At 43.7% G+C, this 64,504-nt stretch overlaps 1 protein-coding gene and 3 long non-coding RNA genes across 6 annotated transcripts; 1 reads left to right on the top strand and 3 right to left on the bottom strand.

Moving 5' to 3' along the window:
* Nucleotides 1-10,319: 10,319 nt before the first annotated feature.
* LOC139082449 (uncharacterized) lies at nucleotides 10,320-13,801 on the bottom strand. The gene is made up of 2 exons (XR_011538456.1): nucleotides 13,691-13,801; nucleotides 10,320-12,642 (listed from the first exon to the last, which is right to left on the bottom strand). It is a non-coding gene; the product is annotated as an uncharacterized lncRNA (long non-coding RNA).
* A 3,415-nt stretch (nucleotides 13,802-17,216) lies between these two features.
* Nucleotides 17,217-23,350, bottom strand: LOC139082442 (uncharacterized). Of its 2 annotated transcripts, XR_011538443.1 has the most exons (4): nucleotides 22,784-23,350; nucleotides 22,396-22,479; nucleotides 18,684-18,831; nucleotides 17,217-17,845 (listed from the first exon to the last, which is right to left on the bottom strand). It is a non-coding gene; the product is annotated as an uncharacterized lncRNA (long non-coding RNA). The 2 variants fall into 2 exon arrangements; XR_011538442.1 differs by lacking the exons at nucleotides 22,396-22,479; nucleotides 22,784-23,350 and adding an exon at nucleotides 22,532-22,771.
* Nucleotides 23,351-29,821: 6,471 nt separating this feature from the next.
* Nucleotides 29,822-61,179, top strand: LOC103567207 (liver carboxylesterase-like). 2 transcript variants are annotated; one of them, XM_070613670.1, is made up of 14 exons: nucleotides 29,822-30,258; nucleotides 33,741-33,945; nucleotides 37,316-37,460; nucleotides 39,541-39,674; nucleotides 42,430-42,583; nucleotides 44,348-44,452; nucleotides 46,319-46,423; nucleotides 48,811-48,849; nucleotides 52,966-53,106; nucleotides 54,984-55,064; nucleotides 55,335-55,482; nucleotides 59,318-59,449; nucleotides 60,451-60,523; nucleotides 60,803-61,179. In XM_070613670.1, the coding sequence occupies exons 1-14, from the start codon at nucleotides 30,207-30,209 to the stop codon at nucleotides 60,984-60,986; spliced, it is 1,698 nt and encodes a 565-aa protein (XP_070469771.1). In that variant the 5' UTR covers nucleotides 29,822-30,206; the 3' UTR covers nucleotides 60,987-61,179. The 2 variants fall into 2 exon arrangements, with proteins under 2 accessions (XP_070469771.1, XP_070469772.1); XM_070613671.1 differs by lacking the exon at nucleotides 33,741-33,945 and having other exon boundaries at nucleotides 30,016-30,258.
* On the bottom strand, nucleotides 30,599-34,042 carry LOC139082443 (uncharacterized). Its single transcript, XR_011538444.1, has 3 exons — nucleotides 33,303-34,042; nucleotides 30,818-32,589; nucleotides 30,599-30,691 (listed from the first exon to the last, which is right to left on the bottom strand). It is a non-coding gene; the product is annotated as an uncharacterized lncRNA (long non-coding RNA).
* Nucleotides 61,180-64,504: the final 3,325 nt, after the last annotated feature.

Here is a 64,504-nt window from a genome sequence, read left to right as displayed (position 1 = left end):
GTAGAGACCGAAGTGGCATAGACTGATAATGTGCCTTGAGTGAGGGAGAGGAGGAGGTGCTGTGGTGACCCTGTGGCACCTTGTGTGGCCATTAATGACCTTTACACAGGTCTACACTTCTTTCGTCGACATACACAGTATCCTCGCAGGCCACTCGCTGAGGCTGTCTCTTCCAACAACTTGTCTGAGCCCCTTCTGTAGCCTGGACCACTCAAGGTCCAAGTAGTGACCGCCTTAGCGTGAGTCCCTGAAGTGTTACCCTAAAACTGCCTCTTTCAGAATCCCTCGGGTGACTTCTGGCTTCTGCTGCCTGTAGAAAGCTCTAGGGAGTGACGCTCCCACCCTAACAGCAAGGAAACACTGGAATATCCACAAAATCGTGACTTTTCCTGAACCATTCAAAGAGCTGAGGTTGCAGGTGAACAATTACCCTGAGGTCTCAGGAAGACAGTCACTTTGGAGCACAGATGGGGTGTGGAGGCTGACTCACCGTCTGCTACAGGTGGAAGATGGGGTCACCATTGGTGTGAGTAGAATTACCCTAAAATTCTTAATCAAGTGCTAAAGGGCAAGTGTGGGCTTGTATGAGAGTATAAAGTCCTCGGAGTCACAGACGCACAGGGGCAGTTTACATAGACTCTTCTCCATGGACGTCCATCAGGGGCTCCTGAGAAAGATGGGGATCACGTAGTAAGACCAGAGAAAGCCTGCTTCAGGGGTGCAGGCAGGAAGCCCTGCTCAAATGCTTCTCCCTTAAGGAACGAAATCCCTAAACCTTTAGGAAAAGGGCAGCAAATCTGCCTCCCTTGGAGCCATGGGGATGACCTCTTGAGGGTATGGAAAGAGGAACATTTAGAAACACTCTGTCCCTGGGAGAAGAACAGGAGACCATCCTGGGTCCTGGTCCTTAGAGATCTTTTACTGCTGGGGAGGGGCAGAACCACTGAGAAAGCCCCCTCTCCATGACCCAGTGACACAGGGTCTGCCTAAGGCTGAGGCTCAGCCAGCACAAGAGAAACCACTCCTGGATGCCTGCGCCCAGGTTTACAAAATGGTTTTACTAGTTTAACTCCTCCCAGCAATGAACACTCTGCCTCTTTGCCAATAAGTGATGTACTTAGTTGCTTTATTTTTTATTTTTAGCCCTTTTGGTGGGTGTGTAATGGTATTCACTGTGGTTTTAGTCACGTTTCCCTGATGGCTGACTATACTGAGCATCCCTTCATGTGCTTATTGGATATTTGGACAGCTTCATTTGTAAAGTGCTTGATCAAGTCTTTTGTCCATTTTTAATGAGGTTTTTGTCTTTTTATCATTGAGGTGTGTGAATTCTTATGTATTCCTGACACAATTCCTTTGTCAGGAATACATATTGCGAATGTTTTCTCCCAGTCTGTGGCTTGTCTTCTGGCCTTTGTAATGGTGTCTCTTGAGGAACAGAAGTTTTTAATTTGGATGAAGTCCAGTTTATCAGTCTTTTTCCTTTTCTGATTGGTGCCTTTCGTATCCTCGCTCAGAAACCTCTGCCTATCCTCATATCATGAAAATAGTCTCCTACGTTTTCTTCTGGAAACTGTATAGTTTAGTTTTCACATTTAGGTTTATGATAGTCCTAAATTAATTTTTGTGAATAATAAGGTAAGAGTCAAGATACTGTTATGGGAAGTGACAATATCTGGTAGTGTAATTCTTCCAATAGTTTTCAATGTCCTTTGGATTTCCACATAAGTTTTAGACTCAGCTTTTAAATTTATACAGAAAAACCCTGCTGAAATTTTCACGTAGATTGAATTGGCTCAGATAAGTCAGTTTGGGGAGAATTGGCATCTTAATAATATTGAATCCTTGAATTCATAAACATGGTTTATCTTTCCACTTATTTAGATCTTCTTTAATTTTTCCTAGCAACGTTTCATAGTTTTTAAGTCAGAGGTCCTCAAATCTTCCATTAAATGTGTCCCTTAGTATTTGATGTTTTTTGATGCTATTGTAATTAGCATTTAAAAGTCTTATTTTCTGATTCTTTGGTTAATCGATAGAAATTGAGTTTTTCATATTGAATATAAATATGTTCCCACAAACTTAGCAGCAGGCTTATTCTTCTGTACCCATGGTAACAGGTAGCCACCAGAACTGGTTCTAAACTTGCTCAATTGATCAATGACACTTGCTTCAGTGAACAAACTTTTGCAAATCACCAAATCATTCCTAGCTCCTTGCTTCTGAAAATCAGCTCATCAGGCCCCAAATTACTTGAATAAACCCACTTCTGAGTGCCAGCCCAACAACAAGCATCTCCCCTGATGTCACGCTTCTGCAGGTGACATCAATCCTCTTATGTTATCTACAGTCCACCCATCCCTGAACTCACTGTCTAATTGCCCTTGTGAGTTTCTCCTTTGCCTCATGGGTACTTTGGAAGTTTGTTGTTTAGTTTCAAAGTGTTTTGAAATTTCTAATGATCTATTTGTCACTCATTTCTACATTGCGATCAGGGAATATTCTCTATATTATTTTAATACTTGGCAATTTATTAAAACTTGTTTTAGGGCCCAGTGTATGGTCTATGCTGGTAAATGTTCCATGTCTTCTTGTAAAGATTGTATAATCTGCAGCTGTTAGTGTGGTGTCCTATATATGTCAGCTAGGTCAAATTGATTAGTTCTGCTGTTCAAATATATATCTTTACTGATTTTTCAGCTTATTCTATTAATTATCAACAGAGCTATGCTAGAACTTCCAACTACCATTGTAACATTTTCTTTTTCTTTTTTGTTTTTTTGGGAGGAAGATTAGCCCTGAGCTAAATGCTGCCAATCCTGCTCTTTTTGCTGAGGAAGGCTGGCCCTGAGCTAACATCCGTGCCCATCTTCCTCTAGTTTGTATGTGGGACGCCTACCATAGCATGGCTTGCCAAGCGGTGCCATGTCCGCACCCGGATCCAAACGGGGTAACCCAGGGCCGCCCGAGGCGGAACATGCGCACTTAACCACTGCGCCACGGGCCGGCCCCCCATCGTAACCTTTTCCACGTCTTTTGTTCAATTTTTACTGCATGTCCTGTGAGGCCCTGTTGTTAGGTGCACACACAATTAGTATTGTTATATCTTCCTGATCATGGTATTTTCTTTACATCGCTCAAAAATGATCCTCTTTATCTCTGGTAATATTTCTTACCTTGAAGTCTCTTGTACTGAATGTGCATCCCTCTCTTAAATGGCAGTGCTCAGTCCATTTTCACAAATGTGAAAATACCTATGTGGGTCAGCTTAAGTCTACCCTCTAGCTATTGGTTTTGTACCTTTTCCCATCAGTTCTTTTGTCGACTCCCTTTTCCTATTTTTTTTAGATATTAAGTATTTTACGTGATTCTCTTTTGCTTTTTGTCTCTGCTGTTGAGGTTTTTAGCCACGTAATACAAGAAACTTAACACAGCATCAATCCCTTTACCCTGCTTATTGCTATTTTGCATATCTTTTACCTGTGCGTCGGAACCCCATAATACATTTGCATTATACTTGATTTGTTATTTTCTTTCAGCCTGAGGAATATCTTGCAATTTCGGTAGTAACGTTCCCACTTTCATTACTGATTTTAATATTTTGAGTGGTTTTTTTTTTTCTTTGCCTTAGTCAATCTAGAAAAAGACTTTTTCAATTTTGTTAATCTTTTGAAACAACCAGCTTTTGTTTTCATTGAATCTCTTCATTGTTTTTCTGTTCTTTATTTTGTGTATCTCCACTCTTATAGTTGTTGCTTCCATTCTTCTGCTTGTTTTGGATTTAGTGTTTTCTTCTTTTTACAGTTCCTTAAAGTGGAAGATCTGGTTATTTATTTGAGATCCTTCTTCTTTTCTATGTGTGCATTTACAAGCATAAATCTCCCTCTGAGCCCGGCTTTCAGTGCATCCAATAAGTTGTGGCATGTTGTGTTTGGTTTCATCATCTCAAAGTATTTCTCAATTCTCTTGTGATTTCTTCTTTGACCTACTGGTTGTTTAAGAGCTTCATGTTTAGACTTCACCTATTTCTCAACTTTCTGAATTTCCTTTTGTTACTGATTTCCACCTTCACTTCATCATAGTAGGAGAAGATAGTTTGTATGCTTTCAGACTTTTTAGATTTTTTAAGACTTGTTCTGTAACCCAACATATGGTATGTCTTGGAGAATGTCCCATGTACACTTGAGAAGAATGTGTCTTTTGTTTTTTTGTTGTATAGCGTGTGCTATATATGTCTGCTAGGTCTAGTTGGCTTATAGTGTTTTTCAAGTCTTTAATGTCCTCGGCAATTTTCTGTCTAGGTGTTCCATGCTGTATTGAAAGTGGTATATTGAAGTCTCCCACTATTGTTTTGGAACTGTCTATTTCTCCCCTTAGTCCTGTTGAGTTTCTGCTTCATTTACTGTGTGGCTCTGTTGATAGGTGTATGAATGTTTATAATTGTTACGTCTTCCTGGTGAGTTGACCCTTTTATCACTAGATAATATCCTTCTGAATCTATTGTAACATTTTTTGTCTTAAGCTCTATTTTGTCTGATATTTGTATAACAACTCCAGCTCCCTTTTGGTTGCTGTTTGCACAGAATATCTTGTTCTACGCTTCCAGTTTCAACCTATTTGCATCTCTGGTTATAAGGAGAGTCTCTTATAGATAGTGTGCAGTTACATCATGTATTTTTCTCTACTCCACTGATTGTGTCTTTTAATTGCAGAGTTAAATATTTTATATAGTGTAAAATATATCTATATATATTTAACGTAATGTATTTTATATTTATATTTAATATAATATAAGAAAGGATAGACTCTGCCATTTTGTCACTTGTCTTCTATATGTCTTGAATCTTTTTGATGCTCAATTATTCCATTACACATCCTTCCGTGTGAGATATTTTTCGGGTGCCATTTTGTTCCCCTTATTATTTCTTTTACCATACAGGCATACCTCCGAGATATTGTGGGTTTCAGTCTAGACAACTGTAAGAAAACAAATATCACAGTAAAGCCAGTCACACAAATTATTTCTTTTCCTAGTGCATATAAAGGTTATGTTTACATTATACTCTTATCTAGTAAGTGTGCGATAGCATTGTCTAAAGAACAACATGCATACCTTAATTAAAAAATACTTTATTGCTAAAATATGCTTCCAATCATCTGAGCCTTCAGGGAGTCATAATATTTGGCTGCTGGTGGGTCTTTCTTCGGTGTTGATTAGGGTGGAGGTTGCTGAAGGTTGGGGTGGCAATGGCCTTTTCCCAAAATAAAGCAACAATGAAGTTTGCCTCATCAATTGACTCTTCCTTTCACGCACTATTTGTGTGTAGCACGCAATGCTGTTTGCTTGCATTTTACTCACAACAGAACTTCTTTCAAAATTGGAGTGAATCCTGTCAAACTGTGTGCTAATATGTTGGCTAAATTTATGACATATTCTAAATCTCTGGCTGTCATTTCAACAATCTTCATAGCATCTTTACCAGGAGTGGATTCCATCTCAAGAAACTACTTTCTTTTCTTGTTCATAAGAAGCATCTCCACATCCATCAAAGTTTTATTATGAGATTGCGGCAACTGAGCCACTTCTTCAGGCTCCCCTTCTAATACTTCTATTTCCCTTGCTATTTCCACCACACCTGCAGTTACTTCTTCTAATAAGACTTGAACCCCTCAAAGTAATCCGTGAGGCTTGGAATCCAATTCTTCCAAACTCTTTCCATGACATTTTGATCTCTTCCCATGAATCATGAATGTTCTTAATGGCATCTAGAATGGTGAACCATTTCCAGAAGGTTTTCAATTTACTTTGCCCAGACCCATCAGAGGAATCACTATCTACGGCAGCCATAGCCTAACAAAATGTATTTCTTAAATCATAAGACTTGAAAGTCAAAATTACTCCTTGATTCATGGGCTGCAGAATGGGTGTTGTGTTAGCAGGTAAGAAAATAAACCTCAATCTCGTTGTACGTGTCCATCACAGCTCTTGGGTGACCAGGTGCATTGTCCACAGAAAGTAATATTTTGAAAGCAATCTTTTTTCCTAAGCAGTAGGTCTCAACAATGGGCTTAAAATATTCAGTAAACCACTGATAACAGATGTGCTTTCCTCCATGCTTTGTTATTCCATTTATCGAGCACAGGCAGAGTAGATTTAGCATAATTCTTAAGGGCCTTGGGATCTTTGGAACAGTAAATGAGCATTGGCTTGAATGTAAAGTCACCAGCTGCATTATCCCCTTACAAGAGAGTCATCCTGTCTTTTGAATTTTTTAAGCCAAACACTGACTTCTCCTTTCTAGATGTGAAAGTCCTAGATGGCATCATCTTCCAATATAAGGCTGTTTCATGTACATTGAAAATCTGTTGTTTAGTGTACCCACTTTCATTAATTATTATAGCTACATCTTCTGGTCGACTTGCTGCAGCTTCTACATCAGCATTTTTTGCTTCCCCTTGCACTTTTCTGTTATAGCGATGGCTTCTTTCCTTACACCTGATGAACTAACATCTGCTAGCTTCAAGTTTTTCTTCTGCAGCTTCTTCACCTCTCTCAGCCTTTATAGAAGTGAAGAGAGTTAGGGTCTTGCTCTGGATTAGGCTTTGGCTTAAGTGACTGTTGTGGCTGGTTTGATCTTCAATCCAGAGCACTAAAACTTTCTTTGTATCAGCAATAAGGCTGTTTTACTTTCTTGTCATTCATGTGTTCACTTGAGTAGCATTTTCATCTCCTTCAAGAACTTTTCCTTTGCATTCTCTACTTGTCTAACTATTTGGTGCAGGAAGCTTAGTTTCATCGTATCTCGGCTTTTGACATGCCTTCCTCACTAAACTTAATCATTTGCAGCTTTTGATTTAAAGTGAGAGATGTGAGACTCTTGTTTTACACTTGGACACTTAGAGGTCATTGCAAGGTTATTAATTGGCCTTATTTCCATATTGCTGTGTCTCAGGAAAGAGGGACGCCAAGGAGGAGAGAGACATGGAAATATCCGGTCGGTGGAGCAGTCAGAACACTCTTTTATTGATTAAATTCACCATCTTATCTGGGAGCTATTCAAGGCACCCCCAAACAATTATAGTAGTAACATCAAATATCACTAATCACAGATCACAATAACAAATATAATAGTAAGGAAAACGGTGAAATATTGCAAGAATTACCAAAATGTGACAAAGAGGCATGAAGTAAACAAATGCTGTTGGAAAAATGGTGCCAATAGACTTGCTTGATGCAAGGTTGCAGAAACTTTCAATTTGCAAAAAAGGCAATATCTGCAAAGTGCAGTAAAATGAAACACAATAAAGTGAGTTATGCCTGAATATTTTCCAATTACTCTTTACTGATTCCTTTGGGGATTACACTTAATATCTGAATTTACAACAATCTACTTTGGATTCATACCAAGTCAGTTGCAATAGTGTCTGAAACCTTTTCTCCTCTATAGCTCTACATCCCTTCATTTCGTTTTTGTGAACAATTGTATCGTTTTACATTTTGTGTCCATTAATATCAGTTATAATTATTGTTTTATTTTGTCATATAAAAAGAGGCGTCACAAACCACAAGTACATTAGTACTGACTCTTAAACTTACCTATGTTGTTACCTGTACTACTGATGTTTTTTACTCTTTTGAAGATTATGGTAGTTTACAACTTTGTGAAATTTCAGTTGTACATTATTGTTTGTCAGTCACGTTGTAGGTGCACCACTTCACCCTTTGGTGCCCATCCCCCACCCCCCTTTCCGCTGGTATAGTGATTTTTATTTCTTCATTTGGGTTTAGGTTACTGTCTATTTCTGCCAGAAGAACTCCTTCTAGCATTTCTTGTAGCACTGATACACTAGTGAAAACCGGTCTTAGTTTTTGTTTTTCTGGGAATGTCTTAATTTATCTCTCATTTTTGAAGCACAATTTTGTTGGATGTAGAATTCTTAACTCACAGGGTTTTTTTCTTTCAGTACTTTGAACATGTCATTCTAATGCCTCTGTGGTGTCTGATGAGAAAGCAGCTATGAATCTTATCAGTGATAACTTGTCTGTGTAGAGTTGCTGCTCTCAGGTGGCTTTCAGGATTCTCTCTTTGTCTTTGACTTGAGTTAATAGTTCTTGGGGCTTGTTGAATTTCTTAGATGTGTAAATTCATGTCTTTCATCAAATTTGTGAATTTTTTGCTTTTATTATTCAATTACTCTTTGTCCCTTTGTCTCTCTCTGCTCTCCTTCTGAGATTCCTATTACATATTCTATACTGGGATTCTTGATGAAATGCCACAGTGTAGGCTTTATTTTTCTTCATTCTCTTTGCTTTCTGCTCCTTGAATTAGGTAATCTCAGTTGACCTATCTTCTAGTTCACTTATTCTGCCTACAGAGATCTGCTGTTGAACCCCTCTGGTAAAGTTTTCATTGCAGTTATTGTACTTTTCAATGCCAGCATTTCTGTTAGATTCCTTTTAAAACTTTCTAAGTCTTCATTGCTCTTCTCTGTTTGATGAGATGTCATTCTCGTGGTTCACTGTAGTTCTTTGTTCATACTTTCCTTTAGTTCTTGGGCATATTTAAAATAGTCATTTAAAGTCTTTTTCTGGTAAATCCAATGTCCATTCTTCCTCAGGGACAAGTTTTATTAATTCTTATCTCCTTGTGTATATGGCCAGTGCTTTCTTATTTCTTTGCTGGCCTCATAATTTTTTGTTGAAAACTGGTGATCTTGAATAGTATAAGGTGGCAACTCTGGAAGTCACATGCATAGGGCTTGTTTTTACTGCTTGTGGTTGGTGCTGTTAGTTGTAGTGACTTTTATGAACTAATTTGGTGAAGCCTGTATTGTTTGTTCTGTGTGGCCACTGAAATCTTTGACTACCTTAGTGGCCAGCTAGTGAATTGACAAGAGATTCCTTTAAATTCCTAGAACAGCAATGGCACCAATCTCCCCTCCACCACAATTCCTAGTTTTTGCAGATGTGCTCTCTTTGTTGGGGTATGTCTTCAATACTCAGCTGGGCAATTTACGACTCTGTCGTAGCCTTCATAGTTATTTGGAGAGAGCCTGAAGGTCAGACATATGTGAGACCTTAGGATCTTTACAGGTCTCTTCTGAGTGTGCTCCTCCGCCTTGACATATACATGGCCTTTTTAGATTCTCAAGGTGGGAGCTCTCAAAGCCTTTTTCTCCAAAGTAGCTCACTCCCAAGTTTTCCCTCTCAAGCTTTTCTGTTTGTCTGTTGTTTGCTCCATCTAATATGCTTTGTCCCATGTGGCAGCAGCTAATACATTTGTCTTTAAGTGTTTTTGACAAAAGCCCTCTGATTAGTCACCTCTTCATGTTGGGAAACTTGTGATTTAGCCTCAATAAAAGCAAGTCTTTTGAACTAGTCCTTCAGGAGACACTGGACTGCTATGGAGATGGGGATGGGGGGATGGGGGAGTGGCAAAGTAGGTTACCATGCCACAAAGCTGTCCTACAAGATTCAGCCACCTTTTTCTAGATTCAGTGTTCGCCTGGTTATGTACAGCGTTGACTCATTTCCAGAGTTCATAGAAAGTTGACTCTGACAGTTTTTTTTTTTTTTACCAGTGTCCTCACTGGTTTTGTGGAATGATGGGCCCTTGAGATTCCTCATGGCACCATTTTCTCTAATGGCACCCCACATCTCCTGAAGAACATCCTTTAGCCTTTCTTGCAGTAAGGGCCTAGCCATAACATATTCTCTCTGCATTTCTTTTCTGTATGTCTTTATTTCTTCTTCCATCTTGAACGATATTTTCCATGGATAAAAAGTTTTGGATGGAGAGTGCTTTTACTTTCATCATTCTGCTATCTTCTGCCTTCCATTGTTCTAAGAAAACTAGCTATCATTCTCATTGCTTTCCTCTAAAATCAAGGGGTATTTTATTCTGTGGCTGCTGGTTAGATTTTTTTAACTTGAGTTTTCAATGATTGATTATGATGTGCTAAGGTGTAACATCTTTCCTTGTGTTTATCCATTTGGGATTTGTGGAGATTCTTAGATATGTAGGTTGATGTCTTTCATCAGTTTTTTAACCAACATCTCTCAAATAGTTCTGCTACTTCCTTCTCCTTCTACTCTCCTCTGGCCTTCATTATGCGCATGTCAGACCATTTCATATTGTACTTCATGTTATTGATGCTCTTTTTATTCCTTTTTGTTCCGCTTTGTGCTTCAGTTTGGAACTTACCATTACCATGTCCTTAAGATCACTAATTTTCTTTTTCTTCAGCTTTCTTCAGTTTTCTGTGGAGCCTACTCAATTGATTCTTTATTCAATATACTGTAGTTTTCAGCTGTAGGATTTTTCTTTGGTTTCTTGTAGAGTTTTCATTTCTCTACTTTAATTCTAAAACTTTTCACTCATTTTTTCCAATTTTCCCTCTAAACTCTGTAATGTCTTTTTTTTTTAATTTTTATTCTTTTTTTGAGGAAGATTAGCCCTGAGCTGACATCTGTACCCATGTTCCTCTCTTTTATGAGTCTGATGCCTACTACAGCATGGCTTGACAAGTGGTGCCATGTCTACACTGGGGATCTGAACTGACGAACCCCGGGCCACTGAAGCAGAATGTGCAAATGTAACTGCTGCACCACCTGGCTGGCCCCTGTAATGTCTTTATGATAGTCATTTACCTTTCATAGATTTAATTCCTTCTCAGCTTGATGGAATATATAGAGGAGGCCCAGCATACCCAGGTGCTTACAGGACCCTCCACAGACTCAGCTTATGCACTACCAGAGGCACCCAAATAAATTTCCTTTTAGTGAGTGTGCATCTGATCCATTCTTGCCTGGAAGGTCACTATCACGTGGTTCTGAGATCCAGTTGAATAGTTTTGTCTGTAAGGTGTTTCCATTTTAAGACTAGCCCACCAAAATCCAGTTGAGGCTCTTTATAGTCATAATAGCTGTCAGATTTGAGTATTTTCCTGGGTTTGGGTAATTCAAGTACACATTTTATTAAAATTCCTCTTTATCAAATTGCATGAGAATCACATTTACAATTTTATATTTAACATTTATTATAATCCTGTTCAGTCAGGCTCAACACTGGTCTTTGATGGTGAAGATGATTCCAAAATGTCCCTCCCCTCATGTAGTCCATACCCTGGTGAGAGAAGGAGACCTGAGCCAGTATTAAGATGTGGAAAGCATTGAATGGGTGGGGGACTGTGTCCCTTGGAAGAGAGGCTGGGCAACATTATGGCAACCATATATTGTCACAATTTTCCTAGTTCTTCTTCAAAAGGACCTGCGGCTATTTACTTGAGTGACTATGTGCTGAGCAAGCATTTCCAAGACTACTGGAGACAGAGTTTGAATTGACATTAATATCTGGAGACTTAAGTGTTATTATGATCCCCCTTGTTAGAGTAGGGTCCTGAAGGGACTAGGTAATAAATGGAGTCTTGGCTAAAGTCCAGCTCATGGTGTATCCACTGGCTCAATGGACCCCACCCAGTGGTCATTTCTCCAGTGTTCAAGTTCATAATTTGGGCTTGATCTACTTGGAAATTAGATCAATCTCCAATATAGGGTCTCTAGTCTATGGAGTAAGAGCTATCATAGTATGGAAGGTCAAATGGAAACATCTGAAACTGCCAGAATCCAGGAGGCACCCAACCAATGGCCAAGATAGTGAGTAAGAAAACAATATTGTATCCTTGGGGAGGGGTGTGGCAGAGTTTAGCGCCTCCTCTGAGGACCTACACGATGCAGGGATGGTGGATCTTTCACATCATCGTTTAATTCCCCAACCTGGTACATCTGAAACTTAATGGATCCTAGAGAATGAGGAGCACAGAGGAGGAGGGTTTCTGGGATGTCAGTAACTTACAGTCATCTGGGTCAGAGATCGCCAATCATAGCCTGAATCCAGCCCCCAGGAGTGTTTTGTTTAGCCCACACAATGTCAAAAATGCTTTGGAATTAGTTTCCAGCTAAATTTAAATTAGGGAAACTTCACATTAGCAGCCATATTTCCAGCTTTTCCAGAAAAAAAGATCTGGACACCTTGGAGCTGCATTCCCACATGGTAACCAGGGCTTCTGACAGCCCATGCAGCACCTTTGTGCAATGAGAAGGCATCTTTTCCTGTAAACCCTCTACAGACATCTTCCAGGAAGCTGCCATTGGTAAACATCTACATCAGTGATGTGAACGACACCTCCTCTGAAATAGTGCCCTTGTGCAGTCCACCACTTGTACAACTATTCTCAGTGACACCTATCCTTGGAGACAACTGATCTGCAGGAACTGAGATGTGGCTGCCCCTTTTACAAAGGCATGAGCTCTCAACTTTCCACCATCCTCACTATACCCCTTTGTCTTGTGCCTGGCCTATTTCACTCACTGATATTACCTGATCCCTCAAGGTATTTAAGTTTGGACCCCTGACCTCTCATTTTACAGTAATCTGTGGAATGGTGAAGGGAGTCACCCAGCATCACTCACTGAGTTAGCAGCAAGTCCAGACCAGACCTTGAGTCTCTTGTTTCTCCAGAGCAGGACTCTTCCTGCCGCGCTGCCTGCCTCCCTCAGCAGATGCTCCAAAGCTGTTGATTGTCTCTGGTTTAGGAGGTTGTGGGAGGGGAGGGTCACAACGTATGGGTCACTTTATGGCTCTGGGAAGAGAGACAAAACCACATACAAACAAGCTGGAAATTCAGTTTCCTCTGCAGCTGCAGAAGATTAATGTCTCCATTGATATTTGGAGAAACCAACAGATTAAAAACACCACTGAAGTCATTTAAAAAATACGATCATTTTCAATGGCATTACGTGTATTATTTATATCCTTCTCACAGTCCCAGCATCCTCAAATATGGGTCTAATTTAAATAGGTGTCTTGCAAAGAAGGAGAATATTTCCAAGTCATGCTGATACAGGGCCTACTTCCATCCTTGTTCCCGTCCACATGCAATCAGATGTTTTATTGAGTTAAAGTTGAAATATCAATGCCACTTGGCATCCTGCTTTTTCTCATTGAACTCAGGGTTTTCTGTGGGCTGTAAGAGAAGACTCACTTGGAGGAATTTCCTAAATTCCAATACCAAGGTCCCTCCCCAGTCCAACTGAAGCAGAATCTTCTGGGATGGGTCCTGAAAATCTACATTTTCAGTTTTTAGGCTTTCAATGCCCACCCTGATTAAGAACTGTTGAGTATTAACAGTGTGGCATAAGCATTTTCCACGATGCTAGAGGATTTTCCAAAAATCGCCTTGCATACCTGCCTGATGAGGATCCATCACAATCTCTTTAGCCACCAGCTGCTCCTGGACTTTCACGGGCACAATTTGATGAGCAACTTTGGGAATGAGTACTTTTAGTTTTAAAAAGTATATCTGTCATCTGAATTGCAGAAGACGGACTGGGTCAAAATCCACGCCCTTTGTAAATTCTCTCCTGTGTTCTACACATTCACTTCCCTAAAGCGTCCCATCACTTCAGCCTCCTCAGCAACATGGCTGCATGTATTTCACAATTCACCTCTGCTTTTACATCATGGTAAAACATAAAATATTTAATTACACTCTTGTTGTAAATTAAACAATTTATTTGTTTACAGAAAATCCTTCCCTTTCTTTTTGTTTTTTTCCAAACGACTTTGGGCCTGAACCAGTTAAAGCAAACCAAAACAAAATTTTGGAGACCACCCAAATCAGTCTTTACCTGTGAGTGTCGTAATGTCCAGCAGAGGACAGCAATACAAAGGAAAAAAGCTCTCCATCTGAGGCTCCTGGGGCGCTGATGATGTGATACTGTAGAACTTGAACTGAGAAGAAAACCATAGGAAAGAGTTAAATTACAAACAGTACCATTCATCATTGTCCCTTTTCCCTGTAACATCTGGAAAGGGGAAACGTACAATCCATCACCTGAAAATTCTGACTGAAATGACTAGACTCACAGGCGGAACAGAGGTTGGGCCCACAGTCTTTTTCTTTCCTAATTTGCCTGCCCCACCCCGAGGCCCACTTCTCCTCCCTGTGAGCCTGTAGCCCTGGCTGCAAGTAAGGGGCTTCCCCTGGGCAGAGGTGGGGGGAGGGAGGTGGGCTGAGGCCCTGCACCTGGGAAGCTGCCCTGCCTGGCGCACCCCAGGTAACACATCTACAGGGTGAGCCTCCCTTCCCCCAGCTCAGACAGACCCACTGGGTCATGGCCCTTGTGCTCTGCTGGAAGTTTGTGTTAAGGGTGTGCGTCATCTTATTCCCAGGGAAGAGGGGCTGGGGAGATAACCTAACTTGGCACTTTCCTGGCCAATAAAAGGGAATTTGTTCGCAAAGATATTGCTGTCTATCTGGATGAACTGGAACTGAAGTTAGGACTTAAAGGATGGATAGGAGGATAAAGGCCAGGAGAGGTGTGGTGTCAGCATGACCATGAATGTTCAGTGGTGGGGAGGGGCCCAGCCCAGTGGGCATCATGGCTGATATTGGCAAGGTTTCTGGACACACCCTGGTGGCCTAGAGGAACAGCTTTTAAACCTTGACCTGTAGGAAACAGAGTTCTTTCTTTACAGGGGGATGATTGATAATGAATTTATCTACCAGTCTAGCTGACCTTCCATCCATCCACCCACCCATCCATCCATCCATCCGTCATCTGTCCATTTATCCATCAATCTATCTATCCATCTATCATCTATCTACCTGTGCCCTTTTATAAAATTACATTTGAAGCTCAATTTACCTCCTAGACTTTTCAAATATGAGAGCCAATGTACTCAATATATGCTTTAGGTAAGGTTAAGTAGGATTTGTGTATCTCATGCTATAAAGTCCAGAATCAAATAATTGCACATTTGACTTGTTATATTGTATTCTATTGCTATGATTTATAAAATTCTCAGTAACTTTGTCCAAAACAGTATTCTCTCCTCTATTAAACAGTAAGTTCTTAAGACTGGTACAAATTTTTGATTTTTTTAAGTGAATATAATACACAAAGCAGTAATTTTTATGAATTTTCACTAACTAATCATGCCTGTATAGCAGCATCCAGATCAAGACAAAGAATATGATGAGCATCCCAGATTCCATCCTGAGCTCAGTTCCAGGCCATGCCCACCACCCCTCTTCCTGCCCCATCACCCTCAAAGGTACCCACTACCCTGACCTCTATCAGTATATTTCAGTTTTCTGGGTGTTGTACTTCATAGAAACAGAATCATGTACTCTTTTGTGCAGCTTCTTTCCCTCAACATCATGTTTATGACACTCATCCATACAGTGTGTGCTTGTAGTTTGTTCTTTTATCATTGCTGGATAGTCGTTATTTGTGTGAATGTGACATAAGTTTATCTATTCTACTGCTGTTGGGCACTTGGATGGTTTCCAGTTTTAGGTTTTTATGAAGAGTTCCCTTGGATATTCTAGAACATGTCACTTAGTGACTGTGTGTATGCATTTCTCTTGGATATTTACTTACAAGTGGCTTTCTTGGGTCACAGGGGTTGCAGATGTCAACTTTACAGTAGACACTCCAAAAAGTTTTCCAGCATGGTTGTACAAATTTGCCCTCCTCTCAGCAGAGTAAGAGATTTCCAGCTGTTCTCTATTGTTGTCAAGACTTGGTATTTTCTGAAAGTCTCTACACTTTTATTCTTATTAATTAGTGTACCTTTCTTTGTTTAGTTTTACTATAGGCAACAATTGATTTACAAAATTGCATTCCTGAAAATAAGCCACTGAATGGGAAAAGTGGGCCATTGATGGTCAGTTAGTAACATAAGGGCAGAAACAACCTTGTCCACCATCATGACTGCTAGGTAGGTGACCAGACACCGGCTTCTTCAGGGGTCACTGTCACTGCAGCAATGTCCTTAGACTTCAGGGAACTTCTTTATGACACTCAGATCTCTGGACAGAAATCACATTATGCTGATTATGCCAAGGCCCTTTGGATACTCTGCTGTAATCAGGTGATCAGATTCCCGGGATTCAATCCAGTTCCAGGCCTGGCAGAGGCAGAGCACCTGTGGGGACTGTGGCCTGGGGGTGGGTCTCAGAGGGGAGAGCTGCCCTCGCCGTGTGCGTAGGTGAGGGATGCCTGCACCTGCTTCCACAGGTACCCGGCAGCTCTCAATCCAGAGAGTTTTCTGCTGCCTCTGCCTTGAATCCGTGTGTGTGTGGGCTCCCTCCTCCCTGTGCCTTGACTGTTACTTTCCCTGCTCAGAAAGTAGTCGTCACTGCTCTGTCCATCTTCCAGCTTCCAAAATGCTTGCATTCTGTTTATTCCCTGTGGGCTTGTGCCTTTAAAGACTTTATTTTACTGTCCTTCTAGATGAATTTGGGTAGAGAGTGAAAATAAATGCAATGTCCAATCCTTTTTCTTTAGTAGGAAATGGCCAACTGAATTTTTAATGAACATTTAGAAACAAAAGTATATATGTATCTACTTTGACAGCTATATAACATCCCATAGTAGGAATAGTTAATAAATTATTTAACCATTTATTATTGTTGGTCACTCAGGTTAATTCATTGTTCCTACTACTGTCAATATCACTGAGGTGAACCATCTGATACATGCACATCTTTAGGCTCATTTAGAATTATTCCTGGAGGGACAACGGCTGGGGCAACGGAGAGCACCTTTTGCTCTCCCCCTTTAAGTACTGTCAGCTGTCTGTATGCATTGATTCAACCAACTGCCGATGGAGTTCTTTTTTTTTTTTTTTCTGCTTTATTTCCCAACCCACCGCCCCCGCTCCCGGTACATAGTTGTATATCTTAGTTGCAGGTCTTTCTAGTTGTGGGATGTGGGACGCGGCTTCAACGTGGCCTGACGAGCGGTGCCATGTCCGCGCCCAGGATCCAAACCCTGGGCCGCCGCAGCGGAGCACGCAAACTTAACCACTCAGCCACGGAGCCGGCCCCGCCGATGGAGTTCTATGTTGATGATCTGAGGTTGGTTGAATGTCGAAGTGCAAAATCTGTGGATACAGAGCGCCTACAAAAGGACATGAGCATCCACAGAGTTTGGCATCCACAGGGGATCCCGGAACCAACTCCCCAAGGATATCCAGGGATGACTGTATTTGGATATATTTTGCCAAATTGCCCCCTAAGAATGCCTGTACCAGTTTATCTTTCATCATTGGTGAAGGTTTTTATTTTTTCCCATATATTTCTGTTACTGAACCTGAAGTGAGTTTGCTCACCCGTTGCGCAGCAAGCCAATCTCTGATACCAGGTGTGGTGGAAGAAAGCAGGACTTTTATTTTTTTGCACAGCACTGAGCAAGGAGAGAGGGCAGCTAACGCTCAAATCCCAAACTCCCCGAAAAGCTAAAAGGAAGGGTTTTTATTTGGGGTTTTAGGTAGGGGAGGGGGAGCATATGGCCTTGCTGGTCAGAGCTTTCCCACCAGCCTGTCTTTGGCCTTGAGACACTTGCAGAGAGGAGGGAGCTCATGACCTTGCTGGTCAGCAGCTTTCCCACCAGCCCGTATCTCTTTGCGGGAGGAGATAGTCCAGGTGCTTGTCCTTGATGATGTCTGTCTCCATGGAGGATAGTGGATTCTGGAGCCAGGAAGCCAGAGAGTAAGCAGGGAATGAGTGTTTTGGTTTTAACCCCATATATGCTGGGTTTAATGTGGGGAAACTGGTATCAGGGTTGATATCAACTCCCCCCCTATTTTATGTCCATCCCTCAATCTTGAGGGATTTGGGGTGGTGACCGATCTAGCTACTTCCTGCTGAAATGGGGCGTAGGTTGTTTCATCTCATTGAACCAGTCTTTTAATAAGGCGATGATGCTGGTGGGCTCCCAAAGTTAGGCCTGTATCATGTAAGTAAGTAACCAGGTATTTATTAAGAAGTTTTTCTAGAGAAACAAAAAGAGAAAAACAAGGTTAATGGTTGGAGCAAATTATAAACCAGTTTCTGAGCCCAGGGGGCAGCCAATCAAGATTCCTAGAAGTCAGGGTCGAAGCATCTTTTGCAGTTTGAAATGTCTCTGATGGTGTCATCGGGCACTCAGATAGACTTTTGAGTGGCTTACACAGCAGTAGACATGAATCTCTTTTAAGTTTATATTAGGTCCTCCAGCTTCAGTTTGTAAAGCTTTAGGAAAAGGACAGATTTAGTTTTCAATGACTCTAAATAAAAATAATGGGGAAAAGCCCTGAAAATGTTAGTTTGGAGATTTTTAGCCGGATATTTCAGGAGACTAAAAGAATTCAAGGTCCAGTCCAGTTAACAGAAGTGAAACAAAATTTCAAAGGTAATCGAAAAAATTAAAATCTAATATCTATAAACATGTATTATAGTTTCTATTGAAACATAATCTTCCTCCCTAAAATCACCCTCAATTTCTCTAGACATAGCCAAATTAAGACTAACTGGTTTGCACAATGTTTAGTTTTAATAAATTTGGCATAATTATTTGCATAAGTACAGCAAGAATAGTAGTTGACCATATAGGCTCTTTTTTAATCTGCTTTGCTGGAACCTTATAAGGAATCTCAGGTTGAACTTTAAAGGTCTCTCAAGGAAAGCCAAGCAAAGGACCTGTTATCACATTCTGCCTTCAGCACCTGCAGATTTGGGTGAATTCCTCTCTTCACGAGGTTCCCCAAAATATTGAGGTTCCTTGTACCTGCCAGAGGGAACGACATTCTTTGCTCAACCTTATCAGGTTACAGAATCCATAAGCACAGTACCAGGCCAATATTTCCAAGTGGCTTTACTCCAGAATGTCAACCTTCATTCCTCAAAAAGCTGTCTTGTTATATCCAAGCCTGTATGTTTTTTCAAATATGATGTTCCAGTCAAAGCCTTGGTAATATAACCAGTGTTTCCAATTGTGTCCTGTTAACAGAAGAACAGATTCTTATTGGACTTATGCAAACAACCAAATTGCCATAAGAATAAGAATACTTACTCATCAGGGGTTTTTACATTTTGGAGGGCTCACATAGGGAGGAAAAGATAAATGCTTCAATTTTGTTTATAAATTGCTGTAAGTCATAGTTCTTTAAGGGAATAGAGGAAAAGGTTTTCTTAACTCTAAAAAAGAGCAAAATATCAAAAATCAGCAATATCTCAATCAAAAAGTCATAAAAATTACAATCATCCCTATCAGTTTATTCTGTCCTGTGTAATTGGTTCTTGATCTTAATCTTCTGTCAGCAGTTTGTGAGGTCATCAGTTTCTCTGTTGGAGTTCTGTAATTTTTACCCAGTTTGGTTTTGCAATCTGAACGTTTATTGGAAACCTGTATTCTAGAGTGTCAGAGTCCTTTCCATGAATTTCTCTGCAGATGAAACGTATTTGCAAAAACATCAAAGTAAAATAGCCATTGTTCATAAATAACAAAACATTCAAAAATGGTAATTGACAAAGGCATTTGACCATGTCTGTGATATATAGCATTTTGAGATAATAACCAGGATTATAGCTGACAATCAGAACAGGTCAGATAATTTTTAAAATATTTATATCAATAACACTCATTTACATAATATCATTTAAGAAAGTTTATCATTACTTATTTGACAATGCTTCTCATGTAATTTAACATACAAAATAAGCCTTATTAGTTTAGCTTTCTTTTCTTATAGGAAGAGAGCAAAATTCTCCAAGAAGTCCCAGGGACCCTCTGAAAATCCCCAGAGAAACCTTCTCTCCTCTTCCAGGTCAAAAGAAAGCTTTTATTCAATACTTGAATATTTCTGTCAGGGGGGAAGCTTGTCAAAAATACTAAAAACTTTAAAACATTTGTTCAGATAGGAAACAAAGTTCACTTGTAAAACCATGTTCAGGTATCTATTCAAAGTGACAACAGAAACAGTGAAGGGGAAACAGAGTTAAAATAGTCAAGAAAGCCTTTCTATAATCTTTTTGTCAAGAAAAGATTAAAAATTGAGGAAAATTAACCTTTTAAGAAAGAGGAAACCAAGTTTTAATTTTGTACCAGTTTACTTTTGACATATAAGTTTATTTACTTAATTGGATTTACTTTAATCCTGGACAACTTGACCGTACCTAAAACTCTTTAGGGCTTTACTTTTACAAATCTTTGGTTACTTTTTTACATTCAGAATTTGTCCCAGGACTTTAGGACAAATTTATCTTTCTCAACTGAAGAAACAAAAATATTTCCATTGTTTATATCTTTTTACTGAAAACATATATTTTACTTTCTTTGTATACAGACCTTTTAGAAATATATGTTTTCTTATAGAAAATTTCTCAGCATACATATAACATGTTTATTAATAAACCTAAGCACTTTTTAGTCTCTTTGATATAAGAAACCAAAGGCAGACAATTATATGCTTAGTAGTTAACCTTTAATATTTTATCTTTTGTGGAAATGACCTAGATACCCAATAAAGTGTTATTATTTAATTTAACTTAGTAAAGCTATAAAATTTAAGTTTCCAAAAGGATTTTGGAAGCTGTTAAGTACGCAGACGATAAAACATAATTATTGTACTTAAAACTCTTACCCAGTTTTAACAATTACTCTTCAAAACTTCATGTGACATTATAGCAGTTAAATATCATCCTCAGTTGTTTTAAGTACATATATCATAATATAATTATTATACATATAATTATATATATAATTATTGTTAAAAAGTTTTTCCAAAAACTTTTATTTTTTACATTTATTTAGTTTACCTGTTCTTAACAATTATATTTAGATTGTCTACAAAACCTCCATGAGACATTAAACAAAATTAGCTATTATACAGAGTTATGAGTTTTGCTGATAAATTTTGTAACAGAGATGACATGAGCTCATTTGACCAGTAAACCCAGGCTGTATGTCTGCATTATAGCCAATGCTGATAACTTTGAAGACATGTTCATTTTTAAATGAAACCAGCAAACTTAAACAGGCTTTCATTCATCAAAGATCATTTTATATCATGTTAAATAACTTTGTCTCTCAGAAGTTTTTGCTTATTCATTAAAGACTGCATTCCATTATGAAAGATTTTGAATCCTCTTCTGAAATAGGTTTTCAGAATGGTCATTACAATTCTAAATTATCTCAGAAGTTTACTTATTTTTACTTGTTCAATTTTAGATCATACATTTTGGGGGAGTTGAAGCGAAGCTCAGCTTGCTGGGAAGCTTAGCAAGAGACAGACAAAAGCAGCAGATTTGGGTTCGGCTGCTGGCATGTTTAATTATTTAATTATTTTCTCTTAAATAGGCAGTAAAGTATTTTTAATTTTATTTAGAAGCCTCAAAAGATTAAAACAGGCTCCCGGTTGTTGGCTGGCTTTTCCAATTGCATACATCAGTTAGGGTGAACTGTAATTGGCTCGTTTAAGTACATCAATTTTTACAAAACTTTATCTTAGTTTTACTAACCCTTATACTTTTAATTATAACTTACATTAGAATTCTCTTAACAAGTTTTGGTATTACAATATTGTTCAGTGGAAGCATCCCAGTTAGACATAACATTTATTCCCAAAGAAAACATCCAGACAATGTTGACATAACCTCTTCGTATAATATTAGCTTAAACACTTCAATTTTTATAGTCTTATTAATCTTAGTAGCCTAACTGTTGCCCCAAACAATTGTTGGTCAGGTTTCTCACTCTGATTTTTGCCTCCTGACCTTTTACATTTTTCAAACTGGGGAAATAGAACAGGTTTGTCTGATGTCCTCTAATGTTGGGGAGCCGATAGGGGGGTCCCCTTAGCCCATCCAACCTTAGGCAGTGTTTTATTACAACCTTTGTTTTAACTTCATTCATATCTGTTCCATTTATCCCATTGGGACGAGTCCTGTGACTCTTCCCTTTCTAATTTCTCTTTGTTAACTTAGCATTCTTATTAGCATCTGTAAGACTACGAGAAGCTGAGACCCCAAGTTTGATTAAGTTCTTAAGACTAGTCATTATAGTTTCCTCTTAATTTGGTCTTTTCGTAGGTACCAATAAAACAGTTGTTGATCATAAGAGCCCTCTAAAAAGCTTCCCAACTCGAGGATCCATCTTTTGGCCATTGTTTTCTTTCCGAGGTCTAAAGAATATTGTGGCCATGTGGTGTTACAAAAGAAAATCATCCCTCTTTAGACATTGGCTTATAGCTATAGGTCGACCATCAGCCACTTTTTCCCAAGGGGCTCTTAGGTGGAATAGATGCAGCATCTCCCATGTTAACACTTTTAAAAGGACAGACAAACAGACAGACAACAAACACCAAACAAGCGCGCATTCCCAAAAACCCTCGGCCACAAACGGAAGCCAAAGCAAAGACCAAAACCAAAAACCAAAGTGCTTCCAGTCCCACCTTAGTCCGTGTCCTGCACTCGGGGGCGCCCAACAAATGAAGATCCGCCATGCAGGTCTTCCCAGATGAGCAAGGACAAGGGGCCTCGGCTGTGCACACCCGGGGGACTTACCAAAACCTGGCCGGGGCGTCGCAGCGACTTCAAAACAAACGGAGCCCAGAGGGCTGCCAAGATACCCATTATTTCCGGCCGGTCCTGTTGGAAAAGGTTAACACAAAGACAAAGACAAAAACTACCAGCTACTTACAAGAGACGTCTTCCTAAGTCCTAACCCTAGTTTCTTCCACCACCAAAGCAAAAGCGCCGTGGGCCAACGACGTCTGGCTAGCAGCCAGCCACTTGGGGCTGTCCCTGAGACAAGGGGCTCAGGCAGCTGCAGGACAGTTTCCAAGAGAGGCCTTTAGCCAGAGGCTGGTGTGCCACAGGCCAGACATCCACCTAGGACACAGTCCCATCTGGGTCGCCCAATTGTTACCAAACCTGAAGTGAGTTCACTCACCCGTTGCGCAGCAAACCAATCTCTGACACCGGGTGTGGTGGAAGAAAGTAGGACTTTTATTGTTTGCACAGCGCTGAGCAAGGAGAGAGGGCAGCTAACGCTCAAATCCCAAACTCCCCGAAAAGCTAAAAGGAAGGGTTTTTATTTGGGGTTTTAGGTAGGGGAGGGGGAGCATATGGCCTTGCTGGTCAGAGCTTTCCCACCAGCCTGTCTTTGGCCTTGAGACACTTGCAGAGAGGAGGGAGCTCATGACCTTGCTGGTCAGCAGCTTTCCCACCAGCCCGTATCTCTTTGCGGGAGGAGATAGTCCAGGTGCTTGTCCTTGACGATGTCTGTCTCCATGGAGGATAGTGGATTCTGGAGCCAGGAAGCCAGAGAGTAAGCAGGGAATGAGTGTTTTGGTTTTAACCCCATATATGCTGGGTTTAATGTGGGGAAACTGATATCAGGGTTGATATCATTTCCAATACTTGCCACGACTACTAAAATAATAACGATAAAAATCCTTGCCAATTTGATAGGGACAATTTGAGTATCTGGGTTTACTTTACACGTCTTGATTTTCATGCTCATTGGGATGTTGAAATGACATTTTATATGTATGAACTTGAAAGGCCCTTGGAACCCTGTGATGGGATCTGTTACCGTGGACTGACTCACCCTCCCACACACTCTTGTGCCCGCCCCCAATGTGCTCCCGACCTGCTGGTACAGAAGGACAAGTAGACAAGTAGGACAGAAAAGACAATGATTTGGGAGATCTCAGAGGGTTACAACTTCCCCGTGGTTTCCATGACCTTCTAAAGTGAGAACTGAGAACAGCATCAATAGATCCTGTGATCCAGCAAACTTTGTGCAGTCCAGCACTTTGGAGACACTTATGTCATTATTCTCGTTGAGGCCTGTGGGAGCACAAAAGGCCAAAAGCTTTGACACACAGCGAGTTTAGCCATCTTGGGAAAAGAGAGCTCACCTTCTACCCTTCCAGTGATTGCCTGGGAGGTTCCTATTCAGAGAAATCCTCTTGGCCTCTCCAATGGCTTGCCTGCTTCTGCTGGATTCTACTTTCAGAAATGCCTTTTTTATGCTGTCATTTCCCGGATTAAAGCCTTTCAATGGCTCCCCATTGTCCGAGATGAGAGTCAGCTTACCTTCACTTGGCATTCAAGCCTTGGATCCTCTATTCACCCAACCAGCCCAAATGACCTCCCCAAGAAGCCCACAAACCCACCTTGCACCACTGCTAATGTCCTCTCTTCTCTGCTCCTCCAAATTCTGCTCACCTGTTAATGCCCAATATAATCAGGAGAAGTCACGGAGAGTTTGGGGCATAAATGCATATAAATTTTCATGGTAAGAAAACACACAACCCTTTCAGTAGTTGAGGTCACTGTATAAACCCACATGTCTAAAATGAAATCTATGATAACAATTTGAGTTTGCTGAGCCCTTTCCAGAACATAATTCAATCTTAACTTTTCGGGCCTAATTGTTTATCTGTCTTTCTGGTTCACCTGTTTAAATCTTTCTTCTTAAAAGGCTGAAGGAAACCTTTAGAGAGTAGCCCTAGCAAGTGTGGACTGGGTACAATCAGGCTTTTGGAATTTAAATCACAGAAATGCAAATGCTCCGTGTTTACCAAAGTGTAGTACACTTGTTCCCAGAGTTATGCAAGATCATTTTAGATGGTGTGCCAACAAACTAAGGCATTTATATAGTGGTTATGCATTTGTATTACTGTTATTAGAAAAAAATCTCTAATATCAAATACGTGATTTAATTGATAATATTTGTGGCAGGATTGCTAACTGTCCATTAAAGTCTGCCCTGGCTTCTTTGGCACACAACACAAACGAAATTCCCAGCCTTCCTTGCAATTAGATTGACCATATGTCAAAGTTCTTTCCAGTGGAATGTGAGCAGAGGTGAGGAGTGCCACATGCAGCTCTGGCCCCAAATGCCTGCCCCCCGGAACCATGTTCACTTCTTTATGCTCCTCCCCTCCTCAGCTGACTGGAATAAACACCCATAACAACATTAGAACCTATGAGCTAAAGATGGCAAAACCGCCATGGTCTAAATCAGGGGTCTGCAAACTCCAGCCCATGGGCCATGTCTGGCCCACCACATGTTTTTAAAATAAGGTTTATTGAAATGCAGCCATGCCCTTTTCCTAGGTATTGTCTATGCTGCTTTTGCTACAACAGCAGAATTGAGAAGTTGCCACAGAGACCACATGACCCCCAAGCCTAAAATATTTACCACTTGGCCCTTTACAGAATAAGTTTTCAGACCTTGTTAGAACCTTGAATAACAAAGTGGAGGAGAGCCACTTTGTTGCCCTGAATAGCACCCCAGTTCTTTTTTTGTTTTTTTTAAAGATTTTATTTTTTTCCTTTTTCTCCCCAAAGCTCCTCAGTACATAGCTGCGTATTCTTTGTTGTGCGTCCTTCTAGTTGTGACATGTGGGACGCCGCCTCAGTGTGGTTTGATGAGCAGTGCCGTGTCCGCACCCAGGATTCAAACCAACAAAACACTGGGCCGCCTGCAGCAGAGTGTGAGAACTTAACCACTCGGCCATGGGGCCAGCCCCACACCCCAGTTCTTTACACAAGCAAGAAAGAAGCTCCCAAAATTCTGGATGTGTTTGCTACCATAGGTAACCCTACTTTCACAATACATGCCTACTCAGCAGGAGCTAAACTGGGCAGTCCCATGTGATTGCCTGATATAGATGACATGGAAACCAGTTGTTAGTGCCATTCAGGATGATGACTTTTGCCCATGGGGCCGTGCTCCCCTCCAGGACTCACCCTCAGGTCAAAATTTGCCATAGGCGCTCACCCTCACTCAGTCCTAGGACCCAAGTGACCCGGGGCAGTTTGACCCCCTAATTAAAATACAGCATGCAGGGGCTTGAGATTGGGAACATGATGAGATTTCTCCCCAGTGATCTGAGTGTCAAAAGGAAGGTCCCTGAAACTCAAGGAAAGGGCTGCAGTAACTATGACCTTCGATGAAGCTAAAGCCTGATCACCTGTCTAGTGGCCATGAAGGTGGTGAAGGTTGTCCCTGCCCTTATATTACTAACTGAACAACAATGGATCAGTTTTCCCATTGAGTAACTTATTTTTCAGTATACATTTTTGTAAATCAATTAGAGGTGTTATTGCTTATGTTTCCTTATTCACTTTTTAATTTTACCATCATTTTAATTTTTAAAAAAACAGTGACGTGTTTTCCATGCTTACTGTTAATTCATGACAAGTTATTCAGGTCTTCCATTTATGGAAAAGGTGTGAAATTTCCTTTTTGAATAAGTGTGCTCAAGTAAACAGAATTAACCAGTTTAAGAAAATTGCTAACAATAGTACAGATGGTATGCTGTTATGACAAAATCATGACATTATTATGAGAAGAACTGAGATTCCAGAAACACTGCTCATGTCTAGCCTGCATTGGAAAATGTCGAAGAACTCTAGATTCACAGAATATTGATCCACGTTGGATGGTGCAGACAAGGTCACCACACTCATAGCCACCCCTGCCTCTTGTGTGCTGGTTTCCAGAAAGGATCCCTGAAAGTCACCCAGGGAGGTTCCCTGACCTCTGGGCTGCCAGTGCAGTGTTCACCACCGTGAAGGCTCTGCCTGATTAATCCCATGATCAATAGACAAAGTCAAGTGAAGGGCCCAGTAGGACGGGGGCTCATGCTAGTTCAGCACTTGTTCTAGATGTGCTCTTCATATATCTATTGAGTAAATTAACGGAGATGGAGAGTTTTTTGGGGGGCTAATTTGGAGCCCCCAGAGGTTTCTTCTCTCCTAAGATCTGCCCAGATACTTAGGAGTTAAAGCTGGTTCCTAGGAGTTTACTCTTCAGACCATGTAGTTCCACATGGTAAACCTCCGCGAGTTCTGCAAGGGAAAGGCGATAATCCCAACCAACCACCACTGACCAAGAACAGCTGTATCGCTTACCGATACTAATGTGATAGAAGGAGGTCACACACATTAAGCAAAACTGAGGCCTGGCTTGAGCCTTCATAGACTCCATTCTCACTCATCACTTCCACAGAGATGTCATGAACCAGGAATGGGCTTCCAGGCTGCAGTCGGACACAGAAAGTTGCAAAATTGGTTAGTGTTACAAGGCGGCATATACTTGAACAACAGAATTGGGTGAATAATTCATCCCTGCCTTTTATATTGTGCTAAGTCAGCACCCTACAATCTTCATAGGCTAAGATCCAAGGTTGTGTGCCAAGGTTGCAAAGGCCAGCTGGCCAGGGCAAAAGGCAGGATGGTTATACCTTAACAGGGGTGTGCCTGTGTGTGTGCACGTGTGTGTGGTGTGCTAAGTGATTAGAAACAGCCTTGTTCTCTGCTATGAGACCACCCAGATTGCCCCATGTGGATAGAGATAGGAGTGCTCTTTAGTAGGCTGCTCTTTATGATGTGTGTTTCTTTCTTGGATAAAAGTGAGGACCCCCAGGCCAGGTCAATCTGTGCAGGAGCAATGACCTCTGGGGACTGGCTGTAATGCTGTCAAATGCCCTCACCCCACCACAGGGCTCCCTCTGTGGCCTGCCACAGTGTCTAGAATTAGTACAAATGAGCATCCCTTTTTGAATTTGTGTGTCCACAAGCTTTGTTTAGCTGTAACCTACAGCCTTGGCCAAGAACCTGTGAACTTTCCTAGGATTTTCATGTGTTTTATGCCTGCTGGTTTCCCAGTTGTCCCTGATGCCAATGCTGGTCTGGCCTGGACACAGGCAGGCTTGCCGATGACACTGGGAGAAGAGTACCAGCGTGGAGAAGGCACAGTTGCCTCTTTACTGCGCTGGCCTGGAGACAATGGTGCTTCACACCTGCCTCCTTCTCCATTGGCAAGAATGAATCTCATGACTCAGTTAGTGTGAGGGGGACTGGGGCAGGCGTTCCTGGCTGGGGAGCACCTTCTCAGTGACAAGTCCTCACTGGGAGAGAGAACCATGAAGTGTGAGCCATCAGTAAGCACCTCTACCATCTGCTCACTACTGCTCTCAAGAACCCTAGCACTTCTGTTTCCAACCAGCCTTCCAGGCAGCCTGAGGATCCAGAAGGGGTCAGCAGGAAGACATGGCACAGAAAAGGGGCAAAAGTGGAGAAGATCCCAGAAAAGAGAGGCCACCTGAGCTCACCCACAGGGGTACCGACCATGTGCTTAGGGAAACAACAAAGTCAGTTTGTCAAAAAGTTTTGACACCACAGCAGCATGGTGGAGAGTATGGTGTGTAACGTTGTGCAGCTTTTGTTCAACCCTCAGCTCTTCCTTGTACCCGCTGTGTGACTGTGGGCCAGTTCCTGACCAGGCTGAGCCCCAGGAGATAATAGTATCAGGTCACAGGGTTATTTGAGGTCTAAGTGAGATCCTGCATACAAAACACTCAAGCACAGTGTTCATCACACAGTGAGCTCTCAACAAATATTTGTCAAATGAACGTCTGAATGAATAAAAGTGGAAAATGCAAATGAGTATAAACATTCACAATATTACAGCCAGGAAATGGCTATTGTAATACTAATTAGATGTGTAACCTTCTAGAATTTTTCCTGTGCAAATAAAGATAGATATTTTCACTAAAGTGGGATATTATACTTGACTGAATTTTTTAAAAAAATACTTTTTTTTGTGGAAATATAACTCACATACCATAAAATTCACTGTTTTAAAGTATAATTTAGTGGTCTTATTATATTTCAAATTTGTGTAAGCACCACCACTATCTAATCCCAGGACATTTTCTTCACTCCAGAAAGAAGCCTCTTACCCAATGGCAGTCATTCCTCATTCCATCCTCCCCCAGCAACCTCTAATCTACTTTCTGTCTCTGCGGATTTGGTTATTCTGAACATTTATCGTAAATAGAATCATACCATATGTGGCCTTTTGTATTTGGCTTCTTTCATTAACATAATATTTTCAAGGTTCATTGATGTTGTAACAAGTATCCATACTTCATTTCTTTTCATGGCTGGACAATATTCCGCTGTGTGAATACAACACACTTTATTTGTCCGTTCATCAGTTGGTGGACATTTGGGTTGTTTCCACTTTTGGCAATTATGAATAATGCTATTTGCGTACAAGTTTTTTATGGATGTGTTTTCAGTTATCTTGGCTACACACCTAGGAGTGGAATTTCTGGGAAATAGGCTAACTCTGCGTTTAATTTTTGAGGAACTGCCAAACTGTTTCCAAAAAGCAGCCATGACTGTTTAAGACCTTATTTTTCCTTTATAATAGGTCATGTCTGTCTTTCCTTGTCAATAAATAGAGGTGAGTATCACTAGTTTGAGGGAATGCATAGTGTGTCCTTAGCCAGCTGTACCAGAGTGCATTTAAGGGATTCTCTACTATTAGATATTTAATGCTTCTACGAAAAAAGCTTTGAGCATCTTCCTTGTGTCCCCAGCAAGTAAACCACACTTTCCTAAGTATACCCAGAGCACTTGGGATCCCTGAATTTTGGTGCTCTTGTATTGCATTGAAATTCACACCTCTCCCCATGCCTCATTTGCTTTTTTACTATACAGTGAACTCCTTGAGGAGATGGAACATGTCTTGAACTCATCTTTGTATTTATAACACCTAGCACAGTGGCAGGCATTTGGTAAATTTTGGAGAATGAATGAATAAATGGAATAATGAATAAACAGAAGGATGGATGGATGATTATAGTGAGGATCCATGGAGAGATGGAATTTTTTTATGCAAGAACAGGCTGTCCAAAGATCTTTGCCTCTAGAGGTAATGAGTTCCCTGAGCTGGGAGGTGTGCAACAGGAGCTCAGTCACTTGGCAGGAATATTGTAAAGTTAATTTAGGCATCAGAAGGCAGCCTGGATGAAATTTAAGATGCCTCCAAACTCGGCAGCATAGAGCCCTATGAAATCGAAACCCAGGGAAATGGAGAGTTTTGTCCTCAGTTCCCCAGCTGAGCAGCTGCAGGGCTGGGAGTTTCTCTAAAAGTTTTCAAGCTGGTTCTGGGAACCACAGACCAAAATCTCTCTAAAGACTTGTGCAAAGGCTTCTGTCGCTTGTACCTGCTTTTGGGAAGCTCACAGTGCACTAAGGTTGGAGCTTAGGAAGGGAGACATGCTTATGTAACAAGTTGTCTGACCAGTCTGTGGCTGTCTGTAATCGGAGAGTTTACTCAGTGCTGCTCAAATAACAGGGTAAACTCTGGGTGGGTGTGGTGTAGAGGCTCCAAAAAGGCCCAGAGAGATCCTTAGAAGGGAGAGAGCTTCTCTGCCTGATTAGGCCATTGGCTACGAGGGTGGGACTTGAGGGGCAGGGCGGGGAAGGGCTCTGGGGCTGACTGCACAGCCCCTTCCAGCAGCACTGAGTCCTGCAGGCGCAGCAGCTGCTGTCCTTCCACGATGTGGCTCTTCTCTCTGGTCCTGGTCTCCGTGGCCTCTTCCACAGTTTGGGGTGAGTCTTTCTGAAATACAAATTGCGGGCACATTGGAAATTCTTGTCCAGGGATGAGGTGAGGGAAACACATATAGGACAAAGGTGTGACAGGTCCAGTTCAAAAGCAGTGTGCCCACCAGACTTGGAGCTCAGACAATCCCCAGCCCTGAGTCTGACAGAGATGCAGTGGAGGATAAACACCCTGAGACCTCAGTTGCCTGCACACTCGCAAAAGGCAACCAGCTAACCTCATGTCTCACAGATAATGACTTTTGAGATCTCGGTTTGTTTTCTCCCCGATTATTAGTCTGGATACAGCCAAATCATGGAGACTAGCTTAGCAGATATTAATACTGACTCTGGGGCCACAGCGTCTGGGTTTAGGTTCCAGCTCAGCACTTTGTAGCTGTGAGTTCTTAGCCATTGTCGACGAAAATAATCCATATCCAATCTATAAATGAAAATTTGGGTGAGTTTATTCTGAGCTTAAACCTGAGGATTATAACCCAGGAGAGTCTTTCCACAAAGGAACAGAGCACTCCAAAGAGGTGGGGGGGTATACAGGGTCGTTATATACCTTCAAAGAGGATGTTTCACATATGATTGGAATGTCCCTTTTACAATAGTCGCGAGACTACTCTGCCGGCACAGCGATTGATGGAAATAGCAGGTAGGTCTTCTGTCTCGGTGAACACAGCAGGGTGGCAGTCTGTTGTCTCCAGCTGGGTGGTCACAGGTGAGCTGGGAGGTGAGTGCAGCAATCAGTTCCTAGCCTAAGGAAAAATGCTAATGTCGGGGGGAAGTTGCATCTTTATCTCAAGGGCCTTTGTTCTGGCCATAGGAAATGTCTAAGCAGATGTGCAATGCGTGCTCAACAGCCAGTCAGGCCCTTTTGGAGGAAAAAAAAAAAAGTCAGGCCGAATTAGGTTTATACCAAATGGCTTCCTCATATACTCCAATATATCCTATTGCTTGCCATTTTTATTTGTCACCATGTTACTTAACGTTTCTGTGCCTCAGTTTTCCCACTAAAACTGGACATAACAACAGTAGCTTCTCACTGGGCTATTGTGAAAATGAAATGGGTTGTTGTTTCTAAAGAGCATGGTTTCTGGTATAGAGAGAATGCAAAAAAGTATTCATAAATGAAGGCGTTGTTTGAAAATATGGTATACTAACAGAAATTTGAGTTATGGTAAGCCTAACAGACCACGAGCTGACTGCCGTTGAGAAGATAATTTGTTACTCACAGTTCCCAAGGGGAGGGGACACATCACCACCATGGGGGTGCCACAAGGTGAGGCACTGGGTGGGTCAGGAGGCAGAGGGAGGAGGAGGAATTGGGGACAAGAGTCTTCATCCTGGTTGTTGTAGAAATGAAAGGATGAGGCAGGATAAGCAAGATTAGGGTTGGCAAAATCAATAATTTCAACCAGCTCTGGGGCCTGGGGGTTGTCTGCAGTTGTCAGGTGCCTGGCCCTGGTGTGCTTAAGGCAGGAACCTGATAAAGAAGGTGGTCGGGTTGTGGGCTCCGGCATGCTGGAAAAGGAGCTGATTCCTGCCACTAGCAATGCCTGGCTTCAGGAGGAGTGGTCCCACCAGGGTCAGCAAGGGCCTAGATGTCAAAGCATCTGATCAGAGAAACTGAAAGACAAGGTTAATACAACGGTGCAGCAAGGGACTTCAGCTTACATCTGTGCCATTTGATAGATCGAGAAACTGAGACTTAGACAGGGAGATCTACTTGTTCAATGTCAACTGGAAATTCATCCTCTAGAATCGATCTGTGAGTCCTGAATCTGGAGCCAGTGCTCTGGCCGTCACTGTCCTGACAGCCCACACCACACATGGATTCTGTCTTCTTTCTGGTGGTGTGACACCATGAGAGGCCTGGAACTGTGTATAAGGGCAGAGTAAGAACCAAATTAGGAGGGATCATTCCTTTACCAATGGTGCCCAGTTAGCAAAGCCATCCCATTTCCGTCTTCAGAATGTCCATACTGGGTGCCTCCGTTTCCTCAGTGTCCTCATCTGTAAAATGGTCATATGAACACCTACCTAGCAAGGCTTTTGTGAAGATTAATTTAGCCGATCTGGAATGCACATCAGCACAGAGGAAGTGCTCAGTATATTAACATTACCTGTAACACACGTGGTAAATGCTGCTCTTACCACTATGGCTGATGCCTCTCACCCCATCGCCCACTTTGTCACCCTTGGCATCTGGCTCCTGTCCACTTCATCTCTCCTGAAGGTTAGCATTGGGTTTTCTTCTTTAAGAACAAATCTGGGTTATTCTTTCTGCTCTGGCCACACACTTTGAGGGAGATGCTGCCCTTTTGTGTACACCTAAAGGAGAGCAGTTGGGAGGACGAGAGGCTAGACATCATTTCCTACGAGGAACGCTGGAACCATCTGAGGACGGACAAGAGGAGGCCTGAGGGATGGGCAGGCTCAGGGGTCTGCAAGGCCGCTGCCACATGGGAGCTCAGGACGGGCCACAGCAGGTAGAAGCAGGGCTGATGTGGAAGCTGCAGGGGAGGAACTTCAGCTCAGCGAGGAAGAGCTGTCTGCTCCACAAGAACGGAACAGACGGGGATCTGACCCCAGTCTCAGCCCCTCTGGACGACCCTGCTCAGAGCCGCCAGAAAAATCCTCAAGCTGATGGTGTCACTCTCCCGTACTCTAACAGTTCATTCCTGCTCATTTACCCAATAAATAAAGCCCAAACCCTTAGCCTGGCATTTGAGGCCATGCCAGAGATGAACCTTTATCACCCCAGGATTATTTTCCACTCCCCATAGACTCCCTCTGCCTCACATGGGCCATCACTCTTCCTCAGGCAGGCCTTGCCTTTTGTTGTCTCAGAGCCTCGCCTTGGCATAATCCCTTCTCTAGTCTATACCTTTATAACCCATCTTCCATCTTCCCTTGCTCAGTCCTCCCCTACTGCAAGTCCCAACTCTAAGGTCACCACCTCCAGGATGCCACCCAATCAGAAGGCCTCGCTCCCTCTTCTAACTCCTGCAGGACCCCACTGGTCCCTCTCTCAGGACACTGACCACTTTCTTCCCAGCAGTAGGGTCAAGTGTGTATGTGGCTCATTCTCCCCACAAGGCTCAGAGCTTCTGAGAAGAGGGGCCGCCTCTTGTCCATCCTCCCATCCAGCACGCAGCTCAGCACCAGGATCCTCGTGGATAACTGTCTCCAGGGCTCCTGAGAGCGCAACCCAATGTCTGCTTCACTCCCAGCAGCTCTCCTTCTTGCATTTCCTTCTCACTTGATGCCGTTTTACCTCCATGTCCAATTTGCTCCTTAAGCCAGCCCAGGGAGTTAGGAAGGACAGTTGACATCCCCTCCCTTTTACATAAGAAGAGACTGAGGCCTAGAGAGTTGAGGTGACTCATTCAAGGTCACAAGCTGAAAGTGGCAAGACTCCCAGAATCCAGGTCAAGCCTTTCACTGCTGACATGTGCTCATTTCCTCTCGCTGTCCCGCAGGGCACCCATCCTCGCCGCCTGTGGTGGACACCGCGCAGGGCAAGGTCCTGGGGAAGCACGTCAGCCTGGAAGGATTTGCACAGCCCGTGGCCGTTTTCCTGGGGGTCCCTTTTGCCAAGCCCCCCCTGGGATCCCTGAGGTTTGCTCCGCCGCAGCCTGCAGACCCATGGCCCTTCGTGAAGAACACCACCTCCTACCCTCCCATGTAAGCCGGGGGCTTTGGCATCTTTCAGCGGGTGTGTGCCTCAAAGTGACGCAGGAAGGAGCCAAGGCCATCCTCCGAGTGGCTCATACTTTGTTCTAGAATCCTGAAGACACTGTAGATCCTTAGAGACACTCCAGAACTCTCAGAGCATTCTAGAGCCCTCTATTCAACACATCGTTATTGAGCACCTACTGTGTGCCAGGCATGTTCTAGGTCCTGGGATCCATTAATGAACAGAACAAAGATGCCGTCCTCATGGAGCTTGCATTCTAGGAGGGGAGACAGATAATAAACAACATGCAAATTAATAAGTGAATTATGTAATACGTTAGAATATGACAAGTGCTTTGGAAAAAAACTAAAATGTGAGCGAGAGAGGATCAGATGTAGTGGTTCTGTTGATTCTCCTTTCTTGAACTTTGCTATAGTTGGCAGGTAGGGTGAGCCAGGCAGTGTGTGGGTGGGGAGTGCTTTGGGGTGTCGATCAGGGAAATTCTCAGCTCCCAGGTGTGTCTAGCCACACAGTCAGGAGCAGAGCAATGCTTGGTGTGTCCTAATCACCCTGGCCAAGCTGGGCAAAGGAACCCGTGAGCCACACCCGAGGGCACCTGAATGCCTCCATGCATCCATTTAGACATTATTCTTGTCAGCAAGACCCTTCTGGGAATTTCCTCCTTTTTTTTCTTTTGTTTTCCTCTTCTCTACTCTTCACCACTTCCTTTAAAAATAATGTTACCTGTTTTTATTTCCTGATTGCAAGTGGAATGCATACTTATTACAGAAAAGTGAGGACATACAAATAGGGAAAGATAAGAAAATGAAAATCATATACTATTCCACTCCCTGGAGGGAACTGCTGCTCATATTTGTATTGTGTTTCTGCAGTCTTTTATCTGTTGGCTATTTACTCCCTTAAAAATAGTACCACAGAAGAATCTGCACACAGCTCCAATGTGTTTTGCTTTTTTACACACCAACAAGCAATTCTCAGACACCAGCTGAGTGTCCCACAATTCAACTCAATTCAGACACTATTTACCAGGAGATAGCATCAGATGCCACAGTTTAAAGGCTCAATCCTACAAGACTGCCCTCTGCTTCAGATGCCAATACAAGTCTGGATTGTTACCTGTGCTTCTGATTGACCGGCTATAAATCAGAGTTTGCCATGATCCCGCTTTGAGTTCCACTAATTTGTTAGAGCAGCTCACGGAACTCAAGAAATTAGTTTACTCACTAGACGACCAGTTTATTATGCAGAATATTAAAGGTTACGAATCAGCAGCCAGATGAATAGATACATAGGGCATGGTTCTGAAGAAAGGAGCTTCTGTCCTTGTGGAGTTTGGAACCTGGCACCATGGCATGTGGACCTGTTCTGGTTCACCAACCTGGAAGCTCTCTGAACCCCTGTCCTTTTGGTTTTTTATGAATGCTTATGTGCATATGCATTATCAATTAAATCCTTGGCCCTTTACCATTGATTCAACATCCAGACCCTCTCCCTTCTCCAGAGATCAGCCGAGTGGACTGGAAGTTCCAAATCTCTAGTCACTGGTTGGTTCTCCCACAACCAGCATCCATCATCAGCTGTGGTCCAGAGGTCACCTCGTTAATATCACAAAAGACGCCTTTATGGTTCTCATCACTCAGGAAATCCCAGCATTTTAGGAGCTGTGTCCCAGAAACTAGACAAAGAAATATGTATTTCTTATCATAAATCGCAATATCCCCTTACTCTATACAGAGAGTTTAAATGGCCGCTTTGCTCATTTATAAATATATCATGAATATCATTCTATGTCATTAAATATCACAGGCTGACATTTTATAGCCACATTACCTTGAGTACTGAATCATATTTTATTTACCTTATCTCTTATTTGAGGTCATTAATTTGCTTTTGATGTTTTTGATAATATGTGGTGCTCTGATGAACACATTGTAGCTAAATCTTTGTGCACACTCAGGAATATTTTTGGATAACTTCTAAGAAATGACTTCTCTGAGTCCAAGAAAATGCACCTGTTGTTAAATTTTCCTCCAGAAATGTCCTAACTACATTACTTCCATTAATATACGAAAACCTCCATTCACTGGACCTTAGGCAATGCTTGGGGCTATTAAAAAATGTTGTTGGCTAATGGATGGACAAAATGATAATTATTATTATAATCATAATTATATATATATTTTCTTTTTCTTCTGCGTTATTTGAATATTAGTATTGTTCTCTTTTTTGACATATGAATTTCTTATTTTGTGAATATTATGCCTCTTGCTCTTAGTGATCCAGGAACGTTTCCCCCAGGGTGGAGATCAGGAAGTCATCTTTGCAGCCTCTGAACATGGCACTTGGCAGCGGTGCCATCCAAGCACCTTGGTGCCTCTGTCACCTCATCCTCATACTGGGGGCAGTGATGCCTGCCTTCTGGGTACACTGAGATCAGGAAATGTTGCTCATAATAACCTTGGAAATATAAGTGCTCGATAGTATGGATCTTTCTGGCTGTGTGAAGGGAGGATTTCAAACCTCTCTTTGCATCAATTTTCTTGCCTATAAAACTTGGATAGTAAGAGAACCAATGTCATGGGGCTGATTTGAGGATTAAACGAGTTAATGCACAGAAGTACACACCCGGCATGCTAGGAGGACTCAGTAAATGTTACTAATTGCAATCTATGTTGGGTCTTTAAGACCTGTTATTAGGGCAACCATTAGTGCTTGCCTGTGATGGGTTGATGACAGGATTGTAGGTTACCAGGGCTGTGGACCCTTATGGAAATCACTCCTTTCACTACGTCTGGCAGATTGAGGCCAGAGCAGGGAAGGAATTTAACCAAGGCACCCTGTGATATTAGTGGATGAGGCAACACTAGAACGCAGTTCTTTTACTGTTGCCCCACAAATATTTCATCCCTGACCTGTTGTAAGCCCTAAATGTCTGCCATTTGAGTGACTTCTTTCGGTTTATGGAAGTCTCTCATGGACTAGAAGATGTTTACCTGCAGCCCAACATACAGAGCCCAGGGGAGAGCCAGGCTGCATTGGGGTGTGCAGGAAATCGTCCGCTTCCAGTTGTAGAGGCAGTCTCCTCTCCTTGACCCAGGGCATGTCGAAGGCTCTGGGAAGGAGACAGGTGCCAAGCCTCCTCACTATACGCCATCCTGGGAAACCTTAGTGAGCCCCAGGGCCCCCCACCCAGATTCTCAGATACTTTCCTGCCCATTCCAGTGTCTCCAGTCTGGTAAGAACAGCTGTGTTACAGGTCTAACCCTCCCAGTCCAAGTCCCAGACTGACCACAAGAGATGTCTCCTTGCTTAGCTCTGACTGACTCGGGACTTCTTCTTTCTCCCCACTCCTCCCAGGTGCTCCCAGGACGCAGTGATGGGTCAGATGCTCTCAGACCTCGTTACCAACAGAAAGGAGAAGATTGCTCTCAAGTTTTCTGAAGACTGTCTTTACCTAAATATTTACACTCCCGCTGACTTGACAAAGAAAAGCAGGCTGCCGGTAAGTGGTGGGAACCACTGGTCAAGGCTAGCGAGTTCCAGCCCTCCAGGATCTTCTGGTGGAGACTAGAAGAGGATGAAGGTAGTTTGGGGTGGGGCCACCACCAGCCATGGCTGTTTCAGGGGCCCCACGGCTTACTTTATCCAGCACAGCCCAACCACGTGATCATAGGAAACTGCAGAGGATGAAAACCTTTCCTTTCTTCTCTTCTAGATTCTTTGGATGGCCTAATAATTAAATTGACTTAAAACAGATTAACAGGAGAAAAACAAATTTAACTTCATGCATACAGGAGCTTATCAAAATTGAAGCATCTAAGAAATCGCCAAAGGAAGCAGCATTTACATGCTTTAGATAAGGAAACAGTAATTTGTGAAGATTTGACAAAGCAAAGGATTTTGGCTTGAAGTAGAAAGGGAAAGAGGGAGTAGCAAAGTTTGTTTATTCAGCTTTCTCGGCCTTGAATTCCCCACCTCTGGTGATAAGGATGCCTTTTCCCCTCCTGGTGCAGGGAGGGTACCCTTCACATGGAGATTTACTTCCTGCTTTCAGGAGACAAAAAAGGGTTAGAGTGTCCTTCTTGCACTTGCTGTTTCCTAAGTAATTTTCTTAAGTAAGTTTATTTCAAAATAAGCAATATACCAAAATGGCATATTTTGCAGTGGCATATTGTACTTCCTTTCAACCCCATTTTCCTCTAGTGACAGACATAGGATCTTTGGGGGAGTTTGTTACATCTCTGTAATGTGCATTTCGATTTTTCCGAGTTCTCTTACACTAACAAAGAGGAAGAATGATTGCTCTTGGATGATAGGTTAAGAATCTGACACAGAGAGCAGATAAGACATAATTTCCAATAATGTTAGAATTGAAAAGAACCTTAGAGATAAGCCAACAACCCAATCCTTCCTTTACAGATAGACAAATTGAGGCCTAGAGAGGGGAAGGCGAGGTCACACAATAGGGGTGGCAGGATAAGAGTTCGTTCAAGTCTTCTGATCTTCAAACCAGTGCTCTTTGATACAGACTAGGAAATCGAGCCTGTGTGCGGTGTTACCTCAACATGCAGATCAGTCTTGGAAGGTGTCCTGTGAGGGATGTGTGGGGACAGAACCTGGGTCAATCCAGGAAGCACTTTGTTTTGTCTTTGGCCAAACATCTGAGATTTTGTTCTTGCTAATTTTCCTCCCTAGTTGTCTTTGGCATGGGCTGATGACCCAATGAGTCAGCATTTCCTGAGTAAAGGGAGGCCCAGAGATGGGCAGGCTTCCAGACTCAGGCTGGAGTCTGGGGAAGGGGCTTCTGGAAAAGTAGGGGATCCCTGGGGTGGATAAGGGAGGGGTGTGAGCAGCCAGCCATCTCCCGGGACTCACCTGGCATGATGCGCAGGAATCATGAGTCATGAACTGTGCCCACCCTGATCCTCAGTTCTTATCAAAGTCCCCAGGACATAGTAGATTCTTAGATCATTATGTCAAGTGATTGAAGACTTCTTGGAGGAGGTGGCTTTTAGGCTGGGCTTTGGAGTATAAGTGGGATTTGGGGATGGAGAAGACTCAGGTGGAGGCAGAGGGAAGGCATATTAGGAAGACATGCCACTGGGGACATGTGCTCCTCTTGAGAGAATCATTTACACATAGGAGAAGTTTAACTCACTGCCTAAGAGATAACTAAGATGAAGCTGAAGTACAAGGGCTGTGGCGTGCCGAGTATGCTGAGCTGAGGGAGGGGTCCAGGCATGAGGATGACAGAAGTGTTGGGAAGAAGATGACACCCTAAGCCTTGGCTTTTCCCATGATGGTGTTCTCAGCAGGAAGATCCCTGGGAAGGGGTGGCACTGAGGCTGGGGGACACGCAGGGGAAATGAGGATGCATTGAATGGGTTGGTGGCCTGGGCCCCAGCTAGGAGAATGGGGAAGAAGAATGACCGCCTGCTCCAACTTTACTGTGGACTGGTGAACTTTGGGTAACGGCCTCCTTGAGTCATCGCTAAGAGGTAGGAGAGCAAAGTAGGCAACCTCTTGAAGTCCTTCTCAGATCTGCTTCCTGTAACCAGTAATTTGGCTTCCTCCCTGTCCAGGTGATGGTGTGGATCCACGGAGGTGGTCTGGTGGTAGGCGGAGCATCGACCTATGATGGGCTGCCCCTCTCTGCCTATGAAAATGTGGTGGTGGTGACCATTCAGTACCGCCTGGGCATTTGGGGATTTTTCAGGTAAGATATTGGACTTCCTCACTGCACACTGTCCCCCAGAGCCAGCGTACTAGGACTCAGCTCTTGTCAGGTCAGCCCCCAGGAGGATCTTTGCTAAATTCCCTAGTGAGGCACCCAAGGCCCTTCACAACTACGCTCCATCTACTTTCTCATTCCCCAGCCACATTGGTCCACTTGCTTCTAAGCTTTTGCATGTGCTGTTCCCTCTGCCTGGAATGCCTATTTGACCCAACAAACTTTTATTCATCTTGCAAGGCTCAGCTCAAAGGTTTGTTGTTAGTGTCATTGATTCAATTCAGACTCCTAGCCACCACGTACAGCAGAGCAGAACTCTGCCTGGTCCTTCTGTGCCATCCTCTCATCTTCTGGCGCTAGATCAGACAATGCTCCATCACTGTTTCACAGTGTTTTCATGGCAATTTTTTTGGAAGTGGGTAGCCAGGTCCTTCCTCCAAGTCTGTCTTGGTCTGGAAGCTCCACTGAAACCTGTCCACCATGAGTGACCCTGCTCGTGTTTGAAGTGCTGGTGGCATAGCTTTCAGCATCACAGTAATACTCAGCCACCACAGTTTGACAACTGACAGACTCGGGGTGCGGTTACCAGCCTCGGAAATAAGCCTGAGCCACAACGGTGAGAGTACTGAATCTTAAGCGCTAGACCGCCAGGGCTGGATAACTCAAATGTCACGTTCTCTGAAATACTCATGTTCTTTTCATCTGTGCTGCCCCAGCACATTGCAACCTCTAAAGTGACAGCATGCTGCACAGCAGTTAGAAGTTGACACATCTTACCTTATGGGAAAGTGAGGGAGGGGCAGACTCTTGATGGGAGCTCAGTGAATGGTGTGGGTGAGAGAATGGGTGGCTGGAGCTGGGAAGTTGTGAGAGCATATGATCTCGAGGGACAACCCTCCCAGGGAATGGCAAGTCCTCTCATCCCGTTTCCTTCTGCATTTGGCACATTCATGAGTCAAGGCTAGAGTCTTCTCCATCGCATCTCCATGGAACCAGAAGCAGGTTCCCTGCAGCATAGGGTTCTTGAGAGCCTTTTCTGAATGCATCAGCCTCAGGACCTCTGAACCTGAGATGGCTGATGGGTGGCCTTGTGGCGTGGGGGGGGGGTGGCAGGTGGGCTACTCACTGGAAAGACCTATGGAGGTAGAGAAGGGTTATCGCAGGCAAGTCATGACTCAGGATGCATTGCCTTCTTTGAGATTCCTCCTCTGTTTCACCCAGGGGCCATTACTCCGCTCCGCATTACAGGGAAACTGTTATATTAGCTCTCCCTGCTTCCTCTCCTCCCATCTCTACTCTACCCACACTAGTGAGGTGTTCATCTTGATGACACCACCAAACTGCTCTGCTCAAGGTCACCAATTAGCCCAACCTTGAAAACAACCATACACAGTTTGGGCAGCATCCACTCATGGTCACTCACATGTTTTTGAAAAGCTTCCTGCTTTTGGCTCCCGGCCACCTCCTACCTCACGGACTGCTCCTTCTGGACCCTTCACTGGGCCCTCCTCCTCTCCGTCCTTGGGCCTCCATGTGTCTCCTTCTCCATCTGGACTGCTGCCCTGAGCTACCTCAGGGAGCAATATCACAGCTCTCTATTTTGGGCCCCAAATTCTCTCTCGAAACCCAGATGCACATCACTAACCACCTCCTCTACCTCCTGCTGTCTCCACTGGACATCAAAGGGCACCTCACACTTCACCGGGACAAACTAAAGCCTTGATTCCCACTGCCCCTCCCCCAAAAACACTCCCACTTTTCCCACAGCGCCTCCTGCTCAGCTGCTGCAGCTGCATCCTTCTGCTTGCTCAGGATAAAGGCCTTGTGGTCAGCGTTGACTCTTCTCTTTTTCTCACACCACATCCAGTGGACTAGAAAATCCTCTTGGCTGCACCTTTAAGATTCATTCAGAATCCAGCCAAGTCTAACCTCCTCCCTTGCATCCACTCCAGTCTAAGCCCTCTGTGTGTCTTGTTGGAATCATTGTAATAATCTCCTGCTTGTATAACTGCTCCTTTTATTCTCTGATCCGCACAGTAGCCAGAGTGATCACTTAACACATAAACGGAATCATGTCTTTCTCTTGCAGTGACTTCCCACATTACTTACAATGGCATCCAGTCCTTACCAAGGGCCACAGGGCTCTCTCTAGCTACATGTCCTACACTCACACTTTGCTCACTGGACCACGGGGCCTTTGCACTGGCAGTTTCTTCCACCTGGAATTCCCTTCTTTGGATATTTGCAAGGCTCTGTGCTCACTCATTCACTTCTCTACTCAAATGCCACAGCCCCAAAGAGGCCATCCCTGGTCATGTGATCTCAAATAGGATCCCACTGCCCCACCTCTGCCATTTCCCTTACCAGGTTTTATTTTTCCTGAAAGCACTTTCAGTACTTGACCTCATATTCTATGCTTATCCTTTATTTGTTTATGATCCATAGTGTGAGCTCTGTGTAGTCAGAGGTTTGCCTGTTTTGTTCTCAGATGAGCTCCTGGCTCTTAGAACCGCATTTGGACATAGCTGATGCTCAATAAACAGATACCGGATAAAGGAATGTACAACCCACAACAAAACAATGCTACAGGAAGGAAGGCAGATGAATAGCCCTGTGTCAGGGCTATGGAAGCCCTGTCTCATTTCAGAAAGCTCACCTAGAGCCCACAACCCCATCTGTGGTCCTGAGAGCCCTGCCATGACATCTCTGCTCCCAGCTCACTCTGTTCTCTTACTCACAGCACAGGGGACGAACACAGCCCAGGAAACTGGGGTCACCTGGACCAGGTGGCCGCACTGAAATGGGTCCAGGAAAACATTGCCAACTTTGGAGGAAACCCAGGCTCTGTGACCATCTTTGGAGAGTCAGCAGGAGGTGAAAGTGTCTCTGTTCTTGTAAGTGATGCTGGCCCTGATGTGGCTCCTGATGGGACCCCTTGTAGCCTAGCCAGTCTAGCCTGGGGCACCTTTGCTTACAAGACCTGGATTCAAGGCTAATGCTACTCTGCACAGCATCAGATGGTGGAGAACTAATGGCCAAGCTCTCCTTGGCCCCCAGGAAGCTCCAGAGCTCAGCTTAGCATCCTAGGTCCATAAGAATCTCCAGTTACAGCTGAAACAAGGACATTCCTCTCTTCTCACTTGATTGACCCCTTTCTCTCCTTCCTAATGATTTTCGCATTAGGATTCACCTCACTTCTCCTGGGAAGTAGGTGTGGGTATAAATTATGAATAAGAGGATTCAGCTATGAGATTTGGACAGAGTGTCATGATTTGGCTTGTAGTCAGATCTACGTGTCAGGGGACACAAGCACTAGAACAGGTCAGGGGCCTCCTCTTAGGTGGTCTGAAGTCTAGTCCATGCCCAAGAGGGAAGGCAGCAGTGTCTGGATGAGGGATGGAGCTGGGCTGAGGGAAGCGGGTAAGAGGGAGGAGGAGTCAGGGGGAGGGATGGGACTGGGGATGTGGGACACAGGCATGACATGGGAGCCTTGTGTGGGGAATGGGGCTGGGGGAAGCAAAGATGGAAAACTACATTAGAAGGTGCTGGAAGCTGTAAGGACCCCTCCAGCTGCCTCACAGCAGAGCAGAGGGTCAGCACTGTTAGCTAACTTTTAAAACACGTATTGTTTTCATAATTCAATATGCCGAGGAAACTGTTTTCATATTTTATACAGTGGAGAAAAAGGAAAAGCCCGGATAACCCCAGAGAAGGAAAAATTCACCCACAGTCTCATTCCAGGGATACATACCATGGGCATTTTTCTACACTTTTTTCCATGACTCATTCTATCAATCTATCATCTATCAGTCTATCTATCTATCTATCTATCTACCTATCTATCATCTGTCTATCTATATAGGATTTATTAAAGAAAAAAACCCTTCATTGAGGTTAAAATATACCATCAATTTGCCGCTAATCATTAAATACTCTTGCATAATTTTATTTTTCAATGTCACATAGTATACCATCGTAAGAATGAAAAATAGCTTGCTTACCCAATGTCAAAATATTGGAACCTTCAATTGTTTCCAATTTTTACTCTTATAAGCAGTATGAGCATTCTTAAAAATTGTGTGTGGGCAGACCAGGGAGTGTAGTGGTTAAGTTTGTGCATTCCGCTTGATCAGCCCGGGGTTCACAGGTACAAATCCTGGGTGCAGACTGCACACTGCTCATCAGGCCATGCAGTGGCAACATCCCACGTACAAAAAATAGAGGAAGATTTGCGCAGATGAGTGAAAATTTTCCTGACAAAAAAGAAGAAAAACATCGCATGTGCCTCCACGATCCTTTTCCCTAGGATATGTTCTAAGTAGTGAAAATGCAGAATCAGAATTTTGCCTTTGAATTACTGCTAGGAATTTCCTAACATGTATCAGATATTTTTGATTATTACAATCAGCGTGTGCCACACACTTTCTGTTCTGTCCCTCACTCTGTGCTCCCGGCTCCCTCCAGCTGAGGGAGGTTTTCTTTGAGTAGCCAGATGCCAGAATCAGCCTGGGGAACATGCCAGGCCAGGCAAGGACCTGTCATGTCCACTGAGCCCCAGGGTGTCCAGAGGTGGGGCCAGGGCGGAGCTGTGGATGGGGGCAGCTCCTGAAGACCCCTCCCATGAGCATAAACTCTCTTCATCTCCACTTTCCTCCCAGATGTTATCTCCACTGGCCAAGAACCTCTTCCACCGGGCCATCTCTGAGAGTGGCGTGGCCCTCACTACTGCTGTGTGCAAGAAGGACTCAAAGGCCGCAGCTCAGGTGGGTCTCACACTGGGACACCCCTGCACCCTTAGCTCTGCTCTCCTGGAGTCTTCAGAGGCCTTTGTTGCCATGGGATCCAGCTGACGTCCACAAGGAATCACAGAAGAGAGGATGGCTGACTGGGAAGGGCAAAGAGATACCTCACTCAACCTCCCAGTTATCCAGCTGCGTAACCTGGGGGAGGGTATGGAAGCAGCTGGTCAAGGTCAGAGAGTCATGGGGGCAGAGCTGGGCCTCAAGCTCATGATACTGGACTGCCAGCTAAGAGCACTGTCCACAGACCACACTTCCCAAAGTGTGCCAAGGTGGGTTGCTGGGCCAGCCAGTGGGCAGTGGACTCTCACCGTGTGTTGTCTCTCTCAGGGTCTCAGATCTGATAAACTCACTTGTAGCAAGGAGTCTCATATGGTTCCTTTCTTAGGGCCTTATGCCTGGGGTCCATTCCTGGGGATTAATTCATTTATTCAATCATTCACTCAACAAATAATTTTGATATAGCCAGACACCTAGAAACCACTAGAAGCATCTTCTAATGGAGTAGACAGATTAATGATTACATAATCACACAAATTAGAGAATGTCAACTGTGACAAGAGCAATAAAGTAGAGGACCTGATGTCGTAACAGAATCCAAAGGAGCAGTTAGTCCATGAGTAGGGGGCGGTTATCAGGAAAGACTTCCTGGAAAAATTATCAGTGAGTTGAGATCAGAGGGATGAGCAGTAATTTACTTGGTGAGAAAAGAATATTCTGGAAAGGGAACAGTACATGCAAATGAACTGTGGTAGGAGCAAGCATCTCTAGTGAGAGAGAATGAGAAAGGCTGATATGGCCAGAGCAGAAGGAGCAGAGGGAACCTGGAGTGAGCTGAGGATGGGGACATTGCAGGGGCCATGCTGCACAGGACCCTGGTGAGGACTTTGTCTTTATCTGGAGACTGTTAGGAAGCCAAGGAAGAGTGAGCCACAGGAGGCTCAGCTGAGGAGGGCCCGCTGGAGTCGGTGATGTGGGGTGTTTACGTAGGGCTGTGAGAGCTGGTTTCATGGAGTGGTGGGGGCAGAAACCAGATTTAAAGGGGTTGGAAAGTAGGAGAAGAAAGGAAGACAACAGGAACTTTAGAATCTTTGAGTGTGTTTTTTCAGAATTCATTGGTTGTAAAAAACACAAGCCCCCTTGACCAGGCTGAAGTCAGGACATGCAATGTATTTAAGAGAAACAAGTGGCAGAGATGGGGCTGGATTTGACTATCAAACAGGAATCAGAAATTGGCAAAATTAAGTGTATCTGAGACTTTTATTCTTGCTCTTTCTCTCTCTCTCATTCTCTCCTACTTTTCCTCTTTCTCTCACTGTCTTCTCCTCCCCTTCTTGACTTGACTTTTTATTTATTCAACAAATACACACTGATCTGTGATTCTGTGTCAGACACTGTACGAGGCTCTGGGGAGCCGTGCACACTCTCCATGGCCCCGCCATCGTGGAGCCTGCCTCCTCTCCATCTGCCTCTTCTCCTCTGGTCACTTTGTAAGTGTCTTGCCTGAGTGCAAACGTCTAGTAAATGGATGAGCTCGGATTTGTAACAGGACAGAGTGATTCTGGACTCCATGCTCTTAGCCCCACTCCTGCTGCCCCTGCTTAGATGTTCAGCTCTGAGATCATTGTGCCCGTTCTAACAGAGATAAGATAACAGAAATAGAGGCTGTGTAAGTGTCATGACTGGAACCAGGACCCACATCCGCTGGTCTAGAGCATTTTCTGCCACCCCTGCTGTCTTTAGAAATTGAGGTTTGGATGGAACACCTCTTTATTGACTGAGCGAAGGGACATGACTCTTGAATTCTGCTATTGTCTGTGATCTCTGCAGAAAATTGCCGTCTTCAGTGGGTGTAAAACTACCACCTCGGCTGTGATTGTTCACTGCCTGCGCCAGAAGACAGAGGACGAGCTCCTGGAGACATCGCTGAAGATGGTATGTGCTCCATTCTCCTGTCTGCCCAAGCTCTCCACCCTGTAAACCCTGAGTCAGGCTTTGTCATTTCAGCTGTCCTCTCACCCAAGAAAATATACCTGGAACAATGTCTTATCTCTCAGGAGCAGTGTCAGCCTCTGCATCTGAATAAGAAATTTCTTTTTTTCTGTTTTATTATGAAATATCTCAAATATTACCAAGGCAAAAAATAACACAAGGACCAATTGTGTAATAATCCCCCAGTTCTGTCAAAACTTACTGTTTTGCCATTCTTGTTTGCAGATATATTTTTAAGAAATTAGGCATTACATATTCCCAGAGGAAACTACCATCCTGAATTTTGGGCATGCAGATATTAAGGAAGATTTTCAGGAATGTTGTCACAGTTCATCTTGGCTAATTTAGAAAGTAGCTCAATTATAACCCAGTGGTTCCCCAATTTTCTAGATTTTCTGAGACTCACCTCAATTGTGATTCCAGAATAACCATACGTCAACCCATTCATCCGTTCCACCAACCAACCATCCATTCATCCATCCTTTCATCATCTTATTATTCACCAACCCATCCAATTCATCGATATGCTTTCATCAATCTAATATCAATCCATCTGTAATTTTCTCTTTTCTGTTATCTATCATCATGCATTATGCAGCCACCACATATCTTTAATCCATCATCCATCCTTCTAAAACCCATGACCCACTTATCACATACCTGCTAGTTTTCATCAATCTAGCCACTTAACCGTCCTATTTATCTATACTCCAGGTATTGACCAACTCCGTCCATCCACCCACCCATCCATCCATCCATCCATCCAAACTAGCCAAATGGGAGCAAGTGTAAAAGGGAAGGTGATGCAGACATGAATTGGATACAGTCCCTGCTCACACGAAATTATTCAGGAGAAACACACCGTAGACTTCTTGGGTTAAGTGTAGCGGGAGTATAGAGAGGAGAAGCATTCAATATAGTCAGTAGGGATACTTCATAGAGAAGGTGACATTTGAGGATTGATGGATGGCTATGGCAGTGGGTCATCACAAGGAGAAACACCCAGGGAATGCAGCATTTAGGGCCAGTGACGACCATTCCCTTTGTGGAGGAAGGATGTGAATGTGAGCCCAGGAGTCGCGTAAGACCCTGGCCCCTCTGTCTGGACCCTGGGCTCTTGAGGATACTCCTGGAAGCCCCAGGACAGGCCTCTAGCACTGGACTCTGCTCTGTTCCCATGGGTTGACTCCAGTGTGGCCTTGGGTCTTGGATCCTTGTTTCTCTGGCTCAAATGAGGTGACCAATGTGTTCAACGAATCAAAGCACAACAGTCTTCTGATGTCTGGAAAGAGGAAAATTTATCTCAGCAATTCGCCACGTGGCTCAAGAGGACCCGGTTTTAAGAGGAGAGTTGGTGACTTTGAGAAAACCCAGAGAACTTAAGATCCCGTACTATCCTTGTGAGATTTCCTGACATCGTGAGGAAGTGTTTCCATGATTATCCATTTACCTAAAATAAACACACAAGCACACAGAAACACACTGTGCACCCCCCCACACCCCAACATACACCCCTGGGTCGTTCTGCTATAATCCATAATAGAGTGATCCTTAATGATCACTTACTTGCATGCTAGTCAGACCCCTTAACTCTCATCAGTGCAGTCTTGGTGAACACACAATAAAGAAAAGTGTAGAGTGCAGTGAATTCCCGCGAGCTTGTAGGAGTGAGGACTTTCTAATGCAAGAAGAGAAAACTCATCTCAAAATGCCTTGAGCAGAAAAAGAAATGTGTTGTAACAGAATCTTCAGGTAACTAACTGAAAACTAAACTACAGTTCTGGAGTAGATGGCTTCAGGCATGGCTGAATCCAGATGCATGTATTGTACTATTAAGAATCCATCTCTGTCCCACAGCTTTTTATCTTTCAGTGTTGGCTTCATTCTCAGGCAGGTTTGTCCCCTGGGGAGGTTAAAGACAAGAAGAGCACTCTAGACTTACATTTTATCTGCTTGGAAACCTTCTTTCCCAATAATTCACTTAAATGTCTTGGGGTAAATTCTATTGGACTGACATGGGCATGTGCTCATCCCTGAACTAATCTCTGTGGTCAGGGAGATGGGGTACCTCAGGTCACATGTAGAGGCCTGGATTCATGGACTGAAAGTGGGGAAGAAGGAGGTCCCCCAATGGAAAAAGGGGGTGTTGTTGCCTGGGGAAACAAGAGGGGAAATGGATGGAGGGCGGGGCAGGCACCACCACAGACATGCTCTCCAGAGCCCCTTCCCCTGTCCTACACCTACAGCCTTTTCTCATACCCAGGTCTGCCAGCGTCCAGCTTTTCTCCAGGAAGCCTTCTCACCCACATCCTCTGCCTTTGTCTTCACAGAAATTTTTCACCCTTGATTTCCATGGAGACCCTAGAGAGGTAAGGACCTTTGGTTTCTCAATTACAGGTTTTAAGTCTTGACAACTTTCAAGGTCGGCCTGTGGAGTCATAGTAATTCCTTCTGTTTATATTCCTGGGGCCCAGAGAGGAAGTGACTTGTCTGGATAACACAGCCAGGAGGACCAGACTGGAACCCATTCCCCTTACTCCCAGTCCTGTGCTCCCAGTCATCAACTCTGTGTTCACTCCACCCAACCTACATCTCCCCTTCTTGTTTATATTTCCTGCTTCCAAAAATGCCCCCTTTAGAGACAGTTGGAATAGAAATGTCCACTGGGGGAGATGGAGATAACTGGGTAAGGGGTTTCTTCAGGAGCCTTCACTGAGGAGCCCAGATCTTCTCCTGGAGGCTGCAGGGTTGGTTAGCTGTGCAAGCTGCACTGTCTGCAGGGCCATCAGGAAGGGAGCCAAGAATCTTAGTCCTGAGGAACCACCCTGCTCCCAGCCATGAAGAAACTTGAACAGCATCCTCCCCATACTCCTTCTTCCTCCCCTCCTGCCTTCTAACATGTTTCGAGATTTCAATGGCATTACCTCTGCAACATCTCACATTCCTGTCCTCTCTGCCTCTCCCTGGGGATGGTAGCGCTTAGTTTAAAAGGTGTGGTGAGGATTAAAAGAGATTCGCTCAGTCATTCAGCAACGATTTAATTAGCACTCACTATGTGCCAGCACGTGATTCAGGAGGTGAGTATATAGCAGCTAAACAGGCAAAAGAGAACTAATGACCTGCCCTTCTGGAGTGAAGGAAGAGTCAATAAGTAGACAAATTCAATACGTACTGTGTGTGATGATGATCAGCCTTAGAGTGGAAAGGTAATGGGGAAAGGAGGCTAGAGTTTGCCAGTGGTTTGAATTTATATGGCATGGTCAGGAATGTCCATGAGAAGGTGACATTTGAGCCCACTTCTGGAGGAGGAGAGGAAGCCAGCTGTCAGGAATATGGGAGGAGAAGTGTTCCAGGCAGAGGGAAGAGCAAGTGCAAAAGCCATGAGGCAGGAGGCCAGTGTGGACGGAGTGGAGGGCAGAGAGGAACAGGACTGAGGCTGAAAAGGGAGTGGGAGGTGGGGGTTGGTCCTTTGAAGGACTTGGATTTTGATTCCGAGTGTGACTGGAAGTCTTGGGGGGGTTCTGAACAGAGGAGGGAGTGACCTTGGATGTTACAAAGGGCTCATTGACGGCTGTGTTAAATGGAAGGTGGGGAAGGGGCAGAGCAGATGCAGGGACAGCAGCTGGAGGGCCCCTGGGCTGCAACAATCCAGGCAAGGGATCATGGTGGCTTAGACTAGCCCACAGCAGAGGGAGTGGTGAGAAGCGCTTGGTGCCTGGATATTTTTGAAGTAACATCTAACAGGATGTGCTAATGGACAGGATGTGGGGCGTAAGAAAAGGAGAAGGGGTGAAGCAGGCTGCTGGGTTTCTGCCCTGAGCCAGGGGATACAGGAGCCCCATGGAGGGCAGCCACCAGTAGCCACTCTAGGCATTGGCCACACTGCCATTCCTACTGTTGCATCAGCCCGTGCTGGACGCTGTTCCGTTTGGGCCCTCGTGGTCTGTCTCCTGGACTTTCACGATCTTCCACCTCTGCTCTCCCTCTCACTCCCATGCCCCATGGTGCAGCCAGACTTACACTTGTGGGCCCAGGTCAGGGTATGTCACCCCTTCTTAAAAGGCTGACCCTCTTTATGAGACAAGTCCCCTCACCTCCATGGAGTTATCCTTCAAAGCATATCTGAGTCTGTGCTCTGTGCCAGACATGGTGCAGAAAGTTGCCGCACCATCTGCTCTCTCTCTGTCCACGTCCCACAGCCTTCCTCCAAGCCCAGGGCTCCCAGGGTCTGAGGTTCCTGGGATTAGTGCTACACACTGACACCTCGGTCACTGTGCTCATGCCATTCCCACTGTTTGGAATACTGTTCACTCCCCAGTCCCACTGCAGATGGCAGGCACCACCCCATGTGGCCTCTCCTGTGTCTTCCTTCCAGAAGGAGCTGCTCCTCTAGGCGGCTTCCCACAGCAGCCCTTTCTGAACTGCACAGCCTTTCGAAGAGAGCAGTGGTGGCACCCAGATCCTTTGTCCCTGTTGTCAGCCATATTGCATTAGGATGTGTGCTCTTGTCCTGCTGAGTCAGATCACTTGACAGAGCTTCTCCTGTGCAGCCAGAACTGGCCCATCGTCATTGGCCCTTGTGGAGCAGACACAGGTCCTTGGAGTCACAGGGTCTCAAAGCCTGGGGTTGTCCAGGGGGGAATATGACACATAATGGATGGAGCTGGAAATACGGCACGTGGGGGTGGAGTCTATGCACAGGATCTGTAACACCACAGCTCATGCATAATATCTAATGTTTATCCAGCTCTTTCCACATACCAGGTACTGTGCTGAGCATTTTGCATGTGTTCTATCATTCAATCCCCACAACAACCCATCTGATAGGTGAGGAAACTGAGGCACAAACAGGTGAAATTATTTTCCCAGGTTCTTAGCTAGTAGGTGGCAGAGCCAGGTTTCACATCCAAATATTCTGGCTCCAAAACCCACCCTTTTAACAACTTCTGTGACCAACTATGGAACATACCTGTACCCAGAATCACCTTCCCAGGTGGTGACATGTGAGTCAGGCTCTGTGGGATCTGTGACCTTGAAAATATTTTTCATCAAAGGTAAAACAAAAATAAAGACCCAATGTGAGCCCATCCCTGATTCTTTTACTCCTGCTGTTCCTCTCTGATAGGGAGTCAAGCCTCAGTTTAGACACCTGGAGTGATGAGGAGCTCACTGCCTCCTTGAAGCAAATCACTTATCAAGAATAGCTTGTGTTTAAATATAGATACAGTCAATTGTCATTGATCATGAATTCTGTATTTGTGAATTCACCTACTCACTGAAATTTATTTGTTACCCAAAATGAATACTCGGGGCACTTCTATGGTCATTCACGGACATGCAAAAAGGGGCAGAAAGTGTGAGTCACGTGATGACACTATGTTCCCACCTGAGATCAAACAAGGCAACACTCTGTCTTCTTGTTTCATGTCTCAGACTATTAACGTGGTCTATTTAGTCCCACATTTTTCACATTTTTGTGCTTTGTCTTGGTGGTTTCTCTGTTTAAAATGGTCCCAAGCATAGTGCTGAGGGGCTGCCTGGTGTTCCTAAGCACAATAACGCCGTGATTTGCCCAACATGGGAGAAAATGAATGTGTTTGACGAGCTTCATTCAGGCGTGGGTCACAGCACTGTCAGCTGTGTGTTCAGTGTTAATGGATCAACCCTGCAGCCCACCCAGAAAAAGGAGGAGGAAATTTGCCGTGAGCCCCTCTGGAAAGGCTAAAGTATCATCCCTGGGGTGTGATGAAGCTGTGGAAAAACGGCTACATTTGTGGATTCATGAGATGATGATGATAAACTCATAGTGGACAGCACTGTCACAAGGCTGAAGCACAAGGAAATTATAGTCCCATTACCCAGGGCCTGGAAAATGTGGAGCCCTTCTCGGCTGATGCTTTATTATAAATAAGAACTACAGATCACTAATTATGTATAATAAATGTATATTACATAAGACCTTTTTAAACACAAATAAAACACAGTTGATGAAAATGTGACCAGAGGCTTGCAGGAACCTGAGCCCGTACTTCCCCTGGGAGCAGTGGCTCAGTGTTTGCCAATTCAGAGTTCACGGTCACTTACAGACCTAAACCACCACGAATAATGAGGACTGACTGTAGAGAGAGACACACATAGATATACATACAGTTCAAATTGAAATATATTTAAATATTTATGTATGTGTATACATCTAAATACTTCAATATATACACATAAATATATGTAAATATGGATGTTATGCATATATATTCTCATTTGTGAGAGACTTGACCCCATCACCTTACCTTCTCTAGCCCTTGGTCAAAGTGCTGTCCTCTGGGGTCACACAGACTTCGCCTCCTTTGATGGGACCCTCAGTTCTGTGGTCACTGCCATGGGCACGCAGGTCTGTGGTGCTGGCCTTGTGCTCAGACAGGTGGAGATGAGGAGGAAGGTGTTTCCTTGAGACGAGAAGTGCACACACTATGCTCCCTCTTTCCCAGAGCTACCCCTTCCTGCCCACTGTGGTTGATGGAGTGCTGCTGCCAAAGATGCCTGAGGAGATTCTGGCTGAAAAGAAGTTCAACACTGTTCCCTACATCGTCGGAATCAATAAGCAAGAGTTCGGCTGGTTTCTTCCAACGGTGAGAATGTGCTGGTCTCTTAGACTCACCTCCCCTGCCCTTCACATCACCTCTCCCATCTCAGGTCACAGGAGCTCCTCCTTCTCCAGATCCCCCTTGGGGTCCAGGACAGCTGTCCCCTTCGCACAAGTTGACACCTCCATGGAAACCTTCTCAGTGGTGGCCCAGCTGTCACCTGGGTGTGTGGCCCTGGGGACCCCTCTCCCCAGACACTCTCTGATTGTGCTCCAATCCAAGAATCCCGAATGTCGATGCTGTGGGGCCTGTAGAGACAATCACAGGACAGATGAGAAAACCGAGGCCTGGAAATGGAAGGAGCTCAGAGCTGACGGAGTGTGAGGCCTGGGTCCCTGCAGCCTCTCCCCTTGGGCTTGGTCCCTTCGTGGTTTCTCCATAAGCCCCACACACGCTCCTGGTCATCTAACTGCAAAGATTCAGAGGAACTCGCTTCCTCTTGAGTTAACATGACTGCTGAAAGCTCGGAAGGGATTTCCCTTCTTTCTAAGATAAAGCTGACAGGAGTGTAGGTGGTGAGGACAGGTTTTATTCAGTTATAGCACTGCAGCAGGGAAAAGAATCCAGCGTGAACTGAACTCAAGTCCCTGAAAATAAAGGCTGGAGCCTATTTAAAGGCTGGCTGTGCTCAAGGAAAGACTGTTGGGCGGGTGTGGGGGTTTGTCCATGTGACTGGCCACCTGGATTTGTTAATAGGCACCTACACAGAGGAGCAACAAACTCTCTTGTCCTTATGGTCTACGGCAGTGGCATAGTTTGGAGGAAGGTGCCCTAAGAAGTTAGATCTTTACGCTCCCACAGGGCCTGAGAGAGAGCAGAAGTCATCCCTGAAGTGTGAATTCAGAGATGGCTCTCAGGTCCTTGAGGAAACAGTTTGGAGTGGTAGATTAACCTCTCAAAGGCAGAGAAAGGATTTGTAATCACAAGCTTTCTTTTCTGTCTATGTGTGAGGTAAGAAAGCATTTTGTCATTATTTAATTGGAAATATTTTTTTTCATTGAGGTAATATTGTTTTATAACATTAGATAAATTTCAGGTTTGTAGCGTTATATTTCAACTTCTATGTAGACTTTATCGTGTTTACCACCAAAAGTCTAATTTCTGTGGGTCATCATACAAATGTGCCCCTTTACGGCTTTTGCCCTCACCCCACCCTACTTTCTCTCTGGCAAAACCAAGTAAATGCTCTAAGAGGGGGTTCAGGGAGCTATTCACCCATCAGCAGGTTTGAGCTGGAACAAGCAGTAAATTCTCCTGGCAGCAGGGAGCTTTCTCAGGCAGGCATTTTAAGGGAAGCTGCATCATTCTAAAGACAGGGCCTTAAGGCACTAGGATTTGTGTTAGAGTTTGGTCAAGTCCCTTAGTGCAGAGGTTTGGATGGAGTTGCTATGTGCAGAGTTCTGCATTTCTCACTTCAGAACAATTTCAGAGGTTACAATGAAGGACCAAAGCCAGCATGGCAGGATTTGGGGCTTCCTCAGTCAGCTGAGTTAGGGAGGGTATTTGTGAGCCCTGTGTCCTCTGCCCAGAGCCCTCCACTTCCACACTACCCTGGCTTAAACTCTCCTTGTTTGTGTCGATGGCCATTGTGAGGACTCTAGCCTGACATATATGTACACATACATACTGCCAAGGCCTGGGACAGTTTTTCTTAGCATTTAACTTATCCTGTTTGCATTTCTTGAGTTTCTGGATATAAGTTCATTTGATTCATTGATTTTGCCCAACTCATCAAAGATTCTGACTGTCAAGACGTGACAAGGTGACCTTCAGCCTGCGTTGGTTTGGACAGTGGGTTAGTTTGGTTCTTCTTGCTAATTCCCAATGGTCCCCAATTGCTTAATGAACCATTGTTTTAACAGATCCTGGGCTACCCACTCTCTGAAGGCAAGCTGGACCAGAAGAAGGCCACATCACTCTTGTGGAAGTCCTACCCGATCGTTGTAAGTGTCTAGGGAATCAACAGCAACTGGCTGAGACCCAAAGAGGGGAGGGGCTTGACCCAAATCACAGCCCACTTAAATGACACAATGAAGACTGGGGCCAGAGGGTTCTGTCCCCACTTTTCTGCCTTTCTCACCTCACCACCCAGGGTAAGAGGTGGTTGCACAGGGCTTGGGAGGTTCACAATTAACATAAGCCTTCCTCACTGGTTGGAAAAGCTGTTGTTCACCAGGTAAACTCTTGATCCATTGACTCTTGATCCATTTCAGAACATCCCTGAGGAACTGACTCCAGTGGCCATTGAGAAGTATTTAGGAGGGACCAATGACCCTGTCAAAAAGAAAGATCTGTTCCTGGACTTGATGGCAGATGTTGTGTTTGGTGTCCCAACTGTGACTGTGGCCCGTTATCACAGAGGTGAGTTCCAGGGATTGGACAGAAAAGGGAGACCAAACCCACCAGCTTTGCTGTCTGACTTGCCCACCCCTCAGCATAGATAGATATGTGGAAATTTCTGAGGGTCTCCAAGCTCAATTCCATACAGCCTGGGGTGAGACATTGTCGTATTTTGGTTTCTGCCAGAAGCCGACTCTAGGAAAAGGATAGGAATGCAAGTAATTTATTTTGGAGATGATCCCAGAAGACAGCAGTAGAGGAATGGAGTTGTGGCATGGGAAGGAGAAGGAAGCCAATCCATGCTGCCCCATCAAGCAAGTATCCACCATGGACACTGGAGCAGGGAGCTCTGGGAAACCTGCGTAAAACATTCTCAGGGTTATCCTGAGTGAGCAGCATGAGAGCTGGGTATTTATCCTCCAACTCCCACGTGTCATTGGTTGAAATCTGTCCCCAAAGGGTTGTTAATTCTCTGGTGCTTTGACCTGCTACACACATGGCACAGAGGTCTCTGTTGGCCAAAGACCTCCAGCTAAGGGCTACAGACCTTAAGGTGGAAGTCAGCCTGACATGTTCAGAAGTTGGGGATCTAGTGAAGCACCAACAGCACCTGCTACAGGAACTCCTCACCTGAAGCTGTGGCTAGAAGGGAAATCTTGGAAGATGTGTTTTGGAATGTTTCCAAGGTCAGAGCTATCTGCAAACTAATTTCTTAACCAGTGGAGCTGGGGATAGAGTGAAACCAAGCATAGGATTGGTGCTGTGGCAGGGTTTTGGGGGGCTGGTTTTGGGACCAAGAAAGTTGAAAAGACTAAGAAATGGAAGGTATGGGGGCAGTTGTTCTGGAGAATGTTAATGCCTACAGCTGGCTTTTGTTCTTCGTGGTGTGTCCTGGGTCCACCACAGGACCTTCCACATTGACGCAAGGCTGTGTGGGTGGGGTGTGAGGTCACGGTGGATGAGCTCGCCTAGAGAGGATGTCTCCCTCCTGGGTACCTTTTTGAGGTCTTCACAGGACCTTCCATTTTCTAGGAGGCTTCTTTCACCTAGTCTGCAAGTCAGGAAATGGTTCTCTGGTCCAGACCTCTCTCTCTAACTGTGCTGGAGGTTTATAAATTCGGGATGTTTTAAGAGTGTTAAAAATAGCTGGACGTGACCTATTATATGCCCAAGCACTCAGTGCAGTAATGTACAGGTGCTGGTTGCTGCTTCTTCCTCCCAAGGGTCCTGATGAAACTCTTCAGCCCGGGGACATTGTGGTCAAATCTGTTCTTTCATAAACTTGGTCTTGTCTCTTCCTGTGTGTCTGCTTTGTGGTATCCCTTTCTGCATTGTCTGCTGGTCTAGCCATACCAGACTTGTGTTTTTATGTGATGTCTCATGACTTGAGTTCAGGGTCTTTTGTCAGGACTGCACAGACTTTATCAACGTTGTTCTTTCATTTTTATATTTGACTTGCTCTCTTTTTGATAAAAAAGATCTTCTCTAAACATAAAATTAATATATAATAATATATAATCTTACATTGTGGAAGGTAGTCAAAATATAGGAAAACATAACGAGGAAACTCGATACCACTCATAACTTCTCCACTAGAAGTATCTGCTATAATTCTTTCGTTCATGAGGAAAATTGACCCTGAGCTAACATCTGTGCCAATCTTCCTCTATGTTGTATGTGGGATGCTGCCACAGCATGGCTGACGGGTGGTGTAGGCCCACACCTGGGATCCAAACCTTGAATCCCGGGCTGCAACAGCGAAGTGGGCGAACTTAAACACCATGCCACCGGGCTGGCCCCCTGCTATAAATTTTTGATATATTTTCTTCTAATAATCTTTCCATATCTTACATATAATTGAAAAATTAATTTTTTGTTATGGTTTTGTTCATAGAACACTATATTATAAGCCTTTCCTCACTGTCAATAAAAATTCATTGAAAATATTCATTATTTCACAGATAAAATTTACTTTAGTATTCCTGTCTATTAGGTATCTAGCCTGACTGCTTATATTTTGAAGCTTCAAAAAATATATGCTCAATCTTATGTGCATAAATCTTTAAAAAGTCTCTAGGAATTTTGTTAGGATTGGTTTTCAGAAGTGAAATTCCGAGGCTGGACTGTAGGAGCATTTTAAAGTTCTCGATACAGATTGCAAAATTTGTTTCCAGTGTATAAGAATGTGGAATAGTCAAATTGAAAAATAAAATATTGCTGCCAACATCATAAGCCTTTTTCACATACAAAAGAACATGATGTTGTTTTATTTTGCATGTTTTTGATTACTAGCTCTCTTTCACTCTGCTGTCCTTGTTGTTCCTAATTATTGTTATCCAAATCTGTGCCCTATTTTCCTTTGAAGACATGTGTTGTGATTGTAAGAATTTTACAAATCTCAGTGGCTTAAGGCAGAACGTTAAAAAATAGAGAAAAAGCAATATATCTTTTGGGCAGCATTGTGCCAAAAATAAGTTCTCTCATTCACAGAAGATCTCTCCTCTATGGCTGTGTTCTGAGCTCCTCTCTAAAACTTTTGGGCGGCAGAGGCGAGGTGAACCCCCTCCTTTCAGGGAGCTCTGCTGACCTGGAAGCAGCTGTTTAACAAGTGGATTCCTGAACAGCAGGGGATTGCTTCTTCCAAACATCTCCTCTCCCCTAACCAAGGGTGCAATGATGGGGTGTGGGAGGCAATTAAACAAATTATTCTACTTCCTCATTTCGGGATGGCATATTTGTCAAATTATTTTGTGGGTGAATATTTAATGAGGTGAAGAAATGATCATAATCATGACAAAATAAGAGGCACACTATTATCCCAATTTTACATACATCAAAGGGATATGCGCTAAAATATTGACAGGTTTTTCTGAACGGTAGGACTATAAGTGATCTTTTTGTTCATTTTCCTTTTTTCTGCATTTTCCAAAGTGGTTACTGCACGCAAGGTGGGAAATGTTGTAAAATTTCTCCACCCACTCACTTGTGGGCATCATAATTGTTGCAAAGTGCCGACCTCCCTGGGCCGGGTGGCCCAAGAGTTAGCCCTGAGGGAGCAGGGATGGGCAGCTCTGGTGAAGCCGTCCGCAGGAAAAGTGACATCTCTGCGGCTTGGAGAGGGGGAGGTGAGGGAGGAGGCAGGGCAGAGGAGGAGAGAGGCAATGTTGTCCTTCCTCAGCCCCCTCTTCTCTCATCAGCCACCAGCTTACCACTCCCCAGGCCAAGGAGGAGGCAAGAAGTGACAGAGAAAAAGGAAAGGCTGTTTATGGTTTCCTGAGGCACAAGAGACAGATTGTTCCCTTTCTGCATGTGTTTGCATTTAAATATTCACGCTTTTGGACCAGTAACTTAGATTTGCTTCACTCTTCTCAGAATCGTGAAAAAACATTGGAAATACTCAAAACTGGGCAGAATAAAATACATCTATTGGGCTGAAGATATTCCCCAAAGGAATGAAAACTAGCTTGTTATCAATGAAATAATAGTAGCATAAATTGTATGTTCGTAGATGTTGTTGGGTGTGAACGCATCAGTAGGCAAAGGGGCTTATGTGAATTGACCCGGTGCCACTGAAATCCACTTCCACCTCCAGCAGCTATGAGTCATTTAGCAAGCCACATGACTTTCCCGAAACTCTGTTTCTCTATTATGCTGATAACCAGAGGTTTCCTGCAGGGCAAGAGTATCCAGCATACAGTTGGCACTTACAATAGCAGTTGTTGTTAATATCGTATTTGTGTCCTCAGGCCCCAGGAGTGCCACCAATTCCCTGAGTGCTCAGGGACCCCAGAAGTGTTGATATTATCCAAATGTGTGTCTGGTAAAATGAACTGTGCATGAATCCATGTCTTCTCAGATGCTGGAGCCCCCACCTACGTGTATGAGTTTCAGCACTACCCAAGCTTCTCATCGGACAGGAGACCCAAGACGGTGATAGGGGACCACATGGATGAGCTCTTCCCGCTCTTTGGGGCCCCATTTTTAAAAGGTGATGGCCCTTTGGTGACTACAAATTTGGGAATGGGAGATCTGGGTTCAAGTTTCAGTTTAGTGTCCTTGGGCAAGTTCCTCCTTTTCACGTCTCAGTTTCTGGAATTCACCATAACAAGGGTGAACTACAACAGTTGCCAATCTTTCTCTTACTCTAATGTGAATGATGGATAATGTGTACCCATGTGCCCTCATTCATGATCACTGCAAAGATCCAGACCAGGGCATCAGTGTGACAGGTGGTAGGACACCTGTAGGGCCCTGCTCAAGAGTTAGAATGACATCGCTCACTTCCAGTCACAGGAGTTTATCAGCATGTGAGTGAGACTAAGATTAGAAGGTGAATAGACATTGAGTGAGGGCTAACATGTGTCTGTCTATTCAACTATCTATCAATCCATCTGTCTATCTATCTAAATATCATCTTATTAAGTTTAATATATTTAATAATGTGACCTTTTAAATAAAACTTTTCACAAATGCCTTAAATGCCTTAACTGTCAACAGTTACAGACGACTTGCACGTCACCCACCTCAGGACTGTTGTGACACACAGGTGCCTCTGGGCACTTCCTGGTAGGGTCACTCCTTAGGGCCACTGCAGCTCTGTTAGTTTTCAAAGTCTGTGCATATGTGGGTGGGTGGAAGGAGATTGTGAAAAAATTCAAAGAAGAGCATCCCAGGAGGAGGGTTGCTGCAGTGGAAACCCTGGGATGTGGCATTGCCACCCTGGAGCGGGAGAGCGGGGCAGGTGGGCACAGAAGACAAAGGCGGGCCACTTATGGATTGACTGCAGCCCTTTACTCTGTCCTAGATCAGTAACTCTCAAGCTTAAAGTGCACATAAATTACCCAGAGTCTTCTTAAAATGCAGCTTCTGACTCAGTAGGTCTGGAGTAAGGGCTCAGATTCTGAATTTCTAACAAACCTTCAGGTGATGCTGCTGCTGAAGGACCATGAACCACACTTTGAGTAGCAAAGGCTTTTGTCTTCCTCACAGGGGGTGCCTCAGAAGAGGAGATCAACTTCAGCAAGATGGTGATGAAATTCGCGGCCAACTTTGCTCGGAATGGGTGAGCCTGGTGGCAAAGATGGAGCAGGGATGGGAAGGGGTAGGGCATGTCCTTCAGAAAGGGGTAGCTTATACTGTTTGATGGTCAAATTCTGGCCCTGTGACCTCTGAGATAAGAGCTCTCTAAAAACAGGCAGGCTGCCCAGGAGATGGTGAGCTCCCTGTCTCTGGAGGCATAGGAGCCTCTTGGCAGAGATGAAGCCAGAAGTTTCCTGAAAATCTCAGTGTTGTTGTGACCATACAGTAGCTTTAGGGAATTTGTATTTTATTCTGTTCCCAGGAACCCCAGTGGCAAGGGGGTGCCCCATTGGCCAGTGTATGACCAGAAGGAAGCATACTTGCAGGTTGGCGTCACCACCCAGGTAGCCCAGAAGCTGAAAGACAAGGAAGTGGCTTTCTGGACCGAGCTCCTGGCCAAGGGGGCAGCGGAGAAGCGACAGGAGACAGAACATGTTGAGCTGTGAACGGGCATCCCAGCCAGCCTCCAAGGCCTAGGGGAACCCAGATGGGGGATTCTACAGAAGGTGTTACGGGCCTAAGAAGCATCTGATTGTGGAGGCTGGGGAATTGTCTGGTGGGAGTGGGCAGAGGCCAGGGAGAGCGAATTTCTATATCTGTGGCCTCAAATTGTGGAATAAATGTACTTTTGGGGACTAAGTCAGTGTCTGTGTCTTGAATTGGAGATGAAGCCATCCTCCTTATAGAGAGAAGGCTGAAGAGAGATGTAATATCTGCAGGAAATTGCCTCTGACAGGTCTGACTTGGCCTATGGACAAGCAGAGCAGCAGGCTGGGCCCTGGGATGCTTTGCATCTGCTCCATGTCTCTGGGCCCTAAACACCTTCCAACAACAGGATGTGAGGTGGCCAGAGTGTAGTGTCCCTGTCTTCCCTATTAAACCACCTGTAGAGATAGAGGTGGCACAGATTGAGGATGTACCTGGATTCGGGTGGGGGTGGGGTGCCGTGGTGATCCTGCGGCATGTTGTGTGCCCCTTGCTGACCTTTCTACGGGTCTACAATTCTCTCTTCAACACACACAGTATCTTGATAATATTGAGTCCTCAAATCCATGAACATGATTTATCTCTCCATTTATTAGATCTTATTTAATTTCTCTTGGCAATGTCTTATAGTTTTGAAGTCAGAGGTCTTAAAATCTTTCATTAAATGTATCCATGAGTATTTGATGGTTTTTGATGCTATTATAATTAGTATTTCAAAAATTTTATCTGATTTTTGTTTTTTTTGCTTGAGGAAGATAAGCCCAAGCTAACATCTGTGACAATATTCCTCTACTTTATATGTGGGTCACTATCACAGCATGACTGATGAGTAGTGTAGGTCCACACCCAGGATCTGAACCCATAAGCCTGGGTTGCCAAAGCAGAGCCTCCCAAAATGAATTACTATGCCATAGGGCTGACCCCCCTGATTTTTTGTTAGTAGAAGAAACTGAATTTCATATTGAAAATACACATGTTCTCCCGAACTTAGTAAAAGACTTATTGTTCTGTATCCCTGGTAACAAGTAGCCACCAGAACTGGTTTTAAAGTTGTTTAATTGATCAATGACACTTGTTCAGTGAACATACTTTTGCAAATCACCAAATCACTCCTAGCCCCTTGCTTCTGAAAATCAGCTCATCAGGCCCAAACTCACTTTAATAAACACACTTCTGAGTGTCAGCCCAACAACAAGAGTCATCCCTGAGTAACCATGCTTCTATGATGTCTATCCTCTTGTGTTATCTACAGTCCACCCATCCCTGAACTCACTGTCTAATTGCCCTTGTGAGTTTTTCCTTTGCCCCCATTGGTTCTTTGGAAGTATGTTGCTTAGGTTTCAAGGTGTTTGGAAATTCTCTAATGATCTACATTGACTTCTACCTTGTGATCAGAAAATATATTCTGCATTATTTTAATACTTTGCAGCTTATTAAAACTTGTTTTAGGGCCCAGCGTATGGTCTGTGTTGGTAAATATTCCATGTGTCCTTGAAAAGAATGTATAATCTGCAGTTGTTAGTGTAGTGTCCTATATATGTCAGTCAGGTCAAATTGATTAGTACTGCTGTTCAAATATAAATCTCTACTGATTTTTCAGCTCATTCTATTAATTATCAACAGAGCTGCATTAAAACTTCTAACTATCATTGTAACATTTTCTACTTCTTTTGTTCAGTTTTTACTGCATGTCCTGTAAGGCCCCGTTGTTAGGTGCAAACACTACTTTTATTGTTATATCTTCCTGATCATGGTATTTTCTTTCCATCACTCAAAAATGATCCTCTTTATCTCTGGTAATATTTCTTACCTTGAAGTCTCTTGTACTGAATGTGCATCTCTGTCTTAAATTGCAGTGCTCAGTCCATTTTCACTAAATGTCTTTTCTTATATGGGTCAGCTTAAGTCTACCCTCCGGCTATTGGTTTTGTCTTTTTTTCCCATCAGTTCTTTTGTTGCTTCTGTTGTTTCTCCTTTCTTATTTTCTTTTAGATTCACTAAGTATTTTCTATGATTCTTCTTTTTTGATCTCTGCTATGGAGTTTTTAGCTACATATGAAACAATATAACATCAATCTCTCTACCCCCTTTTGTGCCATTTTGCCACATATTTCACTTCTGTTCATCTTAGAACCCTGTAATACATTTGCATTATATTTGACTTACTATTTTCTTTCAACCTGAAGAATACCCTGTAAGGTTGGTAGTATTGAACTGATTTTAGTATTTTGAGTCTTCTTTTTTTGTCTTGGTCTATCTAGAAAAAACAGTTTTATCAATTTTGTTAGTCTTTTCAAACAACGAGCTTTGGGTTTCATTGAATCCCTTTGTAGTTTTTCCATTCTTTATTCTGTTTATATCCAATCTAATATTTGTTACTTCCATTCTTCTGCATGTTTTGGATTTAGTTTGCTCTTCTTTTCAGAGTTCCTTAAACTGGAAGATTTGCTTATTTAGTTGAGATCCTCCTTCTTTTTTCATGTAGGCATTTACAGCCATAAATCTCCCTCTGAGCTTGGCTTTCTCTGCACCCCATAATTGTGGCATGTTGTATTTTGGTCTCATTCATCTCAAAGTATTTCTCAATTCTCTTGTGATTTCTTCTTTGACCTACTGGTTGTTTAAGATTGTCGTGTTTATATTTCACACATTTGTCAATTTTCTGAATTTCCTTTTGTTTTTGAGTTCTACTTTCATTTCATTATGGTAGTAGAAGATAATTTGTATGCTTTCAAACTTAAAAAAAATTTTTTTTTAGAGGAAGATCAGTTCTGAGCTAACATCTGCTGCCAATCCTTGTGTTTTTGCTGAAGAAGACTGGCCCTGAGCTAACATCTGTGCCCATCTTCCTCTACTTTATATGTGGGACACTTACCACAGCATGGCTTGCCAAGTGGTCCCAAGTCCACACCCGGGATCCGAACCAGTGAACCCCAGGCCACCAAAGCAGAATGTGCACACTTAACCATTGCGCCACCAGGCCAGACCCTACTTTTTAAATTTAAGACTTGTTTTGTAACCCGAACATATGGTATAAGTTGGAGAACATCCTATGTACAGTTGAGCAGAATGTGCATTCTGTCATTGGATAGAGTGTGCTATATATGTCTATAAGGTCTAGTTGGTTTATAGCATTTTTCAAGTCTTTTATTTCCTTACCAGCCTTCCATCTAGATGCTCAATCCATTATTGAAAGTGGAATGTTGAAATCTCCCAGTATTATTGTGAAACTCTCTCTTTGTCCCTTCAATCCTGTGAGTCTCTGCTTCACATATTTTGAGATCTGTTGATAGGCGCATAGATGTTTATAATTGTTATATCTTCCTGGTGAGTTGACTCTTTTATCATCAGGTAATATCTTTCTCAGGCTATTGTAACAATTTTTGTCTTAAACTCTATTTTGCCTGATATTCATATAACCACACCAGCTCTCTTTTGGTTACTGTTTCCGTGGAATATCTTGTTTCATGCTTTCACT

This window comes from Equus przewalskii, chromosome 3 (genome assembly GCF_037783145.1).
Source record: "Equus przewalskii isolate Varuska chromosome 3, EquPr2, whole genome shotgun sequence".
NCBI lineage: Eukaryota > Metazoa > Chordata > Mammalia > Perissodactyla > Equidae > Equus > Equus przewalskii.
Note: the sequence above shows the minus strand (reverse complement) of the source record. Positions and strands in the feature narration are given on the sequence as shown.

Coding starts and splice junctions, on each gene's coding strand:
- LOC103567207 (XM_070613670.1), top strand. CDS start 30,207: ATGTGGCTCTTCTCTCTGGTCCTGGTCTCCGTGGCCTCTTCCACAGTT. Junction 37,461..39,540: donor CAAAGAAAAGCAGGCTGCCG/GTAAGTGGTGGG, acceptor CTCCCTGTCCAG/GTGATGGTGTGGATCCACGG. Junction 48,850..52,965: donor TCCATGGAGACCCTAGAGAG/GTAAGGACCTTT, acceptor CCTCTTTCCCAG/AGCTACCCCTTCCTGCCCAC.